The following is a 72,089-nucleotide window of genomic DNA, read 5'->3' as shown; positions in this document are numbered from 1 at the left end:
TTTGGATGACCAGAGGTCATTTGGGTTTGGTGGCAAGCACTTACATGGAGGAAAACCCTTTATGACGGAAAGAGATTAAGCTAGTAGCCCATCTCTTCCAGCACTCTGTTCTCACAGTGGCCACCAGATGCCCCAATAGGAAGGCTGCAAGCAAGACTTGAACACAAGAGCACTCTGCCCACCTACAGTCCCCAGCAATTGAATCCTTGTGAAGTTTCCATGCGTACAAACATACTGCCTTTCTGCATTATTAAGTATGCTTAATGTATTTGCACTGAGCAATATACAAATAACTTTTATTCCTGATGTTGTAAATAAAACCTGCCCTTTTTCCCTTATGGGGTATCCCAGAGCCCGTATAGAGTCCTTAAGTAGGTTCCCTATTGGTAGGAGAAAATAACAGAGGTCAACCAGATAATATTGAGAAGCAAAGCAGCTAGTAAGCCTTCATTAACTGTTGCAACGGCGTCCCCACTCCTCACACACAGGAGGGTGGAGAGAACCCAGACCAATGATGTACAAGCCCTTATATAGACTTTTGAAATTGCCACCCTGTAGTGCTGTGGGTTAAACCACAGAGCCTAGGACTTGCTGATCAGAAGGTCAGCGGTTCGAATCCCCGCGACGGGGTGAGCTCCCATTGCTCGGTCCCTGCTCCTGCCAACCTAGCAGTTTGAAAGCACGTCAAAGTGCAAGTAGAGAAATTGGTACTGCTCCGGGAGGAAGGTAAACGGTGTTTCCGTGCGCTGCTCTGGTTCGCCAGAAGCGGCTTAGTCATGCTGGCCACATGACCCGGAAGCTGTATGCCGGCTCCCTCGGCCAGTAAAGGGAGATGAGCGCCGCAACCCCAGAGTCGGCCACGACTGGACCTAATGGTCAGGGGTCCCTTTACCCCTTATAGCTCAAGACCACCACCCTCCCAATATGTCATACATACATCACAGAAGGGGCGGTCTACAGCAGAATCCTGCCTGGCAGGAAACCTGTTAATGGTCACTGACTGGATTACCTGGGCAGCCTGGCCATTCTTTTGTGATGGTTAATACTTGTTCCTGAATCCAGGTCACAGGCTCACCCTAGTCAAACCCAAATGTGCCCTTAAGGCAGGTTTTGTGAGCACAGAGACAATGGGGAGGCTTTTCCCATTTCCATCCAAACTGCAGAGGAATATTTGAAGTCGATCTGGGAGAGTCAAAATGGTTTCAGGACTATTTTCCTGTACTGTTTCAGACATGTGGTTTATATATTTATGTATGTTTTTGCCTTGTAAATTTATGAACATTTAATTTATATATTTGAGACCTTAAATTCTTATAACGCTGGGAAATTGCTGTGATACGTGCACTCATAAGGCGATGCAGAGGTGAGTTTACTGCTCTTCCCGACACTTTTGAGATCTTTACACACACCACAGGAATGATGTGCGGCTATATGTTCAGGAGATACATACCTCAAAAGAAACAAGAGTGGATTCTTGAAGGAGAGTTTTATGGCCACTAACATTTGCCATTATGACTGCCAGCGGAAATATTAGAGCACTTATGATTCAACGTAGTAACTGATCACCGCAGGAGTAAGGGCAAAGATTCTACTGCAATATTACTGTGGTATAAAACATCATACATCAAAAGACAAAAGGCAGAAATTCCCCCTCTGCATAACAGTATAACTGATGGATGAGAATCCGGAATGTTTTGTTTATTGGTTTATCTGACCTCTCTCTTGAAACATCAGTTTTAGGTGCCGCAAGACAGATATTGAACTTGTAAAAATGATCTTGCCCTGCGTTGCAAAGCAAAATTAATTTGGAGGTCTGGGGTGGGGGTGGAATTGTGTGGGCTTGCTGGTATTTCGATCCAAGAACAATTTCCAAACCAAAACTCTTTCCCAGGTGAGCTACACACCCACTTACTAATGGATACAGGCTGAGCCCGAGATATTTTGGGACCTGTGGCATAAAATCCAAAACTGTGCCCCCTTCTCACTAATTAGCATGGGGCACAGTTCCTAGGAAGAGTCCTGGGAAAAGAGGAGGAACGGGTGAGGGAGCTGGGTATGTTTAGCCTGGAGAAGAGGAGACTGAGAGGAGATATGATAGCCATCTTCAAATATCAGTGTCCAGTCCGGACACTGAGGTCCAGAGCTGAGGGCCTTCTGGTGGTTCCCTCGCTGCGAGAAGTCAGGTTGCAGGGAGAGGGCCTTCTCGGTGGTGGCGCCTGCCCTGTGGAATGCCCTCCCAGCAGATGTCAAGACAATAAACAACTATTTTACTTTTAAAAGACAACTGAAGGCGGCCCTTTTTGGGGAAGTTTTTAATGTCTGACACTGTATTGTTTTTAATATTCCATTGGAAGCCACCCAGAGTGGCTGGGGAAACACAGTCAGATGGGAGGGGTATAAATAATAATAATAATATATTATTATTATTATTATTATTATTATTATTATTATTATTATTATTGGGACGCGGGTGGCGCTGTGGGTAAAAGCCTCAGCGCCTAGGGCTTGCCGATCGAAAGGTCGGCGGTTCGAATCCCTGCGGCGGGGTGCACTCCCGTTGCTCGGTCCCAGCGCCTGCCAACCTAGCAGTTCGAAAGCACCCCCGGGTGCAAGTAGATAAATAGGGACCGCTTACTGGCGGGAAGGTAAACGGCGTTCCGTGTGCGGCTCTGGCTCGCCAGATGCAGCTTTGTCACGCTGGCCACGTGACCCAGAAGTGTCTCCGGACAGCGCTGGCCCCCGGCCTCTTAAGTGAGATGGGCGCACAACCCTAGAGTCTGTCAAGACTGGCCCGTACGGGCAGGGGTACCTTTACCTTTTTATATTATTATTATTATTATTATTATTATTATTATTATTATTATTATGTCTCAAGGGCTGTCTCATGGAAGATGGAGCAAGCTTGTTTCTTTTTCTCAAGAAGAGAGAACCAATGGCATCAAGTTACAAAAAAGGAGAATCTGACTAAACATCAGAAAAACTTTCTGATGGTAAGAGCTGTTCAACAGTAGAATGGATATGCACCTGTCGTGCATTTAGTTGATTTATTCCTGCATTAAATTTGGCTAGAGGACTCTCAGGATCCCTTCCAACTCTACAGTTCTATGATCCTATGTGTCAGAGCTTCACCCAAGCTGAAATGACCCCTCCCTCTATTTTCTTGGTGAAGGGGGGAGAAATGTTCACTGTTTGGGGGAGGGGAGGGTGGGCAGAATTGGGACAAAGCAAGATGGCATCCTAGCAACATCTCCTTTTGTTCCTTCAGAAGAAGAAAAAACCCTTTGAAGAATGGACCCTTTGAAGCCCATGTCATTGAAAGACTCTGCAACTACCCCTCATTAAGATCGGGGATAATAAAGTGTTGTTAGTAGTTCCAAGGTCAAACCACAGTTCCTGCTATGATAATAGAAGTGAGGAGCACATTACCTTGTCAAGTTAATACAGTGTGATAGACTTTCTCAGGCAGCACATCCAGAAAGACTGTAAACGTCTAATAGATTTAGGGAAACTGTACCTCAGGGGACATATTAGAAAGAAGCCATCAATGGATCAAATTGCTCACTGAGTATTACTTATTGGGGACCAGCATGGTTTTAAATGATTGCTCTCTTATCAAAAGCCCGGAGACAAATTGCATGCCTTAGATTAACTTTGCAAGAGCAGGTCAATAATTTATATTGGATAGTGTGCCGCGCTTTCGGCGGGGTTGGGCTCCCTGCCCCCCCTAAACAGTAGCATGGGCAAGCCATGTAATTTCAAATGCTGTAATTATGTTCTGGGGAGTATTTTTGCCAAATGATTTTCAAATTACTTAATATGCTGTTTATCCTCAGTCATTCTTTAGAGATGAAATTGGTCATATCTGCAAAGTCTCAGAGGCGCTTGCCTCTAATGACAAAACAACTTTAATTATAAAACATGTTTATGGGAGGTTTGCATTAATCAAACAACTCCAGCAAAGTGAAAAGGATGCTCAAATGTTTGGAGGCCTCTAAAACATATGCCACTTGTGTGTTGTTTTTTTAATCCATAGAGATACAAACTGTGGGACAATATTTAGAATAACTGAATTTTAGAATTCAGAATCATCCCTTATACCCCTAATGCAATTCAGCTAATATAGTGGGCTGGCTTGGAGATGAAGATATGACCCACAAAATCCCCTATTTGAATCCCATTTCTGCTGCTTCCAGGCCTGGTAAGATTGAGTACATGGAACAGCTGATAATGAGAGCAGTTATTAAGTGAATAAATGCTGCCTGCGTGATACAAGATAAAGAACCATGGATGTCCAGTGGAGCTGAATGTTGGAAGATTCAGGACAGATTTTTAAAAGTCCTTCTTCACACAGAGCATACTTAACCTATGGAACTCATAGAATCATAGAATTGTAGAGTTGGAAGGGATCAAACCCACAGGGCTGCAGCCTTGGCCTTATCAGCACCACTCTCTAACCAACAGTAGCTAAGATGCACAATTGGGGAAGGGTCTGCCAAAGCCTCCTCTTTCTATTCCAGCAGAGAGAGGGCTAAAGGGCATTTGAGTCGCATCTGGCCTGGGTGGCAGCCAGGACACAAAGTCACTGCTTCTTCTGCCCTTGCCACGTTTGGAATATGGCCCCTGAAGTCCCCAGAGAGGGGCGGTTGGCTCTCTAAGTGTGATTACCTGGAAGAAAACAGGCATGAGAAGAGTCTGGACCAGAACAACCAGCATGTTCACAATCTTGATGAAGGCCAGCGTCTGGCAGAAGCATGTCTGCTGTGATGTGGAAAACATCAAAGAGAGAGTCTTATTAAGCCTTGATATGATCACGTGAAGCCGGCCATTATGATGTCCAGGGGCAGATCTACTATGAAATTGATTAAGCTTAAGCTTCAGGACCCCTAATCCTGAAGGGGCCCCAGAAACATCTTTAGTCCACAATGCTTAAAAAAAATATGGGTCTAGTTGACCCAATTTGAGTTGCACAGCACAAATTGATTATTATTTTCCTGTATCTGTTTCAATGAGAGTCAGCAGCATCAGTGTTTCCTTCCATTCTGAAGGAAATCAGCCCTGAGTGCTCACTGGAAGGACAGATCCTGAAGCTGAGACTCCAGTACTTTGGCCACCTCATGAGAAGAGAAAACTCCCTGGAAAAGACCCTGATGTTGGGAAAGATGGAGGGCACAAGGAGAAGGGGACGACAGAGGACGAGATGGTGGGACAGTGTTCTCGAAGCTACAAACATGAGTCTGACCAAACTGCGGGAGGCAATGGAAGACAGGAGTGCCTGGCGTGCTCTGGTCCAGGGGGTCACAAAGAGTCGGACACGACTAAACGACTAAACAACAATGATCGGTCATTGAACTACCCCATTGAACAAGGTAACAGGGGTTACCCAGACCTTATTACTGTTTGCAAATGGGCCCCCATGGCTGTTCAAGCTTCAGTGCCCCCAAACTGTAGGTCCGCTATTGATGATGCCTGATGCTACATGAGGCTCTGTACGATAAGTTGCTACTTTTTACCGCTGTTAAATGTATCCCAAATACGGCACTGAATCTCTGGGTAGTGAACCAGACCAATAACACTGTGAAAATATTCTCGCTGCATTTACACTTGTCAAAACAATGCAGCAACAGGCGTATACAGGCAACCTTAAGAGAGCTGGATGAGGATCTCTGCCTTTTCATTCATTGCTTTCCATATTTGTTCTTCTCCCCTGTTTTATTTGCTTGTTTCCTGGGTGTAATTTGGATCAGAATTTCCGGTCCACAAGAGTTTCTTAACTGCTGCTGAAATTGGAGGGTTATTTTTATTATTCAATTGCATTTTTCTCCCCCTTTCATTATGCATGTCTCAGTTAAAAGGTTATTATGTATTGGCACTCAGCTATGTTAACCCCATTATGTTCAAGCCATTTAAAATCATGAGCATCTATAATGCAGGACTTCAGGGAGAAAAGGGTGAGAAGCTTTATGCTGACGGGGTGGGTGAATACATTAGACAAATAAGCATCCCGTTCTGGAGCAATTGTTATGTACAAGGTGTGAACCACGATCTGTGGATCTCATTTGTTAGTAAATTGTTTTTCCGTAAAAATGAGCTGTTCTTTATCTTTTGCAGGATGCTCATTTGCAAAATGTCTAGACAATGCTGGTGTGGAGCAGGTCTCCTCTAAAGGATGACTCCCAAGCATTTTTTGTAAAAGCAGCATAGCATGAAAGAGCAGTTTGCACACCACACAGCAATGTGCCCAGATTTCATCTCCAGATGTACCATCCATAGGTAGCCGCAGAAGATACGCAACTGCTTTCCACTAACTCAGACATTTGATCTATCTAGCCCACTTTGGTCAGCTTCAGCCTCCTCCAACCAGGGGTGGAGGAAGGGGGTGCGGTGGATGCAGGCCGCCCCGGGTGTCACCACTGAGGGGGGTGACAAAATGCCGGGCGGCACTCACTACGGGGCCTGCAATGCGCCCGAGCCATGCGTCTCTCCTGCGAGTGACGCAGTGGCTTGGGCACCCACAAGCTCTGCGCTGCCCCAAACGGTCCACCCACCACCTTCCCCTCAGCTGTAGGGTGGCTGAGAGAGCAATTGTGGTGTAGTGGTTAAGAGCGGTAGACTTGTAATCTGGTGAACCAGGTTCGCTTCCCTGCTCCTCCACATGCAGCTGCTGGGTGACCTTGGGCCAGTCACACTTCTCTGAAGTCTCTCAGCCTCATTCACCCCACAGAGTGTTTGTTGTGGGGGAGGAAGGGAAAGGAGATTGTTACCGTATTTTGCGCCCCATAGGATGCACCGGCCCATAAGGCGCACCTAGTTTTTTGGGGGGGAAATAAAGAAAAATATTTTTATTTCCCCCCCAGGCACAGGGCTGGGGCGGGGGAAGCCCAAGCTTCCCCCAACCCCAGCCCCCAGAACAGGCTGCTCTGCGCAAGCCATGGGAGCCCTCCCGCGGCTTGCGCAGAGCTACCCGAAACCCCGGCGCGACTGCTGAGCGCGCCGGGGTTTCGGGATAAGAGGCAGCTCCGCGCAAGCCGTGGGAGGGCTCCCGCGGCTTGCACAGAGCTTCGTGAAGCCTGGAGAGGGAGAGGGGTTGGTGCGCACCAAGCCCTCTCGCTCTCCAGGCTTCAGCAAAAGCCTGCCTTCGCCCCATAGGACGCACACACATTTCCCCTTCATTTTTGGAGGGGGAAAAGTGCGTCCTATAGGGCGAAAAATACGGTAGTCGCTTTGAGACTCCTTTGGGTAGTGATAAAGCGGGATATCAAATCCAAACTCTTCATCTCTTCTTCTGAGTGGGAGGAGGCAGGCAGACTCCTTGGAGGCCCCACAGAGTGTCCTGCCCCGGCTCAGCTCGCCCCGCTCCACTGGGCACAGGGTAAGTGTGCCGCCCCAGGCGCCCGATCGCCTTGCTCCATCGCTGCCTCCAACCTAGTGGTCTAAAGCCCCGTGCTTTAGAAATGTATAAATGCTTGAACTAAAATAAAAACAGTACACTTTCTGCCTGCAAGCCGCATGGAGATTGTGTGAGTGTGGACTCCCCCCATGCAGACTGAAGGTGCAAATAGGTGAATAAACCACATTTCTTAAAGCTACAATAGTCTCTGCTGTGTCTCAATTCTCCAAAGATACACAGACCCTGGGTGAGCACCCGAAACCCCCTGGAATTTTGCTACCGCTCGGCATATACTGAAGGGTGGCACCCAACTTTTGTAACAGCCCCCTTACAGTCCCTAACCAGAACTCCTGCCTTCATTCCAGTGGGGAAGGAGGAATAAAGAACTGCCAAAAAATGTTGAGTAATTTGGCACTAGTCTGGAGTAAATCAGGCAATGTTGGATTTTGGGGTGTTAACTGTGACCCCCAGTTTAATGTAGCAATTACTCAGGGGTTGGGGTTGGGGGCGGTACAAAATGATGGGCTCACAGTACAAACCAGTGCAAAATGAGTACAAAACTTTGGCATTAGTTTGGAGGGGATTTCAAATTTCAGAGTTCGTGTTTAATGAAGTTCATTCCTAGGGCAATTAAGGCTCTTCACTGACTATGTGAAATTCTGCCAGGAGGTCCTGCTACGTCTTTGAGGAAACCCCAGGGGTCAGAGCCTGGCTAGGGCTGAATCCTGTCACCTGGACTCCTCCAGCAGGTTCTCCTCGGGGTGGCTTGTTGCTGCTGTTGCTTTTAAACATATTGCATTCCCATATCCCAAAATCCCTGCAACATGCTGTGCTCTGTGCTCATCCTGTCCATCACAAGGACTAGCACCGTGCTAATGACGCGGGTGGCGCTGTGGGTAAAACCTCAGCGCCTAGGACTTGCCGATCGCATGGTCGGCGGTTCGAATCCCCGTGGCGGGGTGCACTCCCGTCGTTTGGTCCCAGCGCCTGCCAACCTAGCAGTTCGAAAGCACCTTCGGGTGCAAGTAGATAAATAGGGACCGCTTACCAGCGTGAAGGTAAACGGCGTTCCGTGTGTGCTGCGCTGGCTCGCCAGATGCAGCTTGTCACGCTGGCCATGTGACCCGGAAGTGTCTGCGGACAGCGCTGGCTCCGGCCTATAGAGTGAGATGAGCGCACAACCCTAGAGTCTGGCAAGACTGGCCCGAAAGGGCAGGGGTACCTTTACCTTTACCTTTAATGCTAAGTAGTGACCACAGCTCCACTGAGAACAACTGGAAATATTTCAAGCATAAAAATGCCACACTTGAATCGAGATTCTAGCCTCCCTCCTTCACCCCTAAACCAGAAAATTATACCATTTGGGCATAGACTACATGAGCTGATTGGAAGTAAATTATATATATTTTTAAAAGAAGATGCAGTGGAACATCCAAACAGGGCTGAATAAGAAAATTGCAATGTTTTCCTAAGATCACTTAGATCCAAAATACGCAATACTGCCTCTTTGGAACTACAGATTTTATTACTTCTGGGGTAGGGTATTTGTAGAAGTAATAAAAATACTGGGAAAACCTGGGAAGGAGAGGAATTTCCTGCAGCAGCATTGTTAGTTATATTCAGTGAAGACAGCCAAGGGTTATTATAGAAGCTTTAAATCGGTTACTTATTAATGGCAGCAAAAATTATTGCAAGCCAGATATTGGAAAGAAGCAAAAAGTTTAAATGCACCAAAATGATATCAAGTAATTTGGGAGACAGCACTTTATGAAAAACTGATGCAAACACTTTGTGTGACTAGAATGCAAACCCCCCCCCCCCCGAAAAACCTTTATGGTGGACTGATGGCCGTTTATCCAGCACATGAACAAAGACTCTGCTGGACAAGCTGTACCTGCAGCAACTCGTAATATATGGTTGTGTTAACATTTTCCTTTATATTGACTTTAGGAGTAACTCTGTTTCAGTGCTTGTGTGACATTTTGCTATTATTGTTTAGAGCTGAAATCTGCCCTCAGGTTGGGTAAAAGGAAGCAGAAGGGGGTTGTTCAGCTTCTCACCAAAATATATGATCAGCCCCAGCCGGTAAGGGTGGGGGCCATTGTCGTCTAAAACCTCTGGAGGGCACCAATCGGGGGGGGGGTCCTTTTTGGAATGCATCATCCTTCAGAGAATCATAGAATTATAGTTGGAAGAAATTCCAAGGATCATCTAGTCCAGGCATGTCCAAAGTCCGTTTCAGGGGCCTAATCCGGCCCATTGGTCGGTTTAATCCAGCCCCTGTGGCAGTTTATTTCCTGGCGTAAAATTGTAAAAAAAAAAACCTTCAATAACTTCAACCCTAAAAAAAACCCTCAACAACTTCAATCCTAAAAAACGGTCAACAACTTTGGTTGGCCCTTTGGCCAGCCCTCACAGCCCTTCACTTCATCACTTCATCAAATTTGGCCCTCTTTGAAAAAAGTTTGGACACCACTGATCTAGTCCAATCCCCTGCAATGCAGAATCATGACATCCAAACTCTGTTTTAAAACCTCCAAGGGAGGAGAGTCCACCACCTCCTGAGGTAGTTCCTTCCACTGTCAAACAGCTCTTACTGTCAGAAAGTTCTTCCTGCTGTTTAGTCAGAATCTTAGAATCATAGAATCATAGAATCATAGAGTTGGAAGAGACCACAAGGGCCATCGAGTCCAACCCCCTGCCAAGCAGGAAACACCATCAGAGCACTCCTGACATACGGTTGTCAAGCCTCTGCTTAAAGACCTCCAAAGAAGGAGACTCCACCACACTCCTTGGCAGCAAATTCCACTGTCGAACAGCTCTTACTGTCAGGAAGTTCTTCCTAATGTTTAGGTGGAATCTTCTTTCTTGTAGTTTGGATCCATTGCTCCGTGTCCGCTTCTCTGGAGCAGCAGAAAACAGCCTTTCTCCCTCCTCTATGTGACATCCTTTTATATATTTGAACATGGCTATCATATCACCCCTTAACCTCCTCTTCTCCAGGCTAAACATGCCCAGCTCCCTTAGCCGTTCCTCATAAGGCATCATTTCCAGGCCTTTGACCATTTTGGTTGCCCTCCTCTGGACACGTTCCAGTTTGTCAGTGTCCTTCTTGAACTGTGGTGCCCAGAACTGGACACAGTACTCCAGGTGAGGTCTGACCAGAGCAGAATACAGTGGCACTATTACTTCCCTTGATCTAGATGCTATACTCCTATTGATGAGGCCCAGAATTGCATTGGCTTTGCTGCCGCGTCACACTGTTGGCTCATGTCAAGTTTGTGGTCAACCAAGACTCCTAGATCCTTTTCACATGTACTGCTCTCAAGCCAGGTGTCCCCCATCTTGTATTTGTGCCTCTCATTTTTTTTGCCCAAGTGCAATACTTTACATTTCTCCCTGTTAAAATTCATCTTGTTTGTTTTGGCCCAGTTCTCTAATCTGTCAAGGTCGTTTTGAAGTGTGATCCTGTCCTCTGGGGTGTTAGCCACCCCTCCCAGTTTGGTGTCATCTGCAAATTTGATCAGGATGCCCTTGAGTCCATCATCCAAGTCGTTGATAAAGATGTTGAATAAGACCGGGCCCAAGACAGAACCCTGTGGCACCCCACTAGTCACTCTTCTCCAGGATGAAGAGGAACCATTGATGAGCACCCTTTGGGTTCGGTCAGTCAGCCAGTTACAAATCCACTGAGTGGTAGCATAGTCAAGACCGCATTTTACCAGCTTCTTTACAAGAATATCATGGGGCACCTTGTCAAATGCCTTGCTGAAATCAAGGTAGACTACATCCACTGCGTTCCCTTCATCTACCAGGCTTGTAATTCTGTCAAAAAACGAGATCAGGTTAGTCTGACATGACTTATTTTTCAGAAATCCATGCTGACTATTGGTGATCACAGCATTCCTTTCTAGGTGCTCACAGACTGTTTGCTTAATGATCTGCTCCAGAATCTTCCCTGGTATTGATGTCAGACTGACTGGGCGGTAATTATTTGGGTCCTCTCTTTTCCCCTTTTTGAAAATAGGGACAACATTTGCCCTCCTCCAGTCTGCCGGGACTTCGCCTGTTCTCCAGGAATTCTCAAAGATGACTGCCAGTGGTTCTGAAATCACATCTGCCAGTTCTTTTAATACTCTTGGATGCAGTTCATCTGGCCCTGGAGACTTGAATACATCTAGACTAGCCAAGTATTCTTGTACTATCTCCTTAGTTATTCTGGGCCGTGTTTCCTCTGCTGAATCATTTGCTCCAAATTCTTCAGGTCGGGCATTGTTTTCTTTATCGGAGAAGACTGAGGCAAAGAAGGCATTGAGGAGTTCAGCCCTTTCTGTGTCCCCTGTTTGCATTTCACCATCTTCTCCTCTGAGTGACCCCACGGTTTCTTTGTTCTTCCTTTTGCTACGAACATACCCATAAAAGCCTTTTTTGTTGCTTTTAACCTCTCTAGCAAGCCTGAGTTCATTTTGTGCTTTAGCTTTTCTGACTTTGTGTCTACACGTGCTGGCTATTTGTTTGAATTCCTCTTTGGTGGTTTCCCCCCTTTTCCATTTTTTGTACACATCCTTTTTTAATCTTAACTCAGTTAAAAGTTCTTTAGATAGCCACCCTGGCTTCTTTAGGCACCTTCCATGTTTCCGTCTCATTGGTATTGCCTGAAGTTGTGCTTTTACTATCTCCCTCTTAACAAACTCCCAGCCATCTTGAACTCCCTTTCCTTTTAGTATTACTGTCCATGGGATCTCACCCAGCACTTCCCTAAGCTTTATGAAGTTGGCTTTCTTAAAGTCGAGAAATTGAGTCCTAGTATGCTTGGCTGCTCCTTTCCGCTGTATAGTAAACTTCAGAAGAGCATGATCACTCGCGCCTAATGATCCTTCCACTTCTACCCCACTAACCAGGTCATCAACATTGGTTAGGACCAGATCTAAAATGGCTGTTCCTCTTGTTGCTTCTCCCACTTTCTGGACAATGAAGTTGTCTGCAAGGGCAGTGAGGAATCTGTTTGACCTTATGCTCTTGGCTGAGTTTGACATCCAACAAATATCCGGGTAATTGAAGTCCCCCATTACTACTATCTCCCTTCCTTTTGCATGCTTTGCCATCTGTTCCAGGAAGGCATCATCTATGTCCTCCGTTTGGCTTGGGGATCTATAGTAAACTCCCACAATGAGGTCACTGTTATTCTTCTCTCCCTTAATTTTGACCCAAATGCTCTCACTTTGGCTTTGAGGTTCTAAATCTTGGATCTCTTCACAGGTATACACATCCCTGACATATAACGCCACTCCTCCTCCTTTCTTGTCTGGTCTGTTTCTTTGAAATAGATTGTATCCCTCCATTATTACATTCCAATTGTGGGATTTATCCCACCAGGTTTCAGTGATTCCTATTATGTCATATTTAGTTTGCTGTACCAGGAGCTCAAGCTCATCTTGTTTATTTCCCATGCTTTGCGCATCTTCCTTCTTGTAACTTGAATCCATAATTGGTTCGAGTCCTACCCTCTGGAGCAGCAGGAAGGAAACATCCTCCATCTTCCATGTGACAGCCCTTGAGATATTTGAAGATGACTATCGTATCTCCTCTCACTCTCCTCTTCTCCACACTAAACATACCCAACTCTTTCAAACGTTCCTCATAAGGCTGGGTTTCCAGACCCTTGATCATCTTGGTTGCAATATGGTTTGGGCACAATCTGGCCAAGTCAAGCCCATTGTGTGTACACAAGCAGGACTCAAAGCCAAGAGCAAGCTCTGTATCCTGCTCTTTCCAGCAACTGGTGTGCTGAAGCATTTCTGCCTCCAACCATGGCTAGAAGCCATCGATAGCCCTCTCCATGAATTTGTCTAATCCTCTTTTAAAGCCATTGCCTCCTGCAAAAGAGAGTCCCACACTTTAACTATGTGCTGCATGAAAAAGTACTTTCTTCTCCCTGTCCCAAATCTTCTGACATTCAGCTTTGTTGGACATCTGTGAGTTCTAGTGTTATGAGAGAGGGAGGCAGGGCGTCCTACCCATAGAGGCTAGAGACGTGGGGGCGCAAAGTTCTGGAGGGTGCTAGGGAAGAGGCGGAGGCTGGACACAGCACCTCCTGGCATCAGCTCGCCGCCCTCGCCCGCCTCCGCCATGCCGCCCCTGAAGCAGCGCCACGCCCGGAGCCTCCGTCTGTCGTGGCCACCAGGGCACAAAGTGGCCAGCTAAGTCAGGAGCCACTGTGTCCAGCCTCTGCCTCTTCCCCGCCAGAGGAGCTGCCTCCTCCAGCCCCACCGGCAGCACCGTCCTCTCTAAAAAAAACTCTGAGAAATGGGGGGGGGGGCACACCGGAGGGAGCTTTGCACCACAGCGCCAGATATGCTTAAGACGGCCCTGGAGGGAGGGATGCAATGCACCTCACCATATTGGGAAAGGCTGTGTCACTGTGACCTGCTGCGCTCCTGCTGCCCAGGTGAGAACTCTGGATGGGCAGCTTCAAGAACCCGCTCCCTTCCCCCACTTTCAGGTCACAGGTGGATCCAACTGAGAGTAAAGTGAGGGACAACATACCATATGAGATCACTTACATGCCAGGGAAAGAGGAGTCATTGTTTCCCCTTTCTGTGACATATCCATGCCTAATTAGATATCTCGAGGCTTCCAAGTTCAAACTCTGGGAAAGATGCCAGGCAGTGAGAGCTTCTTCGATGCTACATGGAAATGCCATCAAGTTGTGCCTGTCTCCAAGCAGGGTGAGCTTTTCTCCTAGGCCTGGGCTGAGAAAGATCCTAGGTGGATATGCCTAGTAGGGGGTTTTAAAAACATTTGTTTTCTTTGAACAGCCAACACCTCTCCCCTCCCTCGCCCCCAGCAATGTATGCAGCAAGCTCCAAGCTTGGAGGTATACAAACAGAGAACTCGCTATGCCACTGGTTTCCAAAGTGAGTGGTAGCCCCTGCTGGGGGTCCATTGGATTACCTGGGGAGCGCTAAGAGGCAGGGGGTGGCAGTGGGAGGGGGCTGGAGGTGTAAATGCCTTTCTGACTTCGGAAAGCTGGTATTGCTGGATCAAGCCAGCATGGATGGCTCAGTTGCTTACAGCATGGTCCTGTAATGCCAAGGTTGCAGGTTCAATCCCTATATGAGACAGCTGCATATTCCTGCATAGAGCTTTCCGGGTCATGTGGCCAGGACTAAACCGCTTCTGGTGCAATGGAACACCGTGACGGAAACCAGAGCACACGGAAACGCTGTTTACCTTCCTACTGCAGCGGTACCTATTTATCTACTGGCACTGGTGATCGATGCTTTTGAATTCTGGTGCTGGAGAAGACTCTTGAGAGTCCCATGGACTGCAAGAAGATCAAACGCATCCATTCTGAAGGAAATCAGCCCTGAGTGCTCACTGGAAGGACAGATCGTGAAGCTGAGGCTCCAGTACTTTGGCCACCTCATGAGAAGAGAAGACTCCCTGGAGAAGACACTGATGCTGGGAAAGATGGAGGGCACAAGGAGAAGGGGGCGACAGGATGAGATGGTTGGATAGTGTTTTCGAGGTTACCAGCATGAGTTTGACCAAACTGCGGGAAGTAGTGGAGGACAGAGGTCCCTGGCGTGCTCTGGTCCATGGGGTCACGAAGAGTCGGACACGACTAAATGACTAAATGACTAAACAACAACAACTGGTGTGCTTTTGAACTGCTAGGTTGGCAGAAGCTGGGACAGAGTAACGGGAGCTCACCCCATTGTGTGGATTCGAACTGCCAACCTTCCAATTGGCAAGCCCAAGAGGCTCAGTGGTTTAGATCACAGCGCCACCCACATCCCTGCTTTATTATTATTAATTGTTATTAATATTTATTATTAAACAAATAGTTAGCTGATACTGTTTTGACTCTTATCATCTTATCTTCGCAAATCGTGGAAACTGGCATTCTGAATAATGCTCTTTATAGGATAGGGATACTGGGGACAAGTTTATGGAATCAAGCAGGCAGTTACCTGAAAAAGTTTGAGAACTTCCGGTCTGCAGGCCACTAGGAACTCTACTAAAATAAATGTACGTATGTGCAGGACTCTGCAGAAATGGGGAGAGAAGCGGGGAGGGGAGTGTTTGCCACTGCAATGCCACAACCACATCCACTTCATGGCCACACTTTTTACATCTGAAAGGGGCTCCTGGCATCCCTCTCTCTGGCCAATCCCTCCTTCCCTCTCTTATTTTGTTTGTTTTTGTCAGCTTCCTGATTCACTTATGCGGAATCCAAATCTCTGGAGGCGCACAAATGATTGCAAACAAAGCTGACTGTAGAAGACACAGGAAAGGGAAAGAAACGCTCAGTGAGGCTAGGAAAGGCATCGGCCGAAGAGCGCAAAGGCCTTCAAATGGAAACGATTGGCACATAGGAAAAAATAGGTTCCATTGAACCTCAAGGCACAACATGGTCTTTCAACTGCAGAGATTCCTTTCCTGAGCAACTTGACCACTGCAAAGGACCCAGAATGTGCTCTGGGGTACCATCTCCACCAATGTGAAGTTCAGTCAAGAATTGGATTGCAGGAAGTCATATACCCTTCACAGGAGCATCCCATCTTGTTTTGCTGCCAGAGGTGAAATGGGTTGGTAACACATACATGCCCTCCAACATTTCTCCAATGAAAATAGGGACGTCCCATTCCATAATGATAATTTTACTATTTATACCCCACACATCTTACTGGGTTGCCCCAGCTACTCTGGGCAGGTTCCAACATATATAAAAACATTCAACATTAAAAAGACTCCCCTATACAGGATTGCCTTCAGGTGGTTTGGGGGATCAGATAACTCCATACCCTCCAACATTTCACCAACAAATATAGGGATTACCTAAAGAAAAGCGAGACATTCCAGGATCAAATCAAAGGTGGCTTCTCTAAATCAGGGATGTCCCTGGGAAATAGGGACACTTGGAGGGTCTGCACACACACAGCCAACACAGCCACACTTACTGGGATTGCACGACTCTGGCTGTGGCTACGGGTTCCAGATTCTGGAAAGGTTTTGTGGGAGGTCCACAAGATATCTCAAGAACCTGGAAGCTGCAGTCACTTATCCTTGCTTCTCTAGTGGCAGCAGCAGGGGTTGGGGGTGTCCTTGGGGGCACCACTCCTTGGTATTTTGCCACCTAAGGCGGCTTCCTCAGTCCTCCTCATGAGCAGGATGGCTTTGACCCTTGAAGACAAACTCAATAGGGAGGCCTGTAGCTCAGCACATGCTTTGCTCGAAGAAGGTCCCAAGGTCAATCCTTGACATCTCCAAGTAGGATGGATTCCTGTATGAAGTCCAGGAGAGCTGCTGCCATTCTGTCTAGACAATATTGAGCTAGACAGACAATATTGAGCTAGATCGACATCTTCCCTGGTTGGGGAAAGCCAGTACAGTAGTGGGAAGTCTGTGTGGCGTAGAAAAGGACTGAGTGTCTGACTAGGACCAGAATCAAGGAGACCACAGTTCACTTAATCATGAAGTTCACTAAGCAACCCCAAGGGTTTGCAGCAAAGACAAATTGGAAGGAGGACTGGCTCTGTCATCGTAAGTTTCTTGAAGGTAGGGTGGGATTTTATTTACACACACACAGACTGTACACACACACACACACACACACACACACACACACGTAGAAGGGAAGGTGGCAACATCCAGCCCACCATGTGGGGATCCCTTGCAGACAACTGCAGTGCCTGGAGATAGACAGTCAGATCATGCATCCATAGCAGTGACCAGAGGAGGAATGATTGCTGGGAGAAGTGCAGAGAGAAGAATCGCCGTGGTGGATCTGCATCAGCAAAACTGGATGCCTTCATCTGCCCCAGCTGCAGCAAAACATGTCTCTCCCGTATTGGTCTCTACAGCCACAGCAGGCACTGCAAAATTCCAATGGTTTGACTTCACCTGCAAAAGTGTACTCCTCCATTGTCTCCTGAGAGAGACGGATACCAACCAACCAGAAAGCATCCACCATAGGAGCTTCTGAATCTGTGTGATCCATGTGGTGAATCACAGAATTGCAGGTGGCAGCTTCCCAGTGCAGGACCTTCAGGGCCTGGGATAACTCAACCCGCCCAGGCAAGGCACGGGACCCTTCTTGTTTCAGCTGAGCCTTGCTTGAGCTCTTGATTACTTTATGGTCCTGCCTTTTGGCTTCTAGCTAGCTTTGTCATTCAGGCTTACCCTCTGGCTCTGACGTATTCATCAGTCATCCTCCTGGTTTTCTCCATGATTCTTGGATCTTGGCTCCTTCTCTCCTCAGACAGTTGCCCGCAGCCCAGCCCTGAGACCTTCTGATTGAGGAACCCTAGAAGAGCTTCCAAGGAACACAGGGAATTTCCTGGAAGACAGCTTCGAACGACCTTGGCTTGGATCCAAAGGTGTCCTTCCATTAACAGAATGAGTCTGTGACTGGAAGGATTTTTCCATGAGCAGAAGGAGGACATCTCTGGATCTCACCCAGCGATGTGCGTTATTTATTGTAAGACACTTACGTTTCCGTGAGAAAAGTGTGATGGGAAAGAAACACTAGAATAAATAAGTGAGCAGTGGGTGCAGACATTCACCTCTGAAGCCCCCGCACATCCCCGCACATCCCTTTGCAATGAAATCACCCAAAGATATAAATAAACTCATCCCAATAAATCTCAGCTTGACTGCAGCATTAGCATGGCTGCTAATGTATGTGAATGCCAGCCAAAATAAATTAACCTGTGATCAAAGTCATTTTCGAGAAATTAATTATTCCAGGTGCACTGTCACTGTTGCCTCACTTGGACGCTTTGATGAACTCTTTTCCATCCATCCCAGAGTTACTTACTGCCTGGCATTGCCTGCACACCCACCCACCCTCCCAGCCTCCCACCCTCTTGGTTATGATGACATCATTGGCTTCTTAATGAAGTCAGGCCACCTGATGCTGAGAATGAAGCGTTTCAAGCAGATGTCGTCATTATTAGCACACACAAATAAAAGAAAAATCTGAGGTTTTGCCTGGGATTCACAAGGGGAACGAAAAGTTACCCTCTCCTTTCACTTCCGTAGACATTTAGGTCATCGATGAAACTGTCGTTTTGATTTCTTTTATTGGTACGGTTTCTCAAAGACTACCATGCATCATGGCATCGTTTCACTCTCGACTTTAGACATAAACGGATGGATCAGAGGAACAGAAAACAGAATTAGGCTCAGGGGTTGACATTCTTGGCACACATATCTCCACCCTGGCACCGGATCCTGAAGCCTCTGAGGTCTTGTTTCCTAATAGGCATAGACATGACCCATTTGCGAGAGCATCGAGTGACAATTTGCATGTGCGAATGAGGTATCCGAGATTCATCACCACATTGTTGCTTTCTTTTCTTTAGAGATTTGTACCTGTATACTGCCTTTCCCTTCAGGAAATTAATAAGGTAGCATTTGATAGAGATCAGAAACCCACACGTGCCAAATCACCGCAGTCAAACAAAACCAAAGCAAGAAAAAGAGAGTTGTTAGGAGACCCTTCCCTTGCAGGGCTTCTCAGAGCTTCTGAAAATTGAAGCCACCAATATCGGGGAACCTAGGAAGCCACCTCATACCAAGTCAGACCAGTGGTCTATCTAACTCAGTATTGCCAACACAGAGTGGCAGCTGCTCTCTGAGGTCCCAGACAGGGTTTTCTCCCAGCCCTGCTTGGAGATGCTTTGAACCTGGGACCTTCTGCTTGAAGATCAGATGCTCTACCTCTGAGCTACCTCAGGGGGAGGAATAGGGGCCTTCTAACAACTCTCAGTCTCTTGAACAAACTACAGTTCCCAGGGTCCTTTGGGGGAAGCCATGGCTGTTTAAAGAGGCATGACGATGCTTAATGTAGAGTACAAACGGGGCCATATACAAATAACATCCTCAATTCTCTGAGTGCTGGTCCATATGTGGCCATAAGGCACAATCCATACATATCAGGAGGCTCAGCGGGAGCCCTCAGAGTTTGCAGAAGAATAGCAGAAAATTGGGGGGGGGAGTCCTCTGTGGAACACCTCCCAGATGCTCAGGGGGCCTGGGATACTAAAGGAGGGAATGGAAAAGGGTGGCTGGAATCCTGAATAGGGAACATCCTACACTGCAACATTTTGCTGCAGATAGAACTTCTTTCTCTCCCCCCTCCGCCCCCATATATTTCACTTATTATAATTTCTTCCCAGCGCCAACTTTAGGGCACAGAGGCGACTGCAGTTTGAAAAACAACACACATAGATCAGACGCTTTAGTTCTCAAATCCATTCCAAACCTCCCCTTTACCTTGCCAGCAATTTCTCTCTCTTTGCTATCCAGGATTTATCTTGCAATCGTCTCTGTCCAGAATATTTCATTCCATATCTTGTCTCTTCGCTCCCTTAAAACTATCCATTCTCCAAGGGGAGCAACAAGTTGTCGCCGTGGTTGTTTTTTATAATAAAAGTTTCACACGCCATGCTAAATGGCGCTAATAATAGAGGTCTGCCTATAGTAATGGAAAGGTAGACCTGGAGGCGAGACCTTCGCCGTTCCCTTTGGAAAGTTTGCTCACAGAGTGGGTTATAAATGGGCCCTTGCATTTAAACATATGAGTACGTAGAGAGATCATAATGCTCGAGGCGAGATTTTCCCCCTCCCTCTCTCCTGCTGAACAAAGCTCCATTCGCTTCCGTTCAGGGCTGTGATGCCTCCCCCAGACCCATTCCAATCACAGTATTCCAAAAGAGAATTGGAGCATATACTATTCAATTTTGCAAAACTGTTGCGCTGTGCACTCGAGGTGATAAACACAGACAGCATGATAAACAGCCTGTTTTTATTCCAGCAACTACATTTGTTTTGGGTGTGCGTGTGCGTCTGCGCGCATTCTGTCTCATACGAAGCATCTAAACAGCAGCCCAGGGCCACGACCCTATTGCAATCAAACTGCCAAGTTTCACACATATATGCTACGGGGGGGGGGGGGGAGTTAAAAATACGCATACACCCTGTAATAAATAAATGAAGGATTATGGCAAGTTGAAAAAGAGGCAGCCCTGTTTTTTCCACGGCGTGCTCTCTTTCTCTCTCTCTCTCTATATATATATATGACCATTGCCATTGCAACTCGCTTTAAGACATTTGGAAGGTGATATTCATTACCTGCAGCATCAACAAACCCCCCACGCCCTGACCGTCTGCATTCCTCTGATGCCTGGTGTGTCAGCAAACACAGAGGCATGAATAAACTGCCTGGACTTCCAGCTCAGAGTGGCCACGAAGTCGCTGCCCATTTTTCTACCTTCTGCCAAACAACCCGAGGACAAACCTCCACATCAGCTTCGCGCACCAGTAGCAGCATGCTCCATCCTTTGAAGAGTTTCGATAACTTGGTGCAGGCAAATAGCTAAATTCCTATTGGAATGATAGAGAAGAACCCTTTGTACAGTGGGCGCTCGGGTTGCGAACGTGATCCATGCAGGATGCACGTTCGCAGCCCGCAGCATTTGCAAATCGTAGTGGCGTGTCTGCGCACGCACACGCGCAGGTTGCAATTCGGCACTTCTGTGCATGCACAACCACCGAAACCCAGAAGTGCAGTCATACCTCATGTTACATCAGCTTCATGTTACGTTCTTTAAGGTTACGTCCTGTGGCTACCCAGAAGTACCAGAAAGGGTTACTTCCGGGTTTCGCCGCTCGCACATGCGCAGAAGCGCGAAATGGCGTCACGCGCATGTGCAGAAGTGGTGAATCGCAGCCCGCGCGTGTGCAGACGCACCGCTGCAGGTTGCGCTCTTTTCATGTTGCGAATGGGTCTCGGGAATGGATCCCGTTCACAACCAGAGGTACCTCTGTAACCCCTTCCGCTACTTCCAGGTTTCGGTGGGTGCGTAACCTGAAAAAGCACAACTTGAAGCGGCTGTAACTCAAGGTATGACTGTACTAGATTTGCATGTCAAAGTGTCGCTACACAATGGTACCTTGGTTCTCAAACTTAATCCGTTCCGGAAGTCCGTTCCAAAACTAAAGTGTTCCAAAACCAAGGCACGCTTTCCCATAGAAAGTAATGCAAAATGGATTAATCCATTCCAGACTTTTAAAAACAAACCCTAAAACAGCAATTTAACATGACTTTTACTATCTAACGAGACCACTGATCTATAAAATAAAGGCGGTAATCAATGTACTGTAATATAAAATAAATAAGACAGTATTATTGTAGATAATAAACATAAAAATTAATTTTTTTCGTACCTGCACTGATGATAGTCATTGTTTGGATGGGGGGCTTTTATCCATTTTCCGCCATCACACAATCAATCAATCAGTAGCTGAGCTGGGTTCCACACAGTCACAAAAACAAATTAACCAAAAAAGCAACAAAAACACAAAATAAATACCAAAAACAAAAGCGCCAAACTTAATCTGTTCCGGAAGTCCGTTTGACTTCTGAAATGTTCGAAAACCAAGGCGCAGCTTCTGATTGGTGCAGGTGCCCCGGAAACAATAGCCGACAGCCACATCGGATGTTCAGCTTCCGAAAAACATTCAAAAACTGGAACACGTACTTCCGGGGTTTGGGCGTTTAGGAACCAAGGCCTTTGAGAACCAAGGTACCACTGTACAAATGGGCATCAAGTAAGGGTGCAGCCTTTTCCTAATGCTTTTATTATGCCTTGAGAGTACTGAACATAAGAACATAAGCAGATCCTACTGGATCAGGCCAGTTGTCCGTCTTGTCCAGCATCCTGTTCTCCCAGTGGCCGAAGAGTTGCCTATAGGGAACCTGCAAGCAAGAGCTTTCTCCCCATCTGTGGTTTCCAGCAACTGGTCTCCAGCTATTCAAGGGATAGCTCAGTTTTATAGCCTGAAACTCTTGATCTCAGGGACATGGGTTTGAGCCCCAAATTGGGCAGAAGATTCCTGCATTGCAGGGGGTTGGACTAGATGACCCTCGTGGTTCCTTCTAACTACAGTTCTAAGAAGCATTGCTGCCTGCAACCGTAGAGGCAGAGCATGGCCATTGTGGCTGTAGATATCGATAACCTTCTCTTCTATGAATTTGTGCTGTGTACAGGCCTGGAACTAGACATCCCTTCGCAGGCATATCTAACCTGCCCTACTTATCTGAACCCAGCAGTATTGAGCGTGACTTAACTGGTATCCCAACAATTTGCAACCATCAATAGCCCTCTTCCCCCATTAATTTGTCCAATCCTCTTTTAAAACCACAATTGTTCGTAGTTCTGGTTGCCTCAGCTCAAAATTGTAGAGTTGGAAAAGGCCATCGGCTTGATCCACCAGGCTCTTCTTATGTTCTTGAGCTTTGCTATGCTTTCCCTGCCATTGTGTCTTTACCTTTTTCTGTGCCCCCCACTTATTTCTTGATTGCTTGAGTCCCAAGAGGCCTGTCTTGCACCCCGTGAGAACAACATTATGCTAAGCCACGGAGATGGGGATCCCCATAGAAATCTGTTGGGAGTTTTTGCTGTAGAGGCAGATCCGGCACTCAGTGGAAGTGTAAATGACACCGTACATCACAGAAACATCACAAGCCTACAGTGACCGTGTTCAAAAGAAGACAACTGAGGGTACCTGCCACAACCCCTGAAACCACACACCACACGGCGCTTGGACTATTCCTAACAGTATGTTCCTGTAACTGTTCCAAGAAAGGTCCTTGAGGCTTTAAAAGAGAGAGAGGCAAGACCTCAGCTCGCTCACTTGAGCTGATGGTGGCACAGGGGAGAGAGGGTCTGCTCTAGGAGGCTACAGAGGCCGGGCACCACATAGCTACAGCCATTTTGGATTTCATGCAATGGCCTCAAAACAAAGGAATTTAAGAATTTAAGAAGTGGTGCTAAGCTGCATGTTTATTTCACCGCTACATTTGATAACGTTCTTCTGAAAGTGGACTGTCTAGCTCAAGGTGCATCATTCATTCATTCATTCATTCATTCCCTGCCCATCTCACTGGCTTTCCCCAGCCACTCTGGGCAGCTCCCAACAGAGTATGAATAATAACAACAACAAACATTAAAAGCTTCCCTAAACAGGGCTGCCTTCAGATGTCTTCTAAACATCAGATAGTTGTTTATTTCCTTGACATCTGATGGGAGGGCGTTCCACAGGGCGGGCACCACTACCGAGAAGGCTCTCTGCCTGGTTTCCTGTAGCATCACTTCTTGCAGGGAGGGAACCGCCAGAAGGCCCTCGGAACTGGAATCCTAAATGTGTGTTGTGACTCAGTCCACCTTGCATCACTGTTTGTGCTATCACCTTCTTGCGAAACTTTGAGACTGGTATAAATGGCAAGACTCCACTTAGCTGACAAGCACAATGTGTTATACACCCCCCCCCCCACTGCTTCTCATGGGTGCTGAAGAGGGGCTGTTTGTTGCTGTGCTGAAATATGCCTGTCCTTAGATTGGAAAGATTATAACGAAACTCTCGCCCTGCTGTTATGCCCATTAGATAAATAAACACAACTCCTTTCCAAGGCCAATAGAATTCAGGTCTTGACTCTAAGATGTGGGAAATGGGGAAAGCTATTGAAATGTATCAAGAGCTATCCTCTCGAGCCATTAGAAGATCATATTGTTTCTGAAGAGCTAAGTCAGTCTAATGACTGCGAAAAGCTTCCTAGCCATGTGTGACAAAAAATGAATCAAGATCCTGCACTCTTGTTCTCAAGTTCCACTTTAAAACACGCGCGTACACACAGCAGCTTTCCCACAAGGGCTCTCTTCATCCCAGCTGTCTGTGTCAAGGATGCTGTTTGTATCTTGCAAATAGAAAATACTACTAATATCAGTAATAAAGAGTGGGAGTGTCCATGCTGGTGGCTCTTGGCCCTGAATTAAAATTAGCCACATGCAGCCTGATTGGTCACTTTTGGTGGGCCCTGCAAATTATTTCTCCTTGGCCTTTTCCCATTGCAAAACGGGGTGTTGATTGGCAAATTCCCCACGAATGCTGAAAATTGCAGTGTCTCAGGAAGGCTCTCCGTCCATATGAGTAGCAAGTTACTGTATGGATTTTGCTGAGCTGAAAATGATTAGAGTTTCACAATCCAGAGCATGCAATCCAGTCTTCCTCTTATTGTCATTTATCTCCTCTAATTTTCATTGTCTGGGTTTCTCTCTCTCTCTCTTTTAACCCTTGTTGACCTAATTCTTTCTCATTGGCTCCCTTTAAGCTTTTGCTAAGCTTGCAAGCTCTCCTCTCTCTCTCTCTCTGGGTTTTTTTCTTTTCTTTGCCAGCTGTGATTTTGTGCTGCTTAGGGAAATGAAAACATATCCCATAAAATGCACACATGCAAACACACCCAAACTCTTCCCTCTGGGAAGGGCTTGCTCGTGTTACCAGCAAGACCCAGCAGTAACCAAACACCCTGCAAGGAAACACTAGGGCTTTCAAAAGCGCTGAGGGAAAAGTGCCCTTTGATCTATGATGGGCTTTGTCTAGCTTCTATTATGGGTTTGCCTTAAGTAAGACGCAGCACTACCTTCTATTTCACTCCCTGAAATCATATATGTCTCTATCTCAACAAGCAGCACTGGTAATTCTCAAATATCCACTTGTGGGTTAATATGTGTTTAGATACAGCCTGCCACCCTTTTGTACAGTCAGAATAATACAAGGTTTATACGGCTGAATAGCAGCCTGCCTTTGAAAGGAAGGTGCTGTACTGATGTCATCAGAGCTCGGTCACTTTATCAATGGCTGCAGATCCCCGTGATTAAGTTGCATTCGGGTGGATCTGAACACAATGTCAACCACTCTGCTTAATTTGCAACAAATATACAATGGCACACTGCATCCAGTCTCCAGTGGCGATCACATACCATTGACGTTGCAGGTGGGAAAGCATGTAGATAAATTTACAAAGATTCAATGTCTGTGTGCTCTGCGCATATTTACACATGTCTGTACAAGAGAGCAAAGTAATCTCTGTTGCCTTGTGCTTGTGGCAAGCGAAGCCTCTTGACGCTTAATTGACTGACCTGGTGCAGCGACATGGAGCGTTCAGTCGCTCAGTGAACTAAGGAGGTTCAGCTCCTGCAGGGGAATGAGAAATTGTCAGTTTGGCTGGAATTACCGTATAATCTCCCACAGGGGCAGGGATGGACTGAGAAGAGGTTTTAGGGCATAGATAAGTTAAGGGGAAGTTCGCCCAGAGACAAAGAAGTGAAAGGAGAGTGAAGAGTAGAAAATGGGCTATGGAAACGGGAGGGAAATGAAGGAAGAGTTAGTGGTTTGAAGGAAAGGGCAGTGAAGATGAGGAATTAAGGCAGAAAGGTTTAGGATCAGAGTTTTCCTTCTCTCAGATGGGACGAGCCCCACCTGCTCATCACTTCCCTCGACAGCATGTCCAGAAACCACCTTCTTGAACATTGGACCCACTGTTGATCTTGTCCACTCCATCTGCCAGAGCCTCTCTTTGCATGCAAGGGGAAGTTCATAACCCACTGAGGGTTTGAGACCCATTGCCTACCCTCACCTGGTTTAGCTGGCCAGTTGAAGCCATTCCTGAAATGTGACCACTGTCACATGCTGACAACTTCTATAAGCCACAGGTGAGAGTTGAGTGCACAGTGGAAACCAGATGTGGATTAATTACCCCAGAAGTAGCACGACATGTCCCCCACCAGAGGTAATACCCCTCCCCTAACACTCCATACACCCAGTGATAGAGGTGTCAGTGGCAGGAGAGGTGACGGGGTTTAGTGAGCAGGAAGAGTCTGTGGCAGAGTGCAGCTCAGACTCTGAGGCTGAAGCAGAGGCTGGAGAGGAAGGGGGTCAAGACAGAGGCTTCTGATGAATCCAGGGAATCTCCCTTTCCTGGTTCAACCAGCTCCCCTCCCCCCCCCCCCCCGGCCTCCAAGAATCGCAGAGAAATGCAAAGAGCAGAACAGTGTGTGCACAGTTGTGCACAGACACAGTTTGAGACTCCATGGGAGCCTAAGAGAAGAATAGGAAGGTGGGGGCCTTCAGTCCTCGCAACTGCTTCACTGGGGCAAGACCTCCTAATAAGAGTTGCTGAGACCACTAAGCCTGAGCTCTGTGGTTTGTTTCCTTGAGTAAAGATTTAACTTCATTGATTTGTTGTTTTGTTTGCCTGACTCAAGCCCTGGCACCAAAACCATACCTGAACCAAAACACCTGTCCTTTAAAAGGTATGCTTGTTCAAATCTTGCAGTGCAGTTCTCCAGCCAGAATGTGTGTGCAAAAATGCATGTTTTAGGGAGAAAGCAAGCCTAAAAATGCATATTTTAGTGAAGGTATGAAAATGGATTGTATTGAGGGAAATTGTGTATGTTAGACAAAAGTGCATGACAAAATGTGCAGAGGAGAAGCGCTAAGATGCTGATTTATTTCCATGAGGACTTTTTTTTTAATGGCAAATGTGGCAAAGTGAACTTTAAGACTGGGGGAAGGAATGAGAAATGGAGAGAAAGTGAAATTGACGGATCTATCCATCCATCCCTACCCACTCGTCCCACCCTCTAGCATCCATCACTTGAGGCAGCTGCCACACTCTGCCAGCACTCTTGTCACCCTAGAGCTGAAAAATGAAACTTCTGCAGTTCCCAGACTCCTGGACTGCTGTCGTCTTGGAGGAATAACCTGTCTACCTGCGCCGGTGGAGCAGCCTGCCAAGGCACACAATGATACGCTGCTGTTTTGCAAATTTATCTGACGTGTTTTTTCAAGAGTGGACCCTTAAACCTTGTTGGCAATTGCCGCTCCCCACCCCCTCCCCACCGAAAACTGAAATGGTGTCCCTGGATCCTGGTCTTCACTTACCAACCTATTACATAAATGCACTTTCCTGAGGTTAATGACTGCCCACAGCTTGGCATCTGGAGCTGAATAACGAGATCCAAATCACTGATATGTCATGAGATGTCAAGAGTTACTATTTTTGCAACTAGCCCTCCCCGGCAATACATAATTCATGAGGATTAATTAGTTAATGTTTGTACAGCTCTTGAGGAAGGCAGCTTTTCTATGAGCGATAAACGCTCACAATATTAAATAGTGTGATTCAGCCTTCTGAGATTTGTAGATCAATGTCTGTCTTGCCTCTCTCTCTCTCTCTCTCTCTCTCTCTCATAATACAGTGCATTTCTGATATATTATACAAACCGTGTTTGGATTACTTACAAGGATAAATCAAGCCAGGTTTATGGTGGGCTCTTTTTTCTTTTTCTTCTTTTTTTCTTTTTTGTGGATCTGCCTCCACTACTAATACAGAAGAATATCCTAGCTGTAATAAGAGGGAGAGAACGAAGTCGCCATTTGCTTTCTGTGCATTGTGGCGCTCAGACCTTTGCATCCCTCAACAGTCTCAGGATCTGCTCTCACATGTTGGACTTCACAGCCAATTCTCCATCCACATTCACATTTGTTGTGGGGACTGTGACCTAATGCAATGGCTTTTGCCCTGGTCTGTATTGGTACTTGATGTTCCTGGAGCAAATGCAAAGCAATTTGAAATGTGAGATTTTTCTCAGGGCAGCTACTCTCCGGAGAGGGAAGTTGAGAGCTGCGGGAGTTACTGGCCTCTCTCTCCAGCCCGAACAGAAGAAATGCTTTGCTGGATAAGATCAGACGTTGTCCTAGTTTATATGTTTTTCTACTCTGCACAATTAGCTGGTACAGACATAGTAATGGAAAGGTAAAGGACCCCTGGACGGTTAAGTCCAGTCAAAGGTGACTACCTTGCTTTCAGGCTGAAGGAACCTGTGTTTGTCCACAGACAGCTTTCCAGGTCATGTGGCCAGCATGACTAAACTGCTTCTGGCACAACGGGACACTGTGACAGAAACCAGAGAGTATGGAAATGCCGTTTACCTTCCCAGCGCAGCAGTACCTATTTATCTACTGGTACTGGTGTGCTTTCAAACTGCTAGGTTGGCAGGAGCTGGGACTGAGCAACGGGAGCTCACCCCGTCGAAGGGATTCAAACCATGACCTTCTGATCAGCAAGCCCAAGAGGCTCAGTGGTTTAGACCAGTGTTCCCCAACCTTGGGTCTCCAGCTGTTTTTGGACTACAACTCCCATCATCCCTTGCTAACAAGACCAGTGGTCAGGGATGATGGGAATTGCAGTCCGAAAACAGCTGGAGACCCAAGGTTGGGGAACACTGGTTTAGACCACAGCACCACCTGCGTATGTGACCTCCCTATACCTATACAAGTGTAAAATAAACCATATATCTTAAAACAGCCATAGCCCTTGCCATGCCTTGAATTCACAATGGAAACAAGACCCTGAGTGAGTGCCTGGAACCCCTGGGATCTTGCTACCACTCAGCCGAGATTGGGATGGCATGTAACAATACCAACAAAAGCAACAGTTTAAAAGGCCTTGCATTTTAACACAGCCAGGACCTCGGAAGCTTAACGTAGAAGCACATGGATCCAAAGGGAAACATGCCTTATTAAGGGTGTGGGCACCAATGAGAGCTCACTTGTGAGGAAGTGACAAAGCACTATGCCCAATGTTCTCTGCCTTCAATTTTTCTTGTTGAGACTAGCAATTTTGATGGGGTGACAGTTTTATCTGGGAAACACCTAACTAGGCAAGTGCTTCCCTCTTTCCTTCTTGCGCCATTTATAGCTTTGAAACACAATTGCTGGAACACATTTCCTCTCTCAATTCCAGGCACTGTGGTTGATTAAGGGTTGCTGGGAGCTGAAGCTCCGCGAGGGGTAAACGTCAGTGCACAGCGCCACTGATTCCCTTTGGGGTGGGTTAATGCTTCAATAGCAACCCCCCACTCTGGCGGATTGAACACACAGGTGATCCCATATGCAAACAGGGAGCCTGCTGGGAATGGGATGACATCACAGAGCTAGATAACTCGTCAGATCTGGCCACCGGTTACATGATTCAAGGCAAGTTAGAGCAAAGGAATTTCACAAGGAGTGCTGGAAAAGCGACCACGCAAGGAAGGCATTTCTCAGCCCTGCCAAAAATGTTCCAAAAAACATGAGTGTCTTCGGTTCAGCTCCAAAACTGACCCAGGCTAGCACCACTTATTCCTACGAGATGAGAAATCTATTTGTCACCCTCAATCCTCTATGTAAATATACAACAGTGGCAGATGGTCTGAGCTTGCACAGCTGCCAGTGAGATTGATAAGGATAGTTCTTTGCATTTTTATAGCACCTGCCATCTGAGGATGATTCGGAACCTATGCTCACAGGTTCCTCCGTGTAGCGGCTCATTTGGCCAATGATTTGTCTGAGGAACGTTCCTCAAGCAAGGAAGTTTAGGGATGGGTGGAACCGCCATGTCACCCTCTAGAAGCAGTTCGACAAAACTGGATTTCCCATCTGAGTTTTGCTAAATGTCTGAAATGCACTTCGGATTCTAGAACCCTAGTTCTGCCTGTGAGCTTTGTGGAAACTGGTAAACAGAAGTTTATGAAATTATGCAAAGGGGGCAGAGAAAAGTCCCCCCCCCCCACACACACACTGGAACTTCTGGGCATCCCATGTAGCTGAATGTTTGGAGGTTCAGAAGAGATAAGTGAAAGTCCTTCACACAGCACATAGTTAAACTGTGGAACTCACTTCCACAAGAGGCAGAGATGGCCACCAATCTAGATGGTTTAAAAGAGGATTAGACAAATTCATGGATGAGAGGCTTATCAATGGCTACTGGCTATTATAGCTATGCCCTGCTTCCACAGTCAGAGGCACCTGTGATGGCCTTGGACTCAGGCTTGGACTTGGAATCAGAGGAGTCTCAGTCCGCACCAGATCCTTTGCCTCAAGCATCATCTGAACCAAGTCTGGTGCCTGATCCTGAAGAGCCCCAGTCTGCACAGGTTCCCCTGCAACAAGCAGCAGCTGGGCCGAGTCAGGAGCCTGAGCCTGCACTGGCTCCAGATGCGGGGATTAACTCGTTGACTTCAGCTGGGCAATCACTTACCGCTGCTCCACTACCGGTTGGGTCAGGGGAGGCTGAGGCGGCCTCTGGGTCTAGTAACCCACGACATCTCCCGAGCTGCAGAGACTCAGGTCTGAGAGAAGGAGAGACCTGAGTACTCGCAGGAGGAGTGCTCGCCTTCGGCGAGACAGGGAGGTGGGTCACCGGGGGATCAGGACTGGCCGCTACCCCGACAGAGATAAAAGGCTGTTGGAACCCACCCCAGGTTGCGGGAACAACATTGCTGTTTGTTAGAACCTGCCTGAGACCCTGTGCCTGACCCTGCCTGGTTTCCTGCCTTGGCTCTGTCGGACTGACTCCTCATAGAACCCTTGGATTCGGGACCGGACCTGGACCGCGTTGCTCGGGTTACCCCCGGGCTCAGTACAGCAGCAATGCTTCTGAATACCAGTTGCTGGAAACTGCAGGAGGGGAGAGGGATGCTGTGTTCAAATCCTGCTTGAGGGTTTACCAAAGACTTTTGGTTGGCCACTGTGAGAACAGGATGCTAGATGGGCTACTGGCTCTTTCTTATGTTCTTACGTTCTTTAGTTCTAGCAACCCTGAAAAATGAATCAGTGCTGTAACTGCTAACAATACTGCCCTGGAACGGTGCTTTGGTGAAGGCTGCCATGGTGCTGTTATGAGAGAACATTGGGACAGATGCCCAGGGCCCAGAAAGAGCAGGAGTGCCCACACACAGCAAGGCTGGCTTATTACACTTTGAAGAAAGCAAAATAACCCACATTGCCCCTGTCTCTGTCTGCACAGTGCAGTGTAGCCTCCACGTTTTGGAGGGGCATTGAGCAAGACTCCCTTAGTGAGACTCCCTCCTCCTCCCCCAGCAAAACCCTGGGTTATGCCTATCCCTAACCCTGGGCAGGGATGCCTAGATATGGCAGCCCTGGCCATGTGACCAAGTGGAATTTATTATGGAAAAGGTTTTCACTCTAGCAGCAAGCTGGGGCAAGTTTCACTTGCTGAGTTTCCGCTTGGTCCAGAGGTGCTATCAGAAGCCCTGCCAGGAAAGGAAGCTGGTAATCTGCTCTCTCTTCCAGATACCAAACAGAGCAATCCCCTCTCTCCAGGTGGCCAGGTAAGCAGCAGGAAACCCAAAGCACCTGCACAAGCTGCTTCCATTCATTTCTGATGATTAAAGGTAAAGGGACCCCTGACCGTTAGGTCCAGTCGTGGCCGACTCTGGGGTTGCAGCGCTCATCTTGCTTTATTGGCCGAGGGAGCCGGCGTACAGCTTCCGGGTCATGTGGCCAGCAGGACTAAACCGCTTCTGGCAAACCAGAGCAGCACACGGAAACGGCGTTTACCTTCCCGGCGGAGTGGTACCTATTTATCTACTTGCACTTTGACGTGCTTTTGAACTGCTAGGTTGGCAGGAGCAGGGACTGAGCAACGGGAGCTCACCCCGTCGCGGGGATTTGAACCGCTGACCTTCTGATCGGCAAGTCCTAGGCTCTGTGGTTTAGACCACAGCGCCACCCGCATCCCTTCTGATGATTGCATCCTGCTGTTTCTCCCACCATCAGCTCAGACTGACAGAGACTATGGGGCTATTCTTTCCTGTCAAGAGGATGACCCAGTGAAGCAGTTTAGGTGGAGTGTGGTTCATACAAAGTCCCGTGTCTGTTGGCAGAGTAGCCAAATTGCAGCTAGGAAGCCAAATCACGTGCAGTGCTGACTCTTTTCTTGAAATGAAAACCATGTCCAAACACTTGTTAAAATATTCAAAAGCTTTAACTTGCAGAACATATATTCAAAGTAGTTACAGTCACATCCTTATCCAAGCATGGGCTTAGTTTTACTTAGTTGAAGGTGAAAGTGCCTTAAACATTCAAACTAACTCTGTCTTTCTCTCTTTCCAGTCCTTGAACTCAGCCTTCTGCACATGACCCAGCTTGGCCATAGAACTGCTCCTCAGAGGACTCTACTTTCTCCTTCCAGTAGACTTCTCCTTGCTGCTTCTTGGGAGAACATCAACTTTTGCACTTCTTTCTGCCACATACATTCACAAAAAACATTACCACTCCTCTCCTCTCCTGCATTTAGAGAGAGAGTTATCCAACACAGTCTCTTCTTCAGTGTTCATTGAGATGCAGCCATTAAGGTCAAGTCACACACAAAATGGCAAATGTAATAAGATGCCTCCTATGTAACCAGAGTTAACCAATTACACGAGAGTTGTTGGGGAATATTCCAGAATTAAACATGCAGCAATGCATTAAAGCATTCTCAATTTCAGTAACTTCAATCAAGTGTGGATCTGAACCCAGAGTTCCCTGGTCCATGGCCAAAATAGCATCAAGGCTGGCTTGCTATGTCTTCTTTGTTATGGCAGTATAGTAGTCGATATTTATATGAAATATACTCAGAGTCCTGTAGTGATTTCATGCTGTTTATTGCAGCTTGTAAAACAGTGACTTAATTGCCCCCCAAACCTCAAGCTTTTATATACATTATTTACACAATGAGTCCCATCTGATTGGCTGATTCTGCTTCCCTCCTGGAGCCTCATTGGTCTTTTCCTGCAGGCCAATCAGTTGTTGCATTCTACAATCCTACCAGCCTAATAGGCTGATTAACTTCCTTCTGGGGCCTGATTGGTCTTTTCCTGCAAGCCAATCAGTTGTTGCATTCTAGGATCCTACCTGTCTATTGTTCTAGGATCCAAGCTTCGTACATAACATTAGGAATGGAGACATTAGATGGGGAAAGATGTGCTTTTGCCTCCTTGAAAACATAAGCCTCCTTTGATGAAGCAGCAACAACGGCATAAATGTGTGTGGCTGGAGTGTAGAGCACCCACTTTGTGTGCATCAAGTCTTGAGTTCAATCCCCAGCATCTTCAGGTCGGGCTGAGAGAGGCCCCTCCTTTAAATCCTGGAGAGCTGCTGTCGACCAATGTGGACACTGCACTCAGCTAAATGGACCAGTGGTCTGACTCTGTATAAGGTTGCTTCCTGTATTCTTAACTGACCTGACGACTGTTTCCTGGGACTTTTCTCCAGTTTCTACATCAGACTCGGAGCTGGCATCGCCCCTCCATTTTTATTTTATTTTTTGGATTATCAAACATGTGCAATCCAAGAGCTGCAGCCAGTAGAACAGCTGGCTGACTCCAGCTACAAAGGCTGAGTCCGCTGCAGAGGCCATCTTAGCTGCGTGTCATTGAAGACCTTGCTAGCCATTTCCCACCTGGCCTAGGAGGGCCACAGCTCATGATGCACCAGGACAGCGTCCCTGGCTCAGTGGTCCCCTCGGTAAATGAATAGAGAAGAGCAAGCGCTCTGTGGTCCACCTCTAACTCACGGAGTCTGCAGGCTGTCTTTTGCTTCCTCTTTCAAAAGAAAAGCTGAGCTGACAATTTGTCAAGAACAAGAGGTGGTTATAATGCGAAATTATCTGGAGTGAAATTAAAAAACATCTAAATTAAATTAACATGCTGTCTGACAACCTAACAAGGTGATAACTTTATCCCGCTAGTAATTAACACATAATGAAGTGCACAGCACCCACCAGCAGAAGTGTAACCGGCAAACAGGGAAAAGGATAGGCCTTAAAAGCAAGCAGAATACGGCCAGTATACACGGACCTGTGTCAGCTCCTCAGCCATGATAGCTTCCAGAGGTCCGTTCTTAACCTGAAACCGTTCTTAACCTGAGGTACCACTTTAGCTAATGGGGCCTCCCCCTGCTGCCGTGTCACTGCCGCTGAGTGATTTCTGTTCTCATCCTGAGGTAAAGTTCTTAACCCAAGGTACTACTTAACCTTGCTAACCCAAGGTTAGCAGAGTCTGCAACCCGAAGTGTTTGTAACCCGAGGTGTTTGTACCCCAAGGTACCACTGTACAATTAAGAAGAAGTATATTAATAGTGCCTGATCACCTCATCTGTCTCCTGAGAAATCTCTATGTGGGACAAGAAGCTACAGTTAGAAGTGGATATGGAACAACTGGTTGATTCAAAATTGGGAAAGGAGTACGGCAAGGCTGTATATTGTCTCCCTGCTTATTTAACTTATATGCAGAATTCATCATGTGAAGGGCTGGGCTGGATGAATTCCAAGCTGGAATTAAGATTGCAGGAAGAAATATCAACAACCTCAAATATGCAGATGACACAACCTTGATGGCAGAAAGTGAGGAGGAATTAAAGAACCTTTTAATGAGGGTGAAAGAGGAGAGCACAAAATATGGTCTGAAGCTCAACATCAAAAAAACAAAGATCATGGCCACTGGGCCCATCACCTCTTGGCAGATAGAAGGGGAAGAAATGGAGGCAGTGAGAGATTTTACTTTCTTGGGCTCCATGATCACTGCAGATGGTGACAGCAGCCACGAAATTAAAAGACGCCTGCTTCTTGGGAGAAGGGCAATGACAGGCCTAGACAGCATCTTGAGAAGTAGAGACGTCACCTTGCCAACGAAGGTCCGTATAGTTAAAGCTATGGTTTCCCCAGTAGTGATGCATGGAAGTGAGAGCTGGACCATAAAGAAGGCTGATCGCCAAAGAATTGATGCTTTTGAATTATGGTGCTGGAGGAGACTCTTGAAAGTCCCATAGACTGCAAGAAGATCCAACCTATCCATTCTGAAGGAAATCAGCCCTGAGTGCTCACTGGAAGGACAGATCGTGAACTGAGGCTCCAATACTTTGGCCACTGCATGAGAAGAGAAGACTCCCTGGAAAAGACCCTGATGTTGGGAAAGTTGGAGGGCACAAGGAGAAGGGGATGACAGAGGACGAGATGGTTGGACAGTGTTCTTGAAGCTACCAACATGAGTTTGACCAAACTACGGGAGGCAGTGGAAGACAGGAGTGCCTGGCGTGCTCTGGTCCAGGGGGTCACGAACAGTCAGACACAACTAAACGACTAAACAACAACAACAATATTAATAGTGAAATACAATTAAGAAGAAGTATATTGGGGGGGCAAGAGAGTGGGGCCCTAAGCTATAGCTTGTTTAGCTTATACGTAAATTCGGCACTGATCAGAACCAGATCTGGGAGGGGAAATAACAAATGTTCAATGGGAGGCAGTATGGCCTAGGGAACTTGCATACTCTACTTCCTCCCATATATGTGAGTATTCAGTAAAAAAAATCTACACCAATGGTATCTCACTTCCATGAGAGTGCCCCATATATCGAGCTGGAGGGAATGTAATGCCATGGGAACTTTCATCCATCTTTGGTGGCGCTGTGAGATAAAGTGTCCTGATTTCGTTAGCGGCCCTAACGGAAATGAGATCTGTTTGTAATACTAAGATAAATCCAACTCCTTTCTTAACCTTTCAAAGAATAATAGATGAATCAAGTCAACATTTATCTCACCAGGAGACGTTGACATTTTTGCTGGTAGCTGCTCGTTTAGAAAGTGCTGAACGCTGCCATTCTGCAACAGGCCTGTCAACAGACCCGTGGGGTTCTCAGGTGTAGTCTGTTGCTCCGGCTGAGAAATTGACCTGCCAGGTCAGGGTGGCCAGAGGTAAAACAAGTCCTTTACCCTTTTACAGCACCTGGCATCCATTCATCAACCAAGCCTAGCTTCCCATGGAAACATCGGAAGAGACAGATTGAACAAGAGACTTTAATATAAGGTTACCAGACGTCCCCATTTCCCAGGGACAGTCCCCGGATTTACAAATCAGTCCTCATACAAAATCTGTTGAAGTTGAAAAGTGTCCCTGAACTCATTGAAAAAAATCTGGTAACCTTACTTTAATATGCACTAAAAACTTTGAACAAGTACCACTTCCAACTTAAAGCCTCTGTTACACTCCCCTTCCTCCACAAGATGTGACTTATAAGCTGTTATTGTTATGGTTCATTGTATTTTAAATTACATTTGTCATTCAGTGGTACCTCGGGTTAAGAACTTAATTTGTTCTGGAGTTCTGTTCTTAACCTGAAACTGTTCTTAACCTGAGATACCACTTTAGTTAATGGGGCCTCCCACTGCCACCACGCTGCCATCGTGTGATTTCTGTTCTCATCTTGAAGCAAAGTTCTTAACCCAAGGTATTATTTCTGTGTTAGTGGAGTCTGTAACCTGAAGTGTATGTAACCTGAAGCGTCTGTAACCTGAGGTACCACTGTATTTGAAAAGCAATGATATACTTTTTATTAAAAAAAACCAAGCAGAATCAGAAAGTAAATTTTGGGTCTGGCAGCATCTGGAATTCATGACCACCTGGACGTATGTGAGCAAAATGGAGCCCTGTTGCAGCTCTCGTTGGGACAAGCTCAGGGCTCTCAAATGAAGCCGACTGGGGTGCAAAGGCCTTTAAGCGAGCAGAACTGAAGAAACCACACCACTCAGAGCTTTACGGCTAGAAAAACACCGGCAATTAACCCAAATAACCCATTGAGAGGTCACAGCAGCAGGCAAGATGGGATGCAATTAGAGTCCTGATCACTTCATGCCCCCCCCTTGCCCACACAGCGCAGCTCACGGGGGAAGTGCCGCTGCAGTCGTTTGAACTTGCTCACCTGCTTCTGTACAGTCTCTTATCACTGGCAGTCTCTCAGGAACCTTTCTGCACAGGGAGAGTCACCTGAAGCGGCCAAGCTGTGCAGCAAATGCATTGACTATAGAACAGCAGTTTAGGCATTGTGGATTCCCCTAGAAAACCCTGGTGTGATGTGGTTCGGTGCTGCGGGTGCTGCGGTCTCTCTGCTAGAGACCCCGGTGGGTTCTGCAGGTAGGTCTCCCTGGGCAATCTGCAGTAGGCTGGCTTGGGGTTTGCAACGGATTGGGTTTCTGAGGCCCAATTGTCTGGCAATAAGAAGAACAGAAAGGATATCTCACCCCCTCCACCCCGCCCCTTTAAATTAGGCTGCTGGGATTTCCGTGAAATTTGGGGTTACATGAGCTCAGTCCTGATGCCGAAAACATTTCTGGATTGAACAGGGGATCAGAGGTGCCTCAATTCTTTTCTTTTTTTAAAATAATTTTTATTGATTTTCTTTTCTCATAACAAATATTCAATATCATCAGTTAACATCCATTTTCTAGTTTTCCCCCTTCCTGTTGACTTCCCCCAATGTCCATTTCTGGTTTATAACATCGAATGTTATATTCTGCTGTTTATACATAATGTTCTGTTATCACTAATTATGTTTCTTGTTCTCTGTAAATATAGTTGTAAATGTTTATTTAAATCCTGCTGAGTCCATTTTTTTTTGTTTCTGCAAGTGTGTTGTAAAAGGTTCCCATTCTTTTCCAAAGTCACTGTTGCCCTTTTCACACAATTTGTCCATTAACTTTGCCAATTCTGCATAGTTCATCATTTTTTCTTGCCATAGTTCTTTAGATGGTGTTTCTCCAAACTTCCAGTTTTGTGCTATTAAAGTTCTTGCTGCTGTAGTAGCACACATAAATAATGTCCAATTTTTCTTCAGAATTTCTTGTCCTAGAATACCTAACAAAAATGCTTCTGGTTTTTCCACAAAGGTTATTTGGAACATTTTTTTCAATTCATTATATATCATTTCCCAAATTTTTAAGTAATCGTACAATCCCACCACATATGATAAAATGTACCTTCCCCTTCTTTACTTCTACAACATTTCTGTTCTCATCCTGAAGCAAAGTTCTTAACCTGAGGTACTATTTCTGGGTTAGCGGAGTCTGTAACCTGAAGCGTCTGTAACCTGAAGTGTATGTAACCGGAGGTACCACTGTACATTGAAAATCACATACATAGACTCACCATAAAATTGAGGAAATGGCAGTGGTAGGGAATAATATAAACATTAACATCCTGCCCATAACAGTGATAACAACATTAAAGGTAAAGGAACCCCTGACCATTAGGTCCAGTCGTGACCGACTCTGGGGTTGTGCGCTCATCTCGCTTTATTGGCTGAGGGAGCTGGCGTACAGCTTCCAGGTCATGTGGCCAGCATGACTAAGCCGCTTCTGGCGAACCAGAGCAGTGCACGGAAACACCGTTTACCTTCCCGCCGGAGTGGTACCTATTTATCTACTTGCACTTTGACGTGCTTTTGAACTGCTAGGTTGGCAGGAGCAGGGACCGAACAACGGGAGCTCACCCCGTTACGGCGATTCAAACCGTCGACATTCTGATCGGCAAGTCCTAGGCTCTGTGGTTTAACCCACAGCGCCACCCGCGTCCCTTGATAACAACATTGGCAGCACTTTAATACAAAATAAAAGCCTCCAAGCTGATGAGTCCGGGGTGGTTGTGCTTACCTTCATACACACTGTACAGGCTTTCACCCTGGGGAGGTCCCTTCACTGCAGCTAACACAGTGGTTTGACTTCACTCCTGGGGGCACACTCCATTGTCTCTCGAAACAGATGGATGCCAATAAGAAGTTTGATATACACATAGGTAACCTATAACACTATAGTCCTATACACTTGCCAGCAGGTCCCAGTTTGGGAAAGATGCATGATACAAATAAACAGAAATAATAAGGTAGTAATAATAACAGGAGCAGGGCCTTTTCATTCGTGGCACCACATCTCTAAACTCCACCCCAAATGGGAGGCACCTTTACTGACAACAAGCGCCATGTTGAAGCCTTCCTATTTAACAAGGCTTTTAATGGATCCCTCTGCTGTTTTATTGTTTGATTTCATTGCTGCTTATTGACTGTTCCACTGCTTGTATTTAGTAATTGGTGTTTTGAACATTTTGATCACTTAATTTTACCAGCATCTGGCTTTTTTATGACTGCGCATCACTTTAGATAAATGGAGAGGAAAGCAACACAAATATTCTCAATCTATCAGCACACAGCTGCAACCCTCATTTAATTACACACATACACTGAAACTTTATTTGCATTAGCTGCTAGCCATAGCAATAAAATAAAATACAATTATTAGATTTACAGTTGTTGGACCTCGGCCATGGGCTGCACTTTGAGGTGAGCCTGGAGCTACTGTAGAAACCAGGAGCTGAGGCTCATCATTCAACAGAAGGTCCAGCATTACGTCCCCACCTTGCTCCTCCTGCAAGACTTGGCCCCCAATTCCACCTGACCTGGGAGGGGAGCAGTGGCTGCTCCAGGAGCCTAGCATGTTTTCCAGATGTTTAGGCGAAAGTTAATATGAATGCCTTTGTTAGCTTCCAAATATAGATATAAAATACTGTAATGTGAGACTCCGATCTCCAAGAGACTGTGCTTACGTAGGGTTCAATTTCATCCCAGTTGTCATTCCTCCTCTGGTCACTGCTGTGGAAACATGACCCGGCTGATTGTCTCCAGGCACTGTGGTCATCTGCAAGGGATTCCTAAATGGCGGGGTTAAAGTCGCCAGCCTTCCCGTCATGTTTGCAAACTGCAAACTCTATTAATATTAACTGCATTTCAATATTGCCTTTCTGCTGCCAGAGCTCTCAAGACTTCCATTCTTGCCCTCCTCACCTGCAAGCATCAACCTGCCTTTTAAAAATAAACCACTGTGCCTAGGGCTTGCTGATCGGAAAGTCGGCGGTTCGAATCCCCGTGACGGGGTGAGCTCCCATTGCCCGGTCCCAGCTCCTGCCAACCTAGCAGTTCAAAAGCACGTCAAAGTGTAAGTAGATAAATAGGTACTGCTCCGGTGGGAAGGTAAACAGCGTTTCCATGCGCTGCTCTGGTTCGCCAGAAGCAGCTTAGTCATGCTGGCCACATGACCCGGAAATCTGTCTGCAGAAAAACGTCGGCTCCCTTGGCAAGTAAAGCGAGACGAGCGCCACAACCCCAGAGTCGTTCACAACTGAACTGAACTGTCAGGGGTCCGTTACCTTTAATAAAGAGCAACGTTTATATTTTTATTTTCCTTGCAATTATAGTCCACCTTTCTTTCATCATGGAACATAATGCTATATTCATGAACAGCCTTCTACATGTGTCTCAAGTCGACTTACAGGCATACAACAAAACAGTTAAAATAGTTGGAAAATGGTACCATGCAAAACTGCTCTGGGGGTGGGTTTTCTGCTGCAAACTTGCAGAACAATTTTCTCCAGCACTTACCCCTGGAAAAGAAAAGTAATTTTGAAACAGCACCACTAAGAATACTTCTAAATTGGGCCCACTGTTCCAACAATGTCGCACCAGATGTATATTTTCCCCCTTCTGCTATTCTTTAGCAAATAACACCTATAGCACAGGCGCTGGCTTGAATCCTGCATGTTCCATTAGGTCTCCCTGAACTGAAATTAAATATTATCACTTTTTGAAAAACGGAGTTAAACTAAAGGTATACACAACACTTTCTCCAGAAGACACACGCTGGAATTAGCAGCGTGATTGCAGGCAATAAAGATGGTGCTTCAGAGAGATATTCCCAGCCCTACATTCTCTGAGAAGTAAACAAGGTCTAACACAATAGATTTTAGCACCAACCTATACAAGAGAAAGAGGCTGATTATTCTCCATTTTATTTTTATTTTTTACTTTCTGCATTTTTCACTGAGAAGTTTTTTTTTTCCAGCTGGCTAAAGGGAAAGTAACATGACACCAGAGCTTTGTTTCTTCTCAAGTTCAGTTCCAGTTTCGCTTGGCACTGAACCTGGGTGCAGGAGAGACCTGCCCCCCCCCCCCACTGCCCCAGCTTTTTGCTTTTGCTGTGATATGAGGATTTTGCTGCCTTTTCCTGTCTGATTACACAAGTCCACTCCACTTCCTGGTGGGGAGGATTTGTGGTGGACCAGGTGGCCACCCACTCTCCCCAGGCGCGGGGGACGAAGTCCCACATTGCTCTGGGGATCCTGGCCACATCATCACTCAGCCAGCCAATCCACTGGCTGGTGGGGGCGTGGCCGGGACCATTTAAACGGAGGCGGGAGCCGGAGGGCTTCTTCTTGACTGCTCTTGGAAAGACGTCTGTGGCGTGGCAGCAAATGCCCAGCCACAACAGATCATGCCTGAAAACGCTTGAATCGTTCCATGTCACCGAAGGTGCTCAGGATGGGTGGTGCACCCCACCATAGTTTTCAGCAAGATGGCCCTATTTTGTGAGGATGGTGTACACCTTTCCGATTGGGGGGAATGATATCTGGTTGGCCAATATTCCAGAGGGCGTGAGGCATTGGTTGTAGCTGTGAGGGTATTTGGCGGCGAGCCTTTTAGGCTCCAGTGGCGGTTAGGCATTGTTTGACCTTATGATGGGGGCAGGGAGGTATGGTCATCACCTGCCCCTCCAAGCTTAAGGGTATTCCGTTAAACAGCCTCTGAGGTCTAGTGCCGAGGGCCTTCTGGAGGTTCCCTCGCTGCAAGAAGCCAAGTTACAGGGAACCAGGCAGAGGGCCTTTCTCGGTGGTGGCGCCCGCCCTGTGGAACATCCTCCCACCAGATGTCAAAGAGAAAAACAACTATCAGATTTTTAGAAGACATCTGAAGGCAGCCCTGTTTACGGAAGCTTTTAATGTTTAATAGGTTATTGTATTTTAATATTCTGTTTAAAGCCGCCCAGAGTGGCTGGGGAAACCCAGCAAGATGGGCAAGATATAAATAATAAGTTATTGTTATTGTTATTGTTATTGTTATTGTCTGGGAGTGTGGATCTTGTCCGAAGCCCAGGGCGGGGCTAGGGCCATGACATGACCCCGTCGGGAACATCTTGGGGAGCTCGAGTTGGTTTGCATCAACGGGGCTTCCCCTTCAGGTGGTTTACCCTTGCCAGACTCCCTGCACAGCGGGCAGGAGTCAGATATAGTCGGGTCCATTCAATGCCTAAGCCAATTACCGCTCACATTCTGTAATCAATAAAGTTGTGGCCAAAATTTGCCCAATAACATTAACCTAATATCTGTGTCATGGTGTGTTTTATTCATCAACGAGGGGTAGTTGCGTGGTTAATAATAATAATAATAATAATAATAATAATAATTTATTTATACCCTGCCCATCTGGCTGGGTCTCCCCAGCCACCCTGGGCGGCTTCCAACAAAGTATTAAAATACAGTGGTCTGTTAAACATTAAAAGCTTCCCTAAACAGGGCTGCCTTCAGATGTCTTCTAAAAGTCTGGTAGTTGTTCTTCACTTTGACATCTGGTGGGAGGGCGTTCCACAGGGCAGGTGCCACTACCAAGAAGGCCCTCTGCCTGGTTCCCATCAACTTTGCTTCTCGCAGTGAGGGAACCACCAGAAGGCCCTCGGAGCTGGACCTCAGTGTCCGGGCAGAACGATGGGGGTGGAGACTCCCTTCAGGTATACTGGACCGAGGCCGTTTAGGGCTTTAAAGGTCAGCATCAACACTTTGAATTGTGCTCGGAAACGTACTGGGAGCCAATGTAGATCTAGGTCTAGACAGTTCTCTGCACTTTCCAGTTGCGAAAACCAGGCAGTTTGTCTTGTTAACAGAGCCTACGGTGGCCTTTGAGTCATTGTCCAGTGAGGCGTCGCATGAGCCAATTGAAAAAGCGCTTGCGCCAGAAGATCAAAACTGTAACGGGAAGCTGGCACCTGCCTTTCCAGTTTTTTCCGCTTCTTTCAATTTCATTTTGCTTTGGTGGTGTTGGGCAGGGAACCGCAGGAGGGGAGAGTCCTGATCTTGTGCTCATCTCATCCTTTTTGGCATTTGTTCAGCCACTGTGAGAACAGGATGCTGGACTAGAGGGGCCATTATTCTGATCCAGCGGGGCTTTTCTTCTGTTCTTGGAAATGAGTCCCAAATGCTGGAGAGCACCTGAGGAGCTGGAGGCCGTGCCTATCCCAGTCTGACTTGCTTAGCCTTCAGATGAAAGGAATCTGACAGAGCAAAGTCAGGAGAGGCAGGGAGGAGGGAGGGAACTCCAGCTGACATTCTGATTACCACAACATAAAAGCCAATGGCATATCGCTCCTTTGAAAGAGCACATCCTGTAGGTCATCTAAAGGACAAAGTGACCTTTTAAAGGTCTTTTCAACTCCTAGCTTACAAAATATCCAAATAAATCTAGGAATGGTGGCGGCAAAATTAGTTTTTTCCATGGAAGATTCCCAAGGATGAGTTATATCACAGGTATCGGATAAAATGCCTGGTGTTGGGCGGCCATAACGATCCTCGCTTAATGACAGAGGCAAGGTAAAACATTGCAGTTTCAGATTCAGGCGTCTAACCCCGCTGCCTTAATTTTTAGGGCTGCAAAAAGCAATTGCACTGATTTGATCAATTAAAGGTTTCATCCATCACAGATTGAAAATGGATTTTTAATCCGCTGTTAATGAGGGTTGTCCACGGTGCAATAGATTCAGCACTGGTGGTGTTGTCGTTAAGCAATTTGGATAAGGCTGCTGCATAGCCACAACCAGACTTCACTCGGATTATCTGAGGGCTCACAAACAGAAAACTTAACAATGCACCCTTTTCTGGGTGCCACCCAGAGTGGCTGGGGCAGCCCAGTCAGATGGGTGGGGTACAAACAATAAATTACTGTTAATTGTTATTATTATGCTGCTGCAACTGAAAGATACATTTTTTGCCTCTGTGATCTCAGCATTAGTCTCTGGGGCTGCAAAGCTGAAAGGATGCAGAAAGGATGCTTCCTGCCATGGGCCAGGGCTGTGAGGGTCACAGAGAGAATGCCCCCCTTTGCCTCCTCAGGAGGAACATGGGGCAGGGAGGCCTCATCCAGGAGGCAGAGATGGAGCACCTGCAAGGAGCTTGCTCCCCACCTTCCTGCCAGAAAGTACAGGATGTTCCAACTGCCAGTTTCTGTTGGAACTTCAGAGCGAAAGGCACATGAGAGAGAGGGGCGGGGAGAGAATGGGCGAGGGGTGAGAGAGAATAATAGTATAACAGAACTGTAGAGTTGGAACAGGCCCTGAGAATCATCTAGTCCAACCCTCTGCAATGTGGGAATACTGTATGTGGCTTAGGGCCCTCGTATCTACGGAACCGCCTCTCCTGGTCTGCCCCGCAGAGGACCTTGAGGTCCATGAATAACCATAGTTTAGAGGTCCCGGGCCCTAAGGAAGTCAGACTATCCTCCACCAGGGCCAGGGCCTTCTCGGTGATGGCTCCGACCTGGTGGAATGCTCTGTCCCAGGAGACCAGGGCCCTGCAGGATTTAAGCTCCTTCCGTCAGGCCTGTAAGACAGAGCTATTCCAGCTGGCCTTTAATTTGAATCCAGCCTGATCTTTTATTTCCCTTCCTTCCCTCCCCCTCCCCTTTTATGAAGATCACCCGCTCTGAGACCCCACAGCTAATTCTGTGCTGGCCTCCATGCTGGCCCAAGTAGGACTAATTCAGCCAGCTAGCCCTGGTGACTATCTAATGTCTATTGGATGGATTTCCCTCAAATTGAGTTTTGAACTTTGAATATTATTGTTATTCATGCTTTTATACTGTATTTTATGCTGCTTTTATGTTGTACAGTGGTACCTCGGGTTACATACGCTTCAGGTTACATACGCTTCAGGTTACAGACTCCGCTAATCCAGAAATAGTACCGGGTTAAAAACTTTGCTTCAGGATGAGAACAGAAATCGTGCTCTGGCGGCGCAGCAGCAGCAGGAAGCCCCATTAGCTAAAGTGGTGCTTCAGGTTAAGAACAGTTTCAGGTTAAGAATGGACCTCCAGAACGAATTAAGTACTTAATCTGAGGTACCGCTGTATTACAATTAAGTGTTTTAAATTTGTTGTTAGCTGCCCTGAGCCTGGGTTTCTGAACCGGGAAGGGCGGGGTATAAATAATTTTTATTATTATTGTTGTTGTTGTTGTTGTTATGTAAGTGTTCCATACGGGGATCGAACCTGCAACCTTAGCGTTATCAGCACCACACTCTAACCAACTGAGTGCTGGGAAAGGGCTGCAAGAGTTCACTGAGAGATATCATACAGAATAACCAGCCTAGATGGAGTCTGCCTTGCACTATGCTCTACTTGTACATTTGAAAACAAACCGATACTCAGGAGACTGCAAGTGCCCAGCGCTATCTCACTGCTAGCTTTTAATGACCTCAGGAACTCCCTGCTGCTTGGGAGAAAGTAGGGTGACTCGCTTTCCCCCTGTCCCCATTTTGTAACAACATTTGTGTCACCTGTTCTCTCTTGTGTGTGCTTCGCATTTAGAACACTAGCAAGGATGAAACTCTTGGATAATGTCAAACACACTAATGTGCTTTACATCTAGCTAGCAGTTAGAATAGGTTTGCAGGATTTATGGCCACACATTTCTCCCTTGCGGGGATGTGAATACGGGCAGGTGTGGAATTGTGGAATTGCAGGCCTGTGCTCTGTGCTCAGCGCTGTAGCGTCTCCAGCTCCTCATATCACGGGGAGCTGCCACCCCAGGAAGACGTGGGCTGATATACTCTAAGTCCCAGATGCTTGACCTCTGCCTGCTGCTTCAGGAGTGTCGGTTGCGGCAAATGTCAGTCCCTGAAAACTGTCTGGCCGTGGATTCAGGGGAGACAAAAGAAAGGTCTCCTTCATGCGGTGCATCCTTAATTTGTAGGATTTGCTGCTCAGACATGGTGTACCCGGGGGGGGGGGCAGGGAGAGGCAACTGCCCTCCCTAAACCACTAAATGTATATTTTAAAAAGACATGGCAACTGAGGTTCTGCCCCACCCCCTAACAAAAGGCTTGCCTCCCCTAACAAAAGCCTTGGCTACACCCCTGTGCTCATATGTCCTTCAAAAAGGATAAGGCTAATTCATAGAGGAGAGTTCAGGTCCAGCAATGGCTCATTAGCCAAGATAGCTCTGTGCAACCGCCATGGCAATGTGACACTCAATACTGATCTTTACGGGAACAACAGTGGAAGAAGAGGAGTTTGGATTTGATATCCCGCTTTACACCACCCTAAGGAGTCTCAAAGCGGCTAGCATTCTCCTTTCCCTTCCTCCCCCACAACAAACACTCTGTGAGGTGAGTGGGGCTGAGAGACTTCAGATAAGTGTGACTGGCCCAAGGTCACCCAGCAGCTGCATGTGGAGGAGCGGGGAAGCGAACCCGGTTCACCAGATTACGAGTCCACCGCTCTTAACCACTACACCACACTGGCTCTTCACACTGGAAGAGAGCTGTTGCCTTCATGCCCTGTGTTAGGTTTTATACCCTGATATTTTGCATTTCCAGAGCAGCGTCAGAGCCCCAGGAGGACTCTTACTTCAGAGTAAACCTGGTCGGACCCTTGTTCCTGGAGGTCAGGAGCCCTTCTCAGCACCAGACTCCTCCCTGGAGGCTTCCTGCAGCAGCGAAGAGATGGGCCACTCTCATTCCTGCATCCGCACACCTTGCTTGTGGGCATAGGAGCCAACTAGGCCTGAGGCACCATCACAAGTACAATAGGATTACCCCATCCTGTTAAATAGGAAAGCCACCAATCTCAGCAACAAATCATTAAAAAATATATACTAGCAGACAAAATCAGCAACACAAACAGTAATCAGCATCCACAGTGCTTCAGTTTGGTTGAACATCATAAAGGCTTCCTTGAAGAAAGAAAAGAAACCAGTTTATCATTAGTGGGGAAGTGATTTTTGATGCCTCCTCCCTTCTCTTAATTATATACACAATAATAAGTCAGTTTGTACATGTCCGTATTGCCTAAATATATTGTTTTGTAGCCACTCCAAACCCTTGAGAAATGATTTCCTTATTACTCGGCCGCCCGCCTGCTGCCGCCGCCCTAATATCTTTGCCAGAGATATTCTGGCAGGAATCAAGAGACCTTCCCAAGGACATACTACACTTTGTCTTTATTAAGGATGGATGAATATGCAGCTTTTAGTTTCTCACAGATCCTCATTTTCCAACCTCACCCCATTTCCACATCTATTTGCATTTCACCCCCTAAAAATCTGCATGAAAATTGGTGTGCTATTTATTGTGGGCTTTTGCATACAATTTCCCCCTAATATAGCACACTTCCATGGAGATATGCATTTCTGTGCACACTTGTTGTTGTTGTTTAGTTGTTTAGTCGTGTCCGCGTGACCCCATGGACCAGAGCATGCCAGGCACTCCAGTCTTCCACTGCCTCCCGCAGTCTCTAAAAAATTAGAGACCAGAAAGAAACAAAGTTTATTAAAGAATGGAATAAATTCATAACCTATATTGAAGAAGATTTAAAAAATCCAAAGATCACAGTAGGCTTAATATAACCCTTCGACATACAAAAGTTTTAAAGAAAAACTGTGGGGGGAAATGTATTACATAACCCAAAACTGAGGTGGAGGGAAGTCAATAACTTACATGTTTGTTTGTTTTTGTTTTCTTATAATTAAGTTATGTTGTTCTTATTATTGTTTTTTTTCGTGAAGAATTTATTTTCTGTACATATGTGTGTATATGTGTGTATGAAAATTAATAAAGAGAAATTAAATAAATAAAAAAAGAATGGATACGTTTGATCTTCTTGCAGTCCATGGGATTCTCAAGAGTCTCCTCCAGCACCATACAGTGGAGCCTCGCAAGACGAAATTAATTTGTTCCGCAAGTTTTTTCTTCTTGCGAGTTTTTCGTCTTGTGAAGCACGGTTTCCCATAGGAATGCATTGAAAATCAATTAATGCGTTCCTAGGGAAACCGCTTGCCAGGCTGGCGGTGCGGAGCTTTTCTCCCCACCGCAAGCCTTCAGGACAGGTACGGGAACAGAGGGGAAGGCGCGCAGCGCTTTCCCTCTGTTCCCGGGGCTTGCGTGGGAGGAGGGTTTTTCCTCCCCACCGCCAACATTCAGAACAGCATTCTGAATGTTGGCGGTGGGAAGGAAAACCCTCCTCCCACCCCAAGTCTTCAGGAAAGCCATCCGATGCCGGGCGGCGGGAGAAGGTGTCCCCGCCCCGCCGCCCGGCTTCAGAGCTTCGTTCCGATGCCGGGCGGCGGGAGAAGATGTCCCCGCCCCGCCGCCCGGCATCGGAGCTTCGTTCCGAAGCCGGGCGGCGGGAGGAGGTCCGAGGACAGTGGGGAAGACGCGCTGCGCTTCCCCGCTGTCCCGGAGATTTCCCTATCGGCTTTTGTCTTGCGAAGCAAGCCCATAGGGAAATTCGTTTTGCGAAGCGCCTCCAAAACGGAAAACCCTTTCGTCTAGCGGGTTTTCCGTCTTGCGAGGCATTCGTCTTGCGGGGTACCACTGTAATTCAAAAGCATCAATTCTTTGGCGATCAGCCTTCTTTATGGCCCAGCTCTCACTTCCATACATCACTACTGGGAAAACCCTTAGGGCACACTTAGGGCCTGGAGAATTGCATCACAAAACCAAGAGAAGTGTGAATTTCGAAAATGTGAGCTGAGTGAATTCCTTCCCTGTCCTTAATCTTCACTGTGTGAAGCTGCACTGTGGGACTGCATATCACAGCACCAGTTGCCTAGACAAAGGTGTCTCCCCCAGCAAGTCCTTCTATGAAGGAGAGTCGGGTTGCCAAGCCCCCAGGGCTGCCGAAGTCTCCAGGTTTCCCTGCCCTCTTTCCTGATGGCAGGGGGAGGGCTTTGATCTCCAGGTGGGTGAGAGCATCTTCCTTAGCTAGGGTCCCTGAGCAGAGGAGAGCAATCCTCTTACTTCCTCCACAACACCCTCTTTAGCTAAGATTTCTCTCTTAATTTCTGACCAGTGACATATTTGCTCACGTGTCATTTTTTTATTTGATTGATCTGCTCTCGGCAACTGTGGTTAATGCCTAATGGGTCCTGCTTAAGGACACAGGCCCTGCCCCCTGTGACCTCACTGGGAGCCCCAGTGACATCACCAGGGGCTGCCTCTAGTTTAGGGTCTGGGATGCTTCTGACTCAGGATCTCTACAGGGAAGTCACTCAAACAACAACATGGACCAATGAAGGATTAGTGCACCTTTGCAAATGAGACCATGCTACTGTGCCTTGGGAACAGGACTTGCTGAGTGCAGCCTTCATCTTGGGATGTCTATGTCCTCTTTTAGGGCTCACCCACATGTAGGACTTATCCATATTTACCTTTTGCCCCATGCTTTCCAGGCACAGGTCTGTGTACGAGCACTCCCCGCCCCCCAGGAAAACCCGCTCACATGCACCTCCTCATGCACACACACCTTGTGCATCTCCCCCTGAAACCGCTGGCACGCAGCAGGAGAGCCAGTGTGGTGTGATGGTTAAGAGCACTGGTAATCTGGTGAACCGGGTTCACTTCCCCGCTCCTCCACATGCAGCTGCTGGGTGACCTTGGGCCAGTCACACTTCTCTGAAGTCTCTCAGCCTCACTCACCTCACAGAGTGTTTGTTGTGGGGGAGGAAGGGAAAGGAGATTGTTAGCTGCTTTGAGACTCCTTTGGGTATTGATAAAGCGGGATATCAAGTCCAAACTACTACTACTACTACTACTACTACTACTACTACTACTATTCTCCTCCTCCTCCTCCTCCTCCTCCTCCTTCTTCTTCTTCTTCTCCGCCATCCTGCACTTTGTCCTCCACTGAGGCACCTTCCTCCTGTGCCCACATTTCTACAACAGGCTCCCAAGAAGTAGAGAAATTGATCAGCAGCAGATCCTCAGCTCCAGCCCTTCTCCCTATGCATGGTCTTCCCCCCTAGCTTCAACTACTAACTACATCTCCTTGCAATCCAAGTTCCTCAGCTGCCTGTTCACATTCTGGATCTCTCTGGCCACCCCTTCCACCTGGGTGCCATGCAGCTGGGCTCTTGCATCACTTTTACCTGCGTGTAGCAGGGCCCTCCCCTTGCGCAGATTCACGCTTTCCTCTCCACGGAGGTTTCTTGTTCCCTCTGCTTGCAGCTGTTTTATTTCACTAAACCATTGATTCTGCTGCTCCATCCGCTGCTGGCTTATTTTGTCAAACAGCTGGCTTTGTCACTCCATCTGTTGCTGGAGTATCAATCTGAACTGCTCCAGGAATGTGTAGTGGTTAAGAGCAGTGGACTCGTAATCTGGTGAACCGGGTTCGCTTCACTGCTCCTCCACATGCAGCTGCTGGGTGACCTTGGGCCAGTCACACTTCTCTGAAGTCTCTCAGCCTCATTCACCTCACAGAGTGTTTGTTGTGGGGGAGGAAGGGAAAGGAGATTGTTGGCTGCTTTGAGACTCCTTAGGGTTGTGATAAAGCAGGATATTAAGTCCAAACTCTTCTTCTTCTCTTTCTCCCTCCATTTTGGCTCAGGCACACTTCTCTCACAGGCCCTCCTCCAGGAAACACAAATCTCCACTTCTGACACCGGTGTTGCATGCCACCCCAGTCTCCAAACTGTGCAAAATTCCTGGAGTTCCAGGCACTTACCCAGTATCTATGCTTCCTTTTGGAAACAAGGCACAGCAGAAATTGCAGTATCTTTAGGATATCTGGTTTATTTACACATATATGCAATCTGGGCCTACAATGGAGCAGTTCACAGCATTAACACCCCAGAACAGTCTTGTTTCTAGCATAGCCACAGCCCTGAATTCAAGCAGAAATCTACTTTTTCTAGCCTGCAGCCTTTTTATAAAAAACCCTCTAGTTCACATCACACACACTTTCAACTCTACTTCAAACTCTGGCTTTTTCTTCTAACTGACTCTGAGTTGGGGAGGGTCCCCACCCACATGCTGCCTTTAGCTTTCCACATGAGTCCTTAGCTTTCTTAACGGGCCATCACTTTTCCTTTGTTTTCTTAATGACTCACTTCTCAGGCAATTACCTCATGAGGAAGCTAGCCTGCATTATATTATAACACTTTAGCAAGGTCTGGCACCCAGTTTAACACTCCAATCCTGGATAAAATTCTAACACTGTACTGGATCAAGTAATTTATGCTATGAGTTTGTGGCACCCACAAACTCATAGCAATATGTACCCTGTACAGTATTTCCTGAAGTGGCCAAAGAACACCTTGTGCCCACAGTATTCTTTGTGTATGGCATTAGATCTTCTGTCTACCTGAGCACTTCAATCTGGCTTGGTGATAATAGGATTTTTGAAACTGACAGCTGAATGTATACTCACATATTTGTACAGCAGGATGCATTTCCTGACCGGCGAGTCACACCATTTCAAAGAAATGAGACGTGTTTTCTAATAAGGGGAAACGTACGAAACTTTGCAGTATGTCCAGAAGATGTTGCTAGGTGGGATTATTATATTTTAAGGGCATGAAAACATGCCTCCCTCCCAATACTTCTCATAAAGATACTTCTGGGAGGCTGACGCTGCTCTTGGCTACCTCAAACACTGCCAGATTTATTCTCAAAATATGCAAAAAGTTTTTTGGTTGTTTTTTTAAAGAGAGAATTTGCTTCCAAGCTTTGGATTTAGATTGCAAATCTCCACCCTGAGTGTATGTTTACAGTTGCATTAAGCAGAGTTTATAATGGAAATGCTGATTGTGTTTTTCGTACTGCAGAATTACTGGGACAAGCTGACAAGGTTTTGATTCAGATAATATTTCAGGTGGGTGTGGTGTTTTATCCTTGCTCAGTGACATTTTCCAACAGTGAAGAATGTCTGCGTAATGAAATAGTTAGCTGTTGTGAGTCTGGAACTCCTACAGCTGCCTCTTGTCAGCTGCAGCAATGAGGGTCCCTGCCCCCGCCTCCGTTTCAAAAGGACAGCAACGTCCTAACATTTATTTTGTGAATGCAAACAAAAACCTGGTCACATTTGGGATACTGCTTCCACTTCCTGGCACACCAAAGAGATACCGGGGAGCTGGGAAAGATGGAAGAAAGAAAGAAAGAAAAGTTCAAAGGGGCCAGAGGTGTGTGTGTGTGTGTGTGTGTGTGTGTGTGTGTGTGTGTGTGTGTCCTTTGCAGAGCTACAACTCCCTAGATTCAATGTATGGTTTGGATCGATCTTTGTCGCTCCCCTCCACACAATTTAAAAGCAACACCAGAGAGACACACGTAGGCAGACACTGAAAGCCCATGATGGTCACACCCGCTTTCCCTTCACAAGTATTATTTTTCCCCCAAAGCTTGCTAATTAAATCATTAACATTTTTTAAAATCTCCATTTAACTGTGGATAAAAAGCGTTTCATTAATATGCGCTGCCAGGGAGAGTGAGAAGCCCAAAGCTCTTGGAGGGGGAGAAGGGAGGTGAAGATGGGATGGTGAGAGAGAGGGAGGGAGGGAGGCCTCTGTGCAGAGTTCTGCAATTTTCTTGTTGCTTAAACCTGAACTATCCTGTGCAAGCTGCTAGTCCAGGTGGAGGTCAGGCGAGCAGAGAGAGGTTGTGTAATCTTTTGCCCTTGTTGTTGTCCTGTTTAGGTCCACCCTCCCCAAACTGCTATTTCATATTCATGCTAACAGCTCAGCTGGTTAGAGCGTAGTGCTGACAATGCCAAGGTTGCGGGTTCGATCCTTGTAACAGCTGCATATTCCTGCACTGCAGGGGGTTGGAGTAGATGATCCTCAGGTTCCCTTCCAACTCCATGATTCTATGAGATACAGGTCTATGAGAAAACGGGTCCTCCTCTTAATTTCCCTTCCCCTTCTCTCTTTTTCTCCTGTGCCTGGAAAGGCAGCTCCGGAGAGAGGACAAGTTTGAGCAGGAAAACAGGAACTGAGAGGAGAAAACAGCCCAGCCGTCCTTCTTCCTCCAAGAAGTAATCTGACCAGGCTGTTTTGGCAAGAGAGGAATATGCATGGAACATGAGCCATTTTCTTGCTGTGGCTGCCCTTCCTGGAAACAGCAGGAACTAGAGTGAAATAGGATTCTCCTGCCTCTTTCTGGCAGGGGTGGTTAATCTGAGTCCCTCTAGAGCAAGACTGGGGGAATCTGCTCCCCTCCAGATGTCACTGGACCCCACTTATCAGCAGATACAGGATGAATAAAAGAAAACACTTCTTCATGCAATGCATAGTTAAAATATGGAACTGGCTCTCCCAGGAGGCAGTAATGGCCATCAACTTGGGTGGCTTTTAAACAGGATTGGACCAATTCAAGGAGGAGAAAGTTAGTGATGGCTTGTTGTTGTTGTCGTCTAGTACTTTAGTCGTGTCTGACTCTTCGTGACCCCATGGACCAGAGCAGGTCAGGCACTCCTGTCTTCCACTGCCTCCCGCAGTTTGGTCAAATTCATGTTAGAAGCTTTGAGAACACTGTCCAGTGATACTATGATTGTTATACTCTCCCCCCACTGTCGGAGCTAACAATGCTTCTGAATACCAGTTGCTGGAAACCATAGGAGGGCAGAGAGCTCATGTGCCTTGCAGGTTTCCCTTTGGGGTACCTAGTTGGCCGCTGTGAGAACAGAATGCTGGACTAGATGGCCCATCGGCCTGATCCAGCAGGATTCTGCAGCCAGCAATGCCAGCAGTCAGTCCAGCAATGTATGGAGAATTGTGGTTCCTCATCCCTGTTTCATTCATTCATTCATTCACCGAATTCATTTGCTGAATTTATATCCCGCCTTTCCTCCCCAAGGAGCCCGGAGCAGCAAACAGATGCGCTATTTGAAAACGAAAACACTGAAAAGCAGATTAAAACATTTTAAAACAATTACAGTTAAAAGCATCTAAAATCATTTACACTTTAAAACCAATTCCTAAAGCAATTAAAAACAGCAGCCAGATTGCTGGCCGGGGTTCTGTTTAGATATCCTATAACCTCCTTTAGATCAGATTGCTGCGCAGGTCACCCATTTGTTTCTGAGCCCAATGGAAGGTGCTCACATCAAAGCCCTAAAAAATGACTTGGTCCCCAAACACCTGAAAGAGCACCCCCTTCCCTGCAGACCCCCTTGGGTGCTGAGATTGTTGGAGGGGACCCTTTCGGCAGCTCCTCTGCCCCCAGAGGCTTGTGGGGTGGCCCAGGGGGAGAGGGCCTTCTCTGTGGCAGCCCCTAAGCTGTGCAGCTCCCTCCCCACAGAGATGCACCCGTCACTTTCATTGTACGGCTTTTGCCAAATGAGGAAGACACACCCTGGCTTTTGACGCTTTTTAGAGCCTGCCTTATTTCTATAATTGTTAGGGTTTTTTTGAACTGTTTTAAACATTGTGTTTTAATTGTTGTAACCTGCCCTGGGACCTTAGGTTGAAGTTCGTGTAGATGGTAATAATTATTATAATTATTATATGAATTAGCACATGCAAATTGGCGTCCTCTTTTTTGGTGATATGTTTCCTTTTTATTTTTTGGTGTTGTGTAATTGGTCTCCCTGGGATCGTCAGCTGCTTGGAGACTCAGACTGAGGTCTCCCAGGGCTTGGCTGGGCCCCCTCCTCCCTGAGCTGGAGACCATCTCTGCTGAAAACCCCCTCCTTGTAGGATCTCAGGCCTCATTTAGCATCTCTGACTGCTCCACCTGATCCGCTCAGGTGAATGTTCTCTGTAGCTAATGAATGCCCTTGCCGCTTCTTCTCCCCCCGAGAAAGGCATTCTGTCTAACAGGGGCAGGAATTTGAGACAGGGTGATGAAATGGCAATTTTTTTTAGCAAGAGGTATATAGCTCTTTTTTCTATATATATAAAAAATTAACATGCTTTACATAAAGCAATAAAAAACATCAATTGAAAATAGTGCTAAGGGACACTGGAAACAGTAGACATAATAAACAAATCAAAATACAGGTGGAATCTAGACACATATTTAAAAAGTTGTGAAAATGCTTTGTTAAAAAGGTTTGAAAAAATATATTGAATTTGCAATAGCTCACCATCACCATCTAGTGTCCCATTTGTATAATGCACTTTATAACACACTTGAAACGTTTTATTTGCAGCTGTAGTTTCCAGAGCTGGCATTCAGTAGCATTACTGTGTGAAGCCAGAGCACAGCCATGGACAGCCTTCTCCATGAATTTGTCTAATTCTATTTTGATGTCACCCCAGTCGCTGGCCATGACTTCCTCCTGAGGGAGTGATTTCCATCGTTTGACCCTGCACTGTGTGAAGGTGCAGCAACCATGGCGAACGGTCAAGAACCAGGGAGTTAACTTTACCCAAAAGAAGGAGAAAGGAGGTGTAGCCAGCAACATTTGGCCATTGGCCACCCCCATGTAAAATGCTTAAATTCTGCCTTTTGGAAAAGGCCGAACTAGTGAACAAAGAAAAAGAAATAAAGTACATACATTAAAAAACGCAAGCGAGAGAATTCTGCAACAGCAAAACACCATTACTTATTAAGGCAGGAAAGGGACTGACGGCCCTTTGGGGAAAAGTGGGGGCAGCTGATCTCCCCTCCGTCTCGTATTGAGGGTGTGTCTTTTCTTGTTCTATTTGGTTGCTCCACACTTCTCCTCCTGCCATAAATAAATTGCTTATTGGCTGCTCGGCTTCCCCCGGGCATTTCATCATCTGTTGGAAAAAGCTGCAAGGAAGAAAGACAACGCGAAGAACAGGGATTCTCACACAGTTACAAAAACCCATTCCAGTCCCTTCCTCCTCTCATCCCACCCAAACCTTCAATGTCATGATTACTCTGAAATTTTGCAAAGAAAATGTGGATGGAGGGGGGAGAGTCGAGAGAAGGAAGGCACCTCCGCCCAAATCAAAGCATCGCTGAGAACGAAGCAGCTGTTGTTTTGTCAAGAGATAGCCTGTGGCTGGGGGTTTGAGCTTGTCATGGCTAACAACGCATAATGACAGAGTGCTGTTTCGAAAAATGGCAGCAGCAGCTATTAACCTGATACGTTTTGTAATAGGATAATGATGGAGGGCAAATCCCTCGATTTGGTTGAAATATTCTGAGAGTTTAAGGGCCGCCTCAAGAAGGCAGTGCCAGAGAAGGCTAATTGTGCATCTCTCTGAATGTGTCGCCTTTCTGTTTCCTGAGTGCGCTGCTTGCTTGGCCTTAAAGCTTGGCTAGGCAAGGGGGAGGAAAGTCAAGGAGAAGCTTCTGCAATGCAGATGGTGCACTGGTGTCCCCTGAGCCCCCCCCCAAAAAAAAAAAACAAGAAGCTCCCTGGTACACCAACTGAGACCCTACCTGCCTGTGCACTGTCTCACCAGGGTGGCACATGCCCTGGTTATCTCCTGCTTGGACTACTGTAATGTGCTCCACGTGGGGCTACATTTGAAGGTGACTCAGAAACTAGAAGTGATCCAGAACACAGCAGCTAGACTAGTGACTGGGAGCAGCTGCCAGGACCATATAACACCAATTCTAGAGGATCTACATTGGCTCCCAGTACACTTCTGAGCACAATTCAAAGTGTTGGTGGACTAGATGGGCCAAGGACCAGCAGGCTCTTCTTACATTCTCATAGGACATAAAGGAGGTTTTTCCACCTTCAGACATTCAGTGGGGCAAGGTAACCCTTCAGAACATAAGAGGTGCTATGGTGGATCACTCTAATATCCATTTAGTCCAAGGATGGGGAGCCTGTGGCCCAGCACATGGTCTAGAACAGGGGTAGGCAACCTAAGGCCCGGGGGCCGGATGCGGCCCAATCGCCTTCTCAATCTGGCCCACAGATGGTCCAGGAATCAGCGTGTTTTTACATGAGTAGAATGTGTCCTTCTATCTCTGGGTTATTTGTGGGGCATAGGAATTCATTCATTTTTCCCCCTTCAAAATATAGTCAGCCCACCACATGGTCTGAGGGACAGTGGACCAGCCCACAGCTGGAAAAGGTTGCGGACCCCTGGTCTAGAACGCCCTCCATCCCTAATCACTGGCTGTGTGGGTTGAAGCTCATGAGAGGTTGTACCCAACAATTGAAGGTGCCAGTTCCCTATCCCTGTTTTACCGCCCAAGAAAGCCAAGAATGCTTCACTTTTTCTGCCTCCGTTGATTCCCAGATGTTGCAATCTCTGCCTTGTCACTTTCACATGATGTATTTTGGCCACCTGTGCATACCTGGGCCTGTGGCCACCTGCCAGCCACCCTGCCTGAACTGTCTTTTGATTTACACAGAGCCTGGATCAGGGATGCTACAGTCATGGGCTTCCTGCAAGTGCAGAGGGTTATCTTTGAGGCCCCTTCCAGTGTCTAATGCTTCCATCCCTTTACATTTGAATTTTGTGGCCCTCCAGGTGTCATTGGGCTCTAACTCCCATCAACCCCTGCCGGCTTGGAGAAATTGCCAAGGGCTGTGGGAGTTGCAGTCCATCTGGAGGAAATAGGAGTTCTTAGGAAGCACAAGCCTGCCATCACCACCACCTAGGGTTGCCATAGGAAACTACTGAAATTGTTGAGCTTTTTTAAGGAAAGCCCCAAAATTATTGAGTTTCTTCTTCTTCTTCTTCTTCTTCTTCTTCTTCTTCTTCCCCTAAGATCCAAGACAATATGCACCTTTCAGAAATTCACCCCGGACATCAATTCTGCATTTGAAATCCCAGATGTATGGCAGCCCTACCACCACAGGACACAGATATTTAAGAAAACATTATTAAAAAGGGGGGGGGAAGGATCTGCAGGTCTAACTCTTCCTTGAATTAGGACCACAGGAACCTGCCTTGTAGTGAGTCAGGATATTGATCCATTTGGCTAAGTACTGACTGCATGGAGTTTCAGATGGTTTCCCACAGCCTTGCCTGGAGATACTATCAAGCCCTCCTTTGAAGATCTTCTGCAGGCAAAGTAGTATGTGTTCTGCCACTCAGCTACAGCCCTTGCCTGAGATGCAAGTTCATATACATGCCAGCAAAATGTTGCTTAATTGTGCAGACAACAGAATATTGCCCCTCTTGAAATAGTTAAGAGGTCGCTCTTTTTTGGTACCGTCTTCTGTGTTAGAATTCCAGCTCCGTGATTGGAGTCATAGGATTGTTGTCTTTCACATGACGGCATATGTTTTGACTCCACAGAGTGGGAAGTGACAGAGACAGGATGTTTGTGTTACTGTGTTCCATGAAGTGGAACTATTGTCCTTTGTTCTGTTTCTCTTTGCTGTCTGATGCTAGAGAGAGAGGGAGCCATGTTGCAGTGCTCCGTGTGTGTTTATATCTAAATAAAGTAGATTAGCCAAAATGCTGAGTTGCTGAGGTCTGTCATAGAAGCTGCGCAAACTCTGAGGATCCCTAAGTGTGCTTGGCATCGGTCGCTGTGATGTTCCGGCAGAAGAAAGCTTTTGAAGCTCCCGAACGATCGACCAGGAGGGAGAGAACATGCCAGTCAGGCATGTGTCTCTACCAGGGTCCTACTCGAGTGTAGGACAAGCTCCTGACATTCTGAACACGGTTGCTGGAAACCACAAGAGGGGAGAACGCTTTTGTGTTCGAATCCTTCCCCCAGGCATCTGGTGGGTCACTGTGAAAACTGGAGAAGATGGGCCATTGGCCACCATCCCCCACCCAAAAAAGACAAGTTTTCAGCTGAAGCACCAACTGTTTTGAGAGGTTTAATACAAAGCTGCAGCCACCGAGAGCATTCGAATAGGATTAGACTTTTGCCGGGGATGTTTGAGACCAGAGTGCACTGGAAACCAGAGATGGGAGCCCTGCCCACAGAGCCAGTCATCAGGTGGCAGCAGTTGCACAATGTCATGGAACAGGACCCAGCGCTGAGCAGATGGTGTGAGTCAGCTGCACACCTGGCACACACCTTGAGGAGAGCTGAGAGCTTTACTTATTATGTAGGCAACACTTGCCGCAGCTTGTCTTTCTGGGAAAGTTCCCCCTGCCTTGAAACTGGATAGAGCTCTAAATGATTGCCCAGGCAACGTGGGCAACTTGAAACCATCTCTGAAGCAAGGGACAGAATTTTGTAGGTGGAGTAGGTGACCTTTATTGTTTTTTCCCCACAGTCATTGTGGTTCATTTGAAGCTCTGATGAAGATGATGGACTACACCGAAATGGCGAAATTGACCGGGAAAATCAGAAACCAGGAAGAGAAGAATTTCAAGAAGGAATGGGGGGAAATTATAATGTATTTAAGAGAACATTGTAAACAGCTAAAAACTTTGGCAAGACTTGAGTCATGCTTGTAGTGTACAAAAAACTATGGTAGAAATGGATTATTATTATTATTATTTTAAAAATGGATAAAAATAGGGGAAGCAGTTGAAAAAAAGATTGATAATGGTAACCATGGAAGGGCGGAGGGGAGTCGAAGGATTCAGGAAATCCTAAATGATGATGCGGATGTTTACTGTTTGAATTTGAACTTGTTATAGAATTATTATTTTTAAAAAAATATTTTTAACAAAAGAAAATAGGAAGCTACCTTACACTGAGTCATACCATTGATCCATCAAGCTCAATATTGCCTACACTGACTGGCAGGGGCATGGGTTCTCCAGGGTTTTGGGTAGGGGTGTTCTTGAACCTGCGACCTTCTGCATCCAGCTGTGGAAGCAAAGCAGAGTGAGTGCAGCCATTGATAGCCTTCCCCTCCTCCTTGCATTTGTTTAATCCTCTTTTAAAGCCATCCAAGTTGGAGGCCTCCTGTGGCAGAGAGTTCCACTGTTTAAGTCCAGGAAGGCCCTTTTTAAACACAGCAATGTAAACGTGCTACAGCCAACAACCATGAGTTTTCATCAGCCGTTTGGGGTTACTTTTGCCTTCCTCTCTATCTGAGCTGACAAGAGTTTTGGAAGCAGCCTGTGTGGGTTCCTCCCCCCTTCTCAAAAGAAGCTTTTCTACCATTGAGCTGCAATATTCAGGTTAAATCCCAGGGACGTATGTAATTGCTCCAGGAACTGCTGCTTCAGTGGGTCGGCCTGCTGAAACATCGCTTTGTCTAGGCCGTTGGATTTCTTCTCATTGGAAACAATTTCTGAGCTCAGGCATCGGGTGGGCAGTGAGCGACGCTAACTCCAGCAGCACGAGTAGTTTAGCAAAGAACTTTGCTCCAGGAAAAAAGCTGAACTGGAACAAAACGATCAAGCAAGCCACCACCAGGTATGGCGGCTTGGGGGGTCTTTGGTGTATGGAACCAGTGAGAAAAAGGAGGAGACTAACCAGCCGCTCGGACATTGCTTATGCTCCAAATTCTCATGAAGCAGCCTCCTTCACATTGCTCCATAGGGCCAGATTGTCAGGTGTGTGTGCAGGAGCCAGGCCCTGTGACCAATAGGACTGTGCAGGACTGGGGCCTTCCTAAGTTTGTTCTGGAGAGGCAAGGCACGGCTGCACAGGTGAGGCCGATTGGTAACTCATTGCACCTGGTGGCAAGAGCCGGGAAGGGATATAAGGTCAGCATTTCCCTTCGGCTCTTGGCCACAGCAACACACTTGCTGCGTTTGGTTTCTTGCTTCCTGATCCTTGAACCTCGGCTTCTTGATCCTCAGACCCCTGACTTTGTGACTCCTTGCTTCTTGATCCTCAGACCCCTGACTTCATGACTCCTTGCTTCTTGATCCTCATACCAGCACCTTATTTTTGCCACATTACTGAGAGTCACCCCCACCATATGGGACTACCACAATGGGATGACCACAATGCCGGGAGACAGGCAGTCAGATTGTGCATGCACACCAGTGACTAGAGGAGGAATGACCGCTGGGAGAAGGAACACCATGGTGCATTTGCAGGAGCACAACCGTACGCCTTCCTCTGCCCCTGCTGCAACAAAACATGTCTCTCCTGCAGTGCCATATTTACGTATAAGCTAAGCAAGCTATAGCTCAGGGCCCCACTCTCTTGGGGGCCCCAAAAAAATTTAAAGGAAAAAAACTGAATGTACATTTCCAGAATATAAGATAAAAAACAAATACAATAAAACCTACACACAGCATCAGTGTTTTGTGTTGTGTCGGCTCCTATGATGTAAGTAATGGGCCCCGCCTGCTCTCTAAAATATCACATATTTTGTTATGTGCAAATGGCTTTAGATACCTATTAGGTTCATAAATTACCATATAGCATATATTCAACACAAAAACACAGACAATTTGTTGTTGACAAAGGACAGCTGGACATATAAAGGGCCCCATAACCTTCAGTAGCTTAGGGCCTCATCAAACTTAAATCCAGCCCTGCTCTCCCGTATCAGTCTCTACAGCCACAGCAGGCGCTGTGACTCTCCTACAGTTTGACTTCACTCCTCCTTTGTCTCCTAAGGAAGATGGATGCCAACCCACAGAGATATCACAGCGGATCTTGGCACTTTCAACCTTTCTTTAAAATACGGCAACTCCGTCGCTCTGATATTCTGCTCTGCATTAGCAAACTTGCTGAAAACGATAAGGAAATAGAATCTCTGACTTCTGAGCACTGTGCTATCTTTGTGCAATTCGCAAGACTCCCTTTCCCCCTCCGTAGCACACGGAGCTAGCCAACACTTATTCAAAGTGGGTTTTTTAAATTCAAAAAATGTCATTTGCACAGCCCAGAAGAGATATCACCAAACTCTCTTTGCCTTTCCCCCTCTGCATTTATCTTCTGTTCAGGAAGAGGAGGATGCTGGTTAATTATTTATCCAATGATAGGAAATGGGAGTGTTTTGGGAGGAGGAGACAGGCAAAAGAAAGTCTCTCTCTCATCTGATTTTCAACAGCTTTCACTTATAAAAGTTGTGCGTGCACATTCCCCCCCCCCCTCCTGAATTTTTGGTAATGTTGTTCTGTCTCCAAAGGAAATCTTTTTTAACATTTTCTTTCAAATATTTATGTGAGAAGATGGTGCTGCTGAGATCCATATCGGCAAAAGCGGGCAGTTTGTGCATATTCATATCCACGTTTATGCCTAAATAAGAAGTTGGAAAGGTTACATCTGCAGACATCAAACTGACTCATTCCCTGTTAATTACCGACACCTGCAGTGGAAATCACTTTTTGCTAAAATGAAGCATTTTGGAGCGGGTTTCTCCACAACCTCCCACCCCCCCCTCCAGCCGCTGCTGTAGTTAAGAGATGTAAGACATGCATTTCCCAACTGTCAAGGAAGCAACATATTTTTCGCACGGCAGAAGAGGAGGTGGCGGCGGCGGCAGCGCAGGGAAATGGTGTTTGCTTTCCCATTTATACTGCAAGGAAGGTTGGGATAACTTGCCAAACTGCAGTTGTTGTTGCTTCAGCTTTCTGAGTCTACAGGACAATGACTCTGGCTCTGTTAATGAGGCAGCAATGTCGAAAACACACAAACCACCGTTTGCAAGGCTCTGCACCTCTCCTTCCTGGCTGCGGCCAGCATATTTCAGCCCCTGCTGGGGATTTGCTTGCCACTTTCATGTGATTTATATAATAATGGGCTGGGGGGGGGTGTTCATTCAGAGGCTACAAACAGCCTTAGTGGCACCTAGCGGCAGTGGGAGAGATCTAGGGTGCCTGAACAGATCTCTTTGGCTCCAACTGCCAGATCAAAAGGAAAAAGGAGAAAAGTGTGCCATAGAGTCAAGGCACATGGGAAGAGACCCATTTAAGACTGGCAGACATCCAGGGCTGTTCTGAAGTCTCCAGATTTGCCTGGCCCCCTTCAGGAGCCAGGTGGATGAACCTGATTCTCTAAGTAGGCAAGAATGCCTTTAATATATATGGTGGCGCGGGTGGGTAAAACCTCAATGCCTAGGACTTGCTGATCGTAAGGTCGGCGGTTCGAATCCCTGCGGCAGGGTGAGCTCCCGTCGTTCGGTCCCAGCTCCTGCCCACCTAGCAGTTCGAAAGCACCCTTAAGTGCAAGTAGATAAATAGGTACCGCTTTATAGCGGGAAGGTAAATGGCATTTCCGTGTGCTGCGCTGGTGCTGGCTCACCAGATGCAGCTTCGTCACGCTGGCCACGTGACACGGAAGTGTCTTCAGACAGTGCCGGCTCCCGGCCTCTTGAGTGAGATGAGCGTGCAACCCTAGAGTCGTACACGACTGGCCCTTATGGGCAGGGGTACCTTTACCCCCCCCCCTCTCTCTCTCTCTCTCTCTCTCTCTCTCTCTATATATATATATATATATATGATTGTTCATGCAGTTTACAAACTTCAACCCAGAAGAAGTGGGCTGCAAATGATAGCCTAGATGTTGGGGGGCGGGTTTCTGACCCTCTTCTGCTCTGCTCTCCTCTCCCAATTAACCTCCATCTCCAGGACATCACCAGGGGGATGCCTCTAGAGCAGCGGTTCTCAACCTGTGGGTCCCCAGATGTTGTTGGACTACAACTCTCATCATCCCAGAGCTCTGGCCTTGCTAGCTAGAGGTGATGGGAGTTGTAGTCCAACAACTTTTGGGGACCCACAGGTTGAGAAAGGCTGCTCTAGAGTCTAGGGACTCAGCTACATTGGCAAAGAAAAAACGCTTTATACGTGTTGTTGATGCATTCTAACACTGTGACACCAGATGGCACTGTGGAGTTCCATTTTTGCTAACCCAATTTCTCATACAGTTTGCAACACGTTTCACTTTGATGTGTCTAGATCCAGCCCTAGTCTCAGGTTTGGGCCCGAAAATCGCAGGGTCTGGGATGCTCCTGACCTGGCAACCCTTTGCATCAGATCAAAGGTCCCTCTTGCCTTGCTTCTTGCTTCCCACAGATGCCAGCCAGATGCCCCTAGGAAGCCCACCAGCAGGGCACAAAGGCCATAGCCTCCTCCCCTCATTTCCCCCCTGCAGCTGATATTTTTGGATGGGTCTATTTTGCCTGCTAGCAATGACAAACCTAGACAGCATCTTAAAAAGCAGAGACATCACCTTGCCAACAAAGGTCCGTATAGTTAAAGCTATGGTTTTCCCAGTAGTGATGTCTGGAAGTGAGAGCTGGACCATAAAGAAGGCTGATCGCCGAAGAATGGATGCTTTTGAATTCTAGTGCTGGAGGAGACTCTGGAGAGTCCCATGGACTGCAAGAAGATCAAACCGATCCATTCTGAAGGAAATCAGCCCTGAGTGCTCACTGGAAGGACAGATCGTGAAGCTGAGGCTCCAATACTTTGGCCACCTCATGAGAAGAGAAGACTCCCTGGAAAAGACCCTGATGTTGGGAAAGATGGAGGGCCGAAGGAGAAGGGGACGACTGAGGATGAGATGGTTGGACAGTGTTCTCAAAGCTACCAGCATGAGTTTGACCAAACTGTGTGAGGCGGTGGAAGACAGGAGTGCCTGGCGTGCTCTGGTCCAGGGGGTCACAAAGAGTTGGACACGACTAAACAACTAAACAACAACATTTTGCCTGCTCCCTTTCCACTGAAGGCCAATGTGGTGTTGTGCAGTGGTTGTACCAAAACAATCCAGGCAATGTCATCAATGTAGGTAGCAGAGCACACACAACGCACACCGTCCCCCTGTTACAACCCCTATTCATAGGAACAGAGTTACTGCCTGATACAGACTCATACCATTGGGCCATCTAGCTCAGTATCGTCTCTACACTGACCAGGAATATCTCCCACCCCCTATCTGGAGATGCCAGCACAGATTGGACCCAGTGGGGTAGTGATGGGACAGACATAGGGGCGGTTGATCCGGGTGCAAATTCATAAGGGGTGGAAAATTTCAGCACTCAGTGCTGCCTCCATATAGCTCTGCACTTCCATCACTGGGCTCTGCTGAAAACGGCTTCTCCATGCGAACCAGGAAGTGACCTCAGCAGGCAACAGAACGACTCTTATCATCTCTATGGCTGTGATCTCCTGGGTGACGTGGACGCTGTTGGGCAGCTGAATGTGCATGTGTATTCCGTCCATTTCCTGCATAGCCCCGGGGCACTGGCAACCCACGCTGCACCACTGATTGAACCTGGGACCTTCTGCTTGCAAGGCAGACTTTCATGGCAGCCATACACAAGCTATCATTCAAGGGTCCAACAATCAATCCAAACTGCTGGTCCAGGTGTGCAGGAAGCCTTTAGCAATCTATGAAACGGAACATAGGTAGCTGCTTTCTACCAAATCCAGTGGTCTATTTTGCTCAGTGTTGTCTTCACAGACTGGCAGCTTAACTCGGACATAGAGCATCTGCCTTGCACGTCAAAGGTCCCAAGTTCAACCCCCCCCCAATATCTCCCAGTAGGACTGGGAATGTCCCAAGCCCGAAACCCTGAAGAGCTGCTGCCAGTCAGTCTGCGTAATATTGAGTGAGATGGACCAATGGTCTGACTCAGTAGAAGGCCGCTTCCAGTGTTCCTGCCCGCTTCTCATCCTCCATCAAATGGCAGTCCTCTCCACCAGCGCCCAGCTGGCTGCGCTCTCAACTTACTTTGATTTGTTGTGTATCTGGGCACAACCTTTCCAAGTGTATGTATAAGTCCTGCTTCCGAAAATTATTATAAAGCCATCTATAGCCGCCGGCATAAAATATGTTGCCCAATATAAATGGCTATCTGTATTTTTATACGTAGTTCTTCGTAGTGGTTTGGAATCTTCCATCATTTTAAAGAACCCCTTTGTTTGACAGCTAGGTGCATTAGTGTACGTTTTTATGAGGACTGTGATATTTTTTTCCCCTTTTGAAGGTAATTATTATTTTTCTCTTGTGCTTCCTGTGAATTATATCACGGTTGCTAATATTATTCCATACTTCCAGCATGTATATATTTTCATTATGCCTTTTAGGGCCACAAACACCTCTTGAGGATGGGGCCGCATTGCCAAGCGGATAATATCGGCTAAGTCGAGTCGCCCCCCCAACACAAAATGCAGCTTAATAAATATGGGAGGAATAATTGGGAGGAAGGAGATTGGAAGAGGGCATGGTTGTCACCACCCAAAACCAACACAACTTGACTACTGGAGTTTCTGAGCGGCTTGTTAACATCTCTAATTATAATGTAAATCCTTATGGTTCTTATCTCATTGTCGCTTTCAACAATACTTGCTTATGGATCACTTTAAGGAGTCGCAGAGGAATTGTTCCACCTCAGACCCTTGGAATGAGTAATGAAACGCCAGACACTTGGAGGACTCTTCTGCAGACACAGAGCAGCCCTGCAAAGTCACTCACCCCACATAGCCCTAGTGCCTAGTGAGGTGTGCCTCTCCTGAGCTGACCTACTGCCCGTTAGGTGGCACACTTGGGCACCTGGCTGGCTTTGAGGGTATGCCAGCAAAGCAATTTCCGAAACAAAGGGCGCATCGCAGAGCTTCCCGGCTATAGGGAGCAAAGCCGTGCGACTGTTAAATAAACAATGACAGCAAAGATGTTGGTACATCATCTCTGGGAATATTTTGGAGCATGCAAACCAGCAACTGCAGTTTCCTAACAGCCCTTGTGGAACCATTCGCAGTTATATGCCTACAGTAATTCTAAGAGCCAGAGCATTCTTCCCGGATAATGGACTCCTCCACAATGGGGCTCCAGTGGCACTCCAGGTTTCTGTTTACATGCAGTCAAACCCATGTCAGAGTCTCGATTCCCCACTCGGTGTGCCTTCGCTGTGAGAGCATTTCCACACTGCACATTAAAAGCACATGGCTTCCCCCAAGGGATCCTGGGAACTGTAGCTCTGTAAGTGGTGAACTACAGTTTCTGGGTCCCTTTGGCGGAAGCCACGTGCTTCAAATGTATAGTGACAGGTAGCTAGACGCGTGAAGCTACTCTGTCAAAAATGATGCAGAAACAGAAACGAAGCACAGCCTCTTAAAGACTGCAGTGCAGTTGGCTATGAAGGGTAAGTATATATTACAAATCACACTTTAAATTGCAGTATCAGACTCACACCAAGTCTTCACTTCCCTGCTTTTATATAGTGGTGGAGTATACCGGTGATGCTTCTTGTTTAACTAGAGTGCATGCAGTCATTAGCACAGTTTATGCATTTTATTTTATTATTATTTTATTGCGCAAAAGCTCAAAGTGGTTTACAGAAAGCTAATGGAGTCCTGTCTCTTGGAGAGCTAGCTGCCCATCAGACCCCCCCCCCCCATCTTTCCAGCTGCAGCCCCACTCTGCCCCTAAAGAGTAATGAAATCAGTGGAGTGCAGCACCGCAGCCAGACGTCAAGGAAAGGAATCCCCTATTTTGATGCAATATGGCCCCCCTGTAACCGATCCCAACACAATTTGTCAACGTTGTGTGCTTACTGGAGGCCATCAAGTTCTGAGTGCTGTTTTGCGGGTGCCAAATGTTTCTTTAGAAGAGATCCTGAGTTTTGCATTTGATCCTTGGCAAGGCTGCTTAGAAAGTGAAGTAAACACTCAATGGCAGGCTTGGCAAGGAGGTGGCCCTGAAAAGCGCAGAACGTGAACCTGCTTTGAACTCCGTAACTACACATCTGAGCCATCTCTGAAGCAGAGCAGAGCAAAACAAAAACTTAGACCAACCTTGTTCCCCTGCTCTGCTGGGGTTCTTTGTCTGAAATGCCACGGAAATCCATTTTTTGTTGTACACACACCCAAATTGTCCTCCCTACATACAGTACCTGTACGCTGGCATGGGAATTAGATGCTCCACTTGTTTGGACACCGGCATATTTATTGATGTTTAATGTTTCATCTTCTCTGTCTAGATGCTTGTGCGGGGAACAAAATAACCTGCATCCTGCAGGTATATCAGAAGATTATTTAGCAAGAATGCCACTTTCCGTATTTCAGATTCGTTTGGAGATGGGTATCACAGCCCCCGGAGAATATCTCAGTGGAGAAATGGAAATGAATTATAAACATACAAATAACTTTGCCGGGCTCCTCATTGGAGGCAGATGGCTTTTATTTATCATCTGGTTACCGCTTCTAATTTAAAGCTCTTGAAACATTTAGGAGGGACCCTTTGAAATATTAAAATGCTTTTTACCAAAATCAATTTAGGAAGGCGTTGGGTTCCAATGCCCTGTGTGTCGCTTCTGTGATTATCCTCCTCTCAGAGGACCCATATGACATCTGAGCATCCCCCGCCACTGCCCCCTCCTGCCGCCACGGCTGCCCTTCTCCCCATTTATCAGCCTGTTGTGCAAAGATGGGAAAAGGGACTGCCAGCTGAACCCCAGCAAGGCAGGGTAGCCATGAGATCAATAAGCACCAAGGAGCTGTCACAGGGCGTCAGAAGTTTTCCATCTCCTCACTTCCCTCTCTGCTTTCTTTACTGCTGAGAGCCTCCGTGGCTGAAAGAGGAGACCGTGTCAGTGAAATGAAAAAACACTTAGAAACTCTGGCAGGAAATGATCGGGATCATCCAGGCATGTAACAAAGCGGCCCCACATGGGTCTTAGTCGAGAGGCGACGGGGGTCTTGTAAGGACCTTAGGCTGAAACGGCAGGGAGCCTTCAATCTCGTATCTCGGCACCCGGACAGTTCTGTTTTGGAGGGGGACGAAAGAAACCAGTGGGGGGGGTGCATTGAGAAAGTGGAATCTGAAACATGATGGAAGAGCTTGAGAAAGCCGGCCTCTAACCAGAGCTGAATGAATTTGGGCGGGGAGGAGGGGAGAAAATGCTCAAACAAATCCATTTCAAGTCTCAAATCCACTTCATGTTTCAAGTACGTATATTGTCGCACGCCAAGCCAGTCTCTGAGCGGTGCGAGATTCCAGGGGTTCCAGGGGTACCTTTGGAGTGAGGTACCGTGGAAATGGTGGTGTCTAGATGGTTTATTTACATATACAGTGGTACCCCGCAAGACGAATGCCTCGCAAGACGGAAAACCCGCAAGACGAAAGGGTTTTCTGTTTTGGAGGCGCTTCGCAAGACGAATTTCCCTATGGGCTTGCATCGCAAGACGAAAGCCCATAGGGAAATGCTGGCGGTCGGGAGCAAAGACTTTCGCCCACAGCCGGCCTTCAGAAGAGGACCTCTTCTGAAGGCCGGCGGGGGGCAAAAGTCTTTGCTCCCCCCGCCTGCCTTCCCCCCGCCTGCCGGGGGCGATCTTAAAATGCTGGCGGGCGGGAGCGAAGCGTTCGCTGCCGACCCCCAGCATTTTAAAATCTCCAAGGGACAGCAGAGAAGTCTCTGTCCCGGGGAGGTTTTAAAATGCTGGGGGTCGGGAGCGAAGCGCTGCCGACCCCCTGCATTTTAAAATCTCCCCGTGTCCCGGGAAGGTTTTAAAATGCTGGGGGTCGGGAGCGAAGCGCTGCCGACCCCCAGCATTTTAAAATCTCCCCGTGTCCCGGGGAGGTTTTAAAATGCTGGGGGTCGGGAGCGAAGCGCTGCCGACCCCCTGCATTTTAAAATCTCCCCGTGTCCCGGGGAGGTTTTAAAATGCTGGGGGTCGGGAGCGAAGCGCTGCCGACCCCCTGCATTTTAAAATCTCCCCGTGTCCCGGGAAGGTTTTAAAATGCTGGGGGTCGGCAGCGCTTCGCTCCCGACCCCCAGCATTTTAAAACGCTGTTCCGAAGGGGGGGGGGACACCTGCCCCAGCCGCCCCACTTCGGAAAGCTGTTCCGAAGCGGGGAGGGAGGGCGGGGACATCTGCCCCAGCCGCCCCACTTCGGAAAGCTGTTCCGAAGCGGGGAGGGAGGGCGGGGACATCTGCCCCAGCCGCCCCACTTCGGAAAGCTGTTCCGAAGTGGGGAGGGGGGGCGGGGACATCTGCCCCAGCCGCCCCACTTCGGAAAGCTGTTCCGAAGCGGGGAGGGGGGGCGGGGACACCTGCCCCAGCCGCCCCACTTCGGAAAGCTGTTCCGAAGCGGGGAGGGGGGGCGGGGACATCTGCCCCAGCCGCCCCACTTCGGAAAGCTGTTCCGAAGCGGGGAGGGGGGGCGGGGACATCTGCCCCAGCCGCCCCACTTCGGAAAGCTGTTCCGAAGCGGGGAGGGGGGGCGGGGACATCTGCCCCAGCCGCCCCACTTCGGAAAGCTGTTCCGAAGCGGGGAGGGGGGGGCGGGGACACCTGCCCCAGCCGCCCCACTTCGGAAAGCTGTTCCGAAGCGGGGAGGGGGGGCGGGGACATCTGCCCCAGCCGCCCCACTTCGGAAAGCTGTTCCGAAGCGGGGAGGGGGGGCGGGGACATCTGCCCCAGCCGCCCCACTTCGGAAAGCTGTTCCGAAGCGGGGAGGGGGGGCGGGGACACCTGCCCCAGCCGCCCCACTTCGGAAAGCTGTTCCGAAGCGGGGAGGGGGGGCGGGGACATCTGCCCCAGCCGCCCCACTTCGGAAAGCTGTTCCGAAGCGGGGAGGGGGGGCGGGGACACCTGCCCCAGCCGCCCCACTTCGGAAAGCTGTTCCGAAGCGGGGAGGGGGGGCGGGGACACCTGCCCCAGCCGCCCCACTTCGGAAAGCTGTTCCGAAGCGGGGAGGGGGGGCGGGGACACCTGCCCCAGCCGCCCCACTTCGGAAAGCTGTTCCGAAGCGGGGAGGGGGGGCGGGGACACCTGCCCCAGCCGCCCCACTTCGGAAAGCTGTTCCGAAGCGGGGAGGGGGGGCGGGGACACCTGCCCCAGCCGCCCCACTTCGGAAAGCTGTTCCGAAGCGGGGAGGGGGGGCGGGGACATCTGCCCCAGCCGCCCCACTTCGGAAAGCTGTTCCGAAGCGGGGAGGGGGGGCGGGGACATCTGCCCCAGCCGCCCCACTTCGGAAAGCTGTTCCGAAGCGGGGAGGGGGGGCGGGGACACCTGCCCCAGCCGCCCCACTTCGGAAAGCTGTTCCGAAGCGGGGAGGGGGGGCGGGGACATCTGCCCCAGCCGCCCCACTTCGGAAAGCTGTTCCGAAGCGGGGAGGGGGGGCGGGGACATCTGCCCCAGCCGCCCCACTTCGGAAAGCTGTTCCGAAGCGGGGAGGGGGGGCGGGGACATCTGCCCCAGCCGCCCCACTTCGGAAAGCTGTTCCGAAGCGGGGAGGGGGGGCGGGGACACCTGCCCCAGCCGCCCCACTTCGGAAAGCTGTTCCGAAGCGGGGAGGGGGGGCGGGGACATCTGCCCCAGCCGCCCCACTTCGGAAAGCTGTTCCGAAGCGGGGAGGGGGGGCGGGGACATCTGCCCCAGCCGCCCCACTTCGGAAAGCTGTTCCGAAGCGGGGAGGGGGGGCGGGGACATCTGCCCCAGCCGCCCCACTTCGGAAAGCTGTTCCGAAGCGGGGAGGGGGGGCGGGGACATCTGCCCCAGCCGCCCCACTTCGGAAAGCTGTTCCGAAGCGGGGAGGGGGGGCGGGGACATCTGCCCCAGCCGCCCCACTTCGGAAAGCTGTTCCGAAGCGGGGAGGGGGGGCGGGGACATCTGCCCCAGCCGCCCCACTTCGGAAAGCTGTTCCGAAGCGGGGAGGGGGGACGGGGACATCTGCCCCAGCCGCCCCACTTCGGAAAGCTGTTCCGAAGTGGGGAGGGGGGGCGGGGACATCTGCCCCAGCCGCCCCACTTTGGAAAGCTGTTCCGAAGTGGGGAGGGGGGGCGGGGACACCTGCCCCAGCCGCCCCACTTCGGAAAGCTGTTCCGAAGCGGGGCGGGGGCGGGAACACCTTCTGAAGGCGGGCGGGGGGCGAAAGTCTTTGTCCCCCCTGCCTGCCTTCCCAGGGGCTTTTAAATCGCCTCGGAGAGCGGAGAAGTCCTCCGCTGTCCCGGGGTTTTTTAAAATGCTGGGGGTGGGAAGAAAAGCCCTTGTTCCCCCCCCCCCCCAGCTTTCAGAAGAGGTCCGGGGACAGACTGTCCCCGGACCTGGTCTGAAGGCGGTTTCCCTAGGAACGCATTAATTGATTTTCAATGCATTCCTATGGGAAACCGTGCATCGCAAGACGAAAAAACCGCAAGACGAAGAGACTTGCGGAACGAATTAATTTCGTCTTGCGAGGCACCACTGTATACTATGTGTCGTGGCTGGATGCAAAGGAGTGGTGGGAGGCACCAGCCGGGGGAACCCCCTAGGGAACCCCCAGGGGAAGAAGGCTCTGAGCCAGGGGATTGGTGGTGGAGAAGGACCAGACTGGGAGGAGGAGGTCAGAAGCAGAAGAGTTGACAAGGTTTAATGAGCAGGGAGAGGCTGTGGCAGAAAGCAGCTCAGACTCTAAGGCTGAAATGGAGGCTGGAGGGCAGGGTGCCCAAGGTAGGGTTACCAGACGTCCCCGGTTCCTGGGGACAGTCCCCGGATTTGCAAATCTGTCCCTGGACAAATCCTGTCCCCAAAATGTCCCCAGATTTGCAAATGTGTCCCCAGGAAATGTGGCAGCGGCAGCCTCAGCAGCCCGGAGCCAGCCTGGTAGTCCCCATATGATGTGTCTTGTGTGCAACACTGACTTCTG

This window comes from Podarcis muralis, chromosome 14 (assembly GCF_964188315.1).
Source record: "Podarcis muralis chromosome 14, rPodMur119.hap1.1, whole genome shotgun sequence".
NCBI classification, from domain to species: Eukaryota; Metazoa; Chordata; class Lepidosauria; order Squamata; family Lacertidae; genus Podarcis; species Podarcis muralis.
Note: the sequence above shows the minus strand (reverse complement) of the source record.